This window comes from Lepus europaeus, chromosome 3 (genome assembly GCF_033115175.1).
Source record: "Lepus europaeus isolate LE1 chromosome 3, mLepTim1.pri, whole genome shotgun sequence".
Taxonomy (NCBI): Eukaryota; Metazoa; Chordata; class Mammalia; order Lagomorpha; family Leporidae; genus Lepus; species Lepus europaeus.
The window spans coordinates 3,563,916-3,619,535 of record NC_084829.1 but is presented as its reverse complement, the minus strand read 5'-3'; the positions used below and the strand labels follow the sequence as shown (position 1 = coordinate 3,619,535).

Sequence of the window (55,620 nt, the reverse complement as noted above, 5' to 3'; positions counted from 1 at the left end):
CCTGTTGGGCCAGTAGCGGGGAAATGCGCAGGAAGAGAGCGGGCAGAGGTCCGCGGCGGCGGCACCGCAGCCGGGCGCGGGCCGAGGCTGGGCGGCCTACGCCGCTAGGGGATTGCGCTACTGTGTGGCGCTTCGTGGAGTGACTCAGACCGGAAACACTGACATAAACAGTGCGGTGGGGTTGTGGGGCAGCAGGAACTCTTGATTTAATCCTGGCGGGAATGCAAATTTGTCAAAAAAGGATTTGGTCAGTTTCTTACCAAAGTTAAACAGTTTTTCCAAACAGTGCGGCAGTTTTACACCTTGGTATTTGTGAATCAAAAGCTCAGGTCCATACGCCTGTGTATGATTTTTGATCGACTGCCAAGACTTGTAAGGCAACCCAGGTATCCTTCATAGGCGAATGTAAGAACTAACAGAAACCCGCGGTGCATCCCGACAATGGGAGGCTGCGCAGCACCGGGAAGAAGCTAGGGGCGCATTGTGGGTGGCGGGCAAGCTGCTGCCTGCAGTGCCGCCATCCTGTGCGGGCGCCGGTTCGTGTCCCAGCTGCTCCCCTTCCGATCCAGCTCCCTGCTGGTGGCCTGAATGTTTGATCCCCTGCTATCCACAAGGGAGACCATCAAGAAGCTCCTGGCTTCATCTGGCCCCGCGCTAGCCACTGCTGCCATCTGAGGAGTGGACCAGGAATGCGAGACCTCTCCGTGTCTTCTCTCTTTCAAATAAATAAATCTTAAAAAAAAAAAAAATTGTGTTGTCACAAAAAGACATGAAGGTTTCAGGCATCCCCAGAGGTCTTCCAGTGTATCCTGTTTGGATAAGGGTTGCCTGTGGTATTGATCATTTGTATCTTCTGCTTTGTCAGTCTTTCTACAGATTTATCAATTTCAATGATCTTTTCAAAACATCAACTTTATTTTCTGTTGTCAATTTATTTGACTTCTATTTTTTTTATTTTCCTTCTGGTTGTATTGGGTATGTTTTGTTCTCTTTTAAAATATTTATTTACGGCCGGCGCCGTGGCTTAACAGGCTAATCCTCCGCCTTGTGGCGCCGGCACACCGGGTTCTAGTCCCGGTCGGGGCGCCAGATTCTGTCCCGGTTGCCCCTCTTCCAGGCCAGCTCTCTGCTGTGGCCCCGGAAGGCAGTGGAGGATGGCCCAAGTGCTTGGGCCCTGCACCCGCATGGGAGACCAGGAGAAGCACCTGGCTCCTGGCTTCGGATCAGCGAGATGTGCTGGCCGCAGCGGCCATTAGGGGGTGAACCAACAGCAAAAAGGAAGACCTTTCTCTCTGTCTCTCTCACTATCCACTCTGCCTGTCAAAAATAAATAAATAAATAAATAAATAAATAAAATGTTAAAAGAAAATATTTACTTGAAAGTCATAGTATAGAGGGTGGGAGTGTGTGTGTGGGGGGGAGAATAGAGAGAGAGGTCTTCCATCCACTCTCCTGAAGCCAGGAGCCAGGAACCTCTTCCAGGTCTCCCACGTGGGTGCAGGGGCCCAAGCACTGGGTCATCTGCGGCTGCTTTCCCAGGTGCATTAGCACGGAGCTGGACTGGAAATGACGCAGCCAGGACACGAACTGGCACCATGTGGGATGCCAGGCATCACAGGCAGCAGCTCAACTTCCTACACCACGATGCTGCTGGGGTAGAAGCTTAACTTACTGATTCAAGACCTCTTTTACAAGCATTTAAATGCTATAAATTCCCCTCTTAGCACCATTTTAGCTATATCTCAAAGTTTTCATATATTTTAACTCAGTTAAAAATATTTTTTTTTTTTTTGGACAGGCAGAGTGGATAGTGAGAGAGAGACAGAGAAAGGTCTTCCTTTGCCGTTGGTTCACCCTCCAATGGCCGCCACAGCCGGCGCGCTGATCCGAAGCCAGGAGCCAGGTGCTTCTCCTGGTCTCCCATGGGGTGCAGGGCCCAAGCACGTGGGCCATCCTCCACTGCCTTCCCGGGCCATAGCAGAGAGCTGGCCTGGAAGAGGAGCAACCGGGACAGAATCCGGCGCCCTGACCGGGACTAGAACCTGGTGTGCCGGCGCCGCAAGGCGTAGGATTAGCCTGTTGAGCCATGGTGCTGGCCCTAAAAATATTTTCTAATTAATCTCAAGATTCCCTCAAGGTCCCATGGATCATTCATAAATGTTATTTAATTTCCAAGCAGATAGTGATTTTTCTATCGTATTTCCGCTCAATGGGTGCCAAAACTGGCCTGCCCAGATCAGCTGCAAGCAAGAACAAAGATTTCAATGGAAATCGCAAACGAGGGAGCCCAGGAGCTGAAGCAGCTCTCTGAAATGCTGTTACAGGAGACAGAAGATCCCAACAGGCCTGACTGGCAGGATCCTCACGACAAGGCACAAAGTAAAGGCAGCAAGAGATGGAAATGATCCAACCAGCCCAGATCGGTCAGGAGCAAAGGTCACAGAGTGGTGTTTTGGGAGGCTAAAAGCATATGCTTGTTGACTCTCTAAAAGGCCAAAGAGTGATAACCTCTCATGTTAGGAGAGTGTCTTGAGAAAATTAGCGAGAGCTTTAGCTAATGAACCAGGAGAGAGTCACCAGTCTCCCTCCACTGCTCCCCCCTGCCATCAGACAAGGGCAGTTTTGCAAGGGTTCCAGGGAGAAATCTTTAGGCATCTACCTTGCACTGCTGACTTAGCCCCTTTTGTATTTTGTTTCTTAGTTGTCTTGGTCAGCTTTCCACCACTGTAACGTAGATACCTGACAGCAGCTAGCTTGTAAAAGAAAGGGTTTACCTTTGCTAATGGTTTTGATGGTTCACAGTCCCCGCTGGTCTGGCATCTAGTGAGCCGGTGGCTGGCAGAACACGTGAGCAGGGAGGAGCCCATGGCCAGCCAGGCAGCAGAGAGGCAAGGGGAATGCTTGTCACTTACCTGTTCCCGGGCCAAGCTTTTAAAGCCACCATGATCTGCACAGGGGCTCTACCCCAACAAACTAATCCAATCCACTTTGCAAGGCCCCTCTTCAGACAACATAATTGGATTGAGATCCATTCTTAATCTATGAACATAAGACTAGGCCTACAGGGGACACTCAATCTATTATCCAAATCATAACACTAATCTGAAAACACTTTGGAAGGGCACCCATTTTTTTTCCTTTTTAGTTAATGTAAAAAAAAATGCACTGACATGCTTAAATTCCCAAGACCCTCGGTACTTTATAATCTGGCTGGTATCACTGCTTACATGGTATATTGAACTTGATGGAGTTTGTGTTGAGAAGTAAAGCTTAACATTTTATCTTTTGATTCCATGTTCCATGAACTTTTCGCAGGCTGTTCCTATATGCAGTAGCATAACTACCTCCACACTCCAAAAGTTCCTTGTTCCTTTGCAGTTTCTCTCCTTAGTCTTAGCCCCTAGCAAGCGCTGATCATCTGAATACCTGTCGGTATGTCTTCCCTTGTGTCTGGCTTCTTTGATTTAGCACAGTGCTTCTGAGATTCAACCATGTTGAATTTTTTCAGTGGAATAAGTGCAGTATTAGTTTTTATTTTTCATTCTAAAAATTGTAGGAAAAACACAATGACTCTTTTCTTCTCTTAGGCTCACAATTGTGAATATTTTGCCACGTCTGTATTATCTTTTCCTGCACCACACGCACCTGCACACCTGTTGTTAAAGCATTTCCTAGTCAGCTCGCACCACCTCAGAACAAGGGTGTCCTATTGGAGCATTTTCATCATAGTTACTGTAAGTTTTTGCCAGATCATTCCAACATCCGTGCCACCTGTTTACACTTTGGATGTAGGAGTTGCAAAGGAAGAAGCAAAACTGCCACTACTCAGAGATGAATGACACCTACCTAGTATCTGGGGTAGCATCTCTTGATTTTCTTTTCCCCAGCCTGTTGAGATTTTCCTAGTTCTCTGGTTGCCAAGTAACTTGGGGTTGAGTTATGTATATTTGGGATGTTCTGAAATATTGAGCTTTCATTCTATAGGAATGTCATTTTTGTTTTAGCATGATATCACCCTGGTAGTTGCAAGCCACAAGTTCAAACAGAAGGCCAGTGGACACTTTTTTCAAAGCCTCTGCAGTGCTGTTTAGACCTGTCTCATGTGAGCGGCTCAGTCTGTAATCAGAGCAGCAAGCTCACCTTGGAGTTGAGTTGAACACCTCTGATAATGCTGCCTGGGCTCAGGGCTGCATGTGGGTGATTCAGCGATGAGCCTCGCGTTCCTGCACACCGCCGGTCTCCCTGTGGCCCCCTCAGGACTTCTGGTTTTAGGGGGCTTCTAGTCACACTGCAGACAGAAAGCCAGGGCTTTCATTGCCTGCTGCGCCCAGTGCTTCAGGTGTGCCTCTGTCCAGAGCCAGGCGATGAAAGAGGGGAGTGCACTGGGCCTTGGCCCGACTCCACGTGGCTGCAGTGTCACTGATCAGAGGGCACACTGGGCCTTGGCCCCGACTCCACGTGGCTGCAGTGTCACGGATCGGAGGGCACACTGGGCCTTGGCCCCGACTCCACGTGGCTGCAGTGTCAAGGATCGGAGGGCACACTGGGCCTTGGCCCGACTCCACGTGGCTGCAGTGTCACTGATCGGACGGCACACTGGGCCTTGGCCCCGACTCCACGTGGCTGCAGTGTCACGGATCGGAGGGCACACTGGGCCTTGGCCCCGACTCCACGTGGCTGCAGTGTCAAGGATCGGAGGGCACACTGGGCCTTGGCCCGACTCCACGTGGCTGCAGTGTCACTGATCGGACGGCACACTGGGCCTTGGCCCCGACTCCACGTGGCTGCAGTGTCACGGATCGGACGGCACACTGGGCCTTGGCCCCGACTCCACGTGGCTGCAGTGTCACTGATCAGAGGGCACACTGGGCCTTGGCCCCGACTCCACGTGGCTGCAGTGTCACTGATCAGAGGGCACACTGGGCCTTGGCCCCGACTCCACGTGGCTGCAGTGTCACGGATCGGAGGGCACACTGGGCCTTGGCCCCGACTCCACGTGGCTGCAGTGTCACTGATCGGAGGGCACACTGGGCCTTGGCCCCGACTCCACGTGGCTGCAGTGTCACTGATCGGAGGGCACACTGGGCCTTGGCCCCGACTCCACGTGGCTGCAGTGTCACTGATCGGAGGGCACACTGGGCCTTGGCCCCGACTCCACGTGGCTGCAGTGTCACTGATCGGAGGGCACACTGGGCCTTGGCCCCGACTCCACGTGGCTGCAGTGTCACTGATCGGAGGGCACACTGGGCCTTGGCCCCGACTCCACGTGGCTGCAGTGTCACGGATCGGAGGGCACACTGGGCCTTGGCCCCGACTCCACGTGGCTGCAGTGTCACTGATCGGAGGGCACACTGGGCCTTGGCCCGACTCCACGTGGCTGCAGTGTCACTGATCGGAGGGCACACTGGGCCTTGGCCCCGACTCCACGTGGCTGCAGTGTCACTGATCGGATGGCACACTGGGCCTTGGCCCCGACTCCACGTGGCTGCAGTGTCACTGATCAGAGGGCACACTGGGCCTTGGCCCCGACTCCACGTGGCTGCAGTGTCACGGATCGGACGGCACACTGGGCCTTGGCTCCGACTCCACGTGGCTGCAGTGTCACTGATCGGAGGGCACACTGGGCCTTGGCCCGACTCCACGTGGCTGCAGTGTCACTGATCGGACGGCACACTGGGCCTTGGCCCGACTCCACGTGGCTGCAGTGTCACTGATCGGAGGGCACACTGGGCCTTGGCCCCGACTCCACGTGGCTGCAGTGTCACTGATCGGAGGGCACACTGGGCCTTGGCCCCGACTCCACGTGGCTGCAGTGTCACTGATCGGAGGGCACACTGGGCCTTGGCCCCGACTCCACGTGGCTGCAGTGTCACTGATCGGACGGCACACTGGGCCTTGGCCCGACTCCACGTGGCTGCAGTGTCACTGATCGGACGGCACACTGGGCCTTGGCCCGACTCCACGTGGCTGCAGTGTCACTGATCGGACGGCACACTGGGCCTTGGCCCGACTCCACGTGGCTGCAGTGTCACTGATCGGAGGGCACACTGGGCCTTGGCCCGACTCCACGTGGCTGCAGTGTCACTGATCGGATAGCACAGTTCTCTTCTTCAGAGTCCGGCTTTTGCAGGCTCCGTTTGTTGCCACTGCAGGGTTCTTACACACTTGAGTATACAAGAAAAGAAAAAAAACGGAGGATGTCACACTCTGCTTGAATATTAGGAATTCCATTCAAGCCAGAACTGGGGGCTTCTCCTAGAGTTGTTTCTGTCTTCAACCTGTGCCTCCTTGAGAATTTTTGGCTGCGATTTCAGGCTGAGGGATACTACAGGAAACAGGGGGGCACGCACTGCCAGGCTGGCTGTACCTGGATTCTGGTCTTGCAAGATCTTCCTGCTAATATTAGCTTTTCAGATCCCTGAAACAGCTGCTCTAAGCATCTACCAGGGCTTCCAGGCTGCACTCAGTGGAGAGACAGGATGGAGCAGGCTATTCCATCTCATCCAGAGCCAGAATCGGGACTTGGCTTTTATTCCCGTCAAACAAAACACAATCTCAGATCCAGATAACTGCGCTGGTGAGTGTCGCCACACATTCAGGGAACAAAAGATCTGACTCTTAAATCAATCCAGAGAATAAAGAAAAGAGACCCCCTCCCAACGCTGTGTTAAAATCTGACAAGGACAGGAGGAGAAAATGACGGGCGAATCTGACTCATCAATACCAGTGTAAAAAAGTAACCCAACTACCAGCAAACAGAAATAGGACAAGATAGCATAACCAAAGTGAGTTTCCCAGGGGCATCTGAATACGCTTCCAAACATTCGATGGCATTCAGCAGCCATTCGTCACGCTAAGGGGGAACCCTCGAACGCTTCCGCGTAGAAGCCAGATGAGGGCACCTGTCACCCCTGCACAGAAGGTTCTTCTGAAACCATGGCCCCAGAGCTGTGAGGTCACAGGGTCCCTTTGGGGAGGTACAAAGCTGCGGCTGCCACGTGGAGCGTTGAGAGCTCCAGTGCCCACCCTGTGGTCTGTAGACGGACAGGGAGCAGCAGAGAGGGACCTCCCACCAGGGAGGGAAGCAGGGATGGTGGCAGGAGGAGGACGGAATTCCCTGCCTTAGTTTTCTGAAAACAGATACTGAGCAGAGTGTGTGTCCTGGGCTGGCATATGGATATCTACTTACGTATACAAGAGCAAACAGCAAGACGGAGAATTTTATCACAGTCACGGAACCGTGTATTTCCCATTCCTCTCTGTCGCCACGCCCCTGACTAGTTTCTGCGTTATTTTGGGGAAAGCCAATCTACCACGGTGCCGGCCTCTCTGCAGCTTCCTCCTGGGCACGCAGAGAACAGCTCGAGCTGTGTTCCTGGGCTCCTCGGGGCGGAGTCTGGGGCCCGGCAGCCTGCAGGGGTGAGTCCGCTTACCCTCCAGGAGGAGCAGACAGCTCTGCGCCCTGGGAAGCGGTGCGTCGCCAGGTTCTGGTCCCTTTGTAGTGCAGGCTTCGTGTGCGGGTGTTCATGGCGTGTCCTTTATACGCAGTCCTGGGACTCAGGAGTGGGAGGAGCAACATGAAACGATACCAACCAGGGACTGCTCCGCCGTGAGGAGTAACACTTGTTTCTCACCCAGAAGTCTTGTTCTGCCGATATCCATGAAATAGGGTGGAATAAGCTAAATTAGTCTCGTGAAAGCGGCAAATCCTAGAACCCGCGTGGCCTGACAATTGTGTGGTCCTATTCTGCTTACATGCAACATTTTCTGACAGCGTTTTATACGGAGTACATAGCACCACACTTTTTCCTATTGAGTTTATATGTTTTCAGTCAAAGGGCCATATTGGACTTAGTCAAACCCATATTTAGGATTCTTCATTTTTTAAAAAAATCTATAATTTGGTGATTTTTAAAAATAACTCCCTTAGGATAAATTCTCAAGAATGAGGCTAAAATATTAAGTGTATGTGACAAGTTTTCTTCTAAATTATGTCTTTACTTTCTGGAAGAAAAAACAAAAGTCATAGTAGTAGAGGAAAAGATGGTTCTGTGGTCGTATCTGTGATTAAAAATCATTGTAAACGGAGAGTAGGCCCAGGCTGTATCCCGGGGATGTGAATCCAGACGGCGTCAGGGTAGCCTGTGAAGACGTAGGAAGATTGCATTTTGCTGTGTAAAACCCCGTGTAAACACTAGCTCATGGAAGTTCTTTACCATTTGGGTCAATGGTTTATCAAGAGCATTTTTGCACACCGTTAAATGGTAGCAGTCGAAACCATGCAGAAAGTTAAGCCAGAGAGGTTTCATACAGACTCACCAACTACAGTACGGAATGGCTAAGTTACAAGGAAGCTTTGAAGACACCCTAGGCCTGGGGGAGGGCACCCCAAGGAGGGCAAGCATGGAGGTTACTGGAGATAGTTTGCTCCTGCTGGAGCCGGCCTGAAGTGGCCAGGCAAGCAGCAGGGGAGTATAGGTGTGCAAGGACTGTCCAGGCCGGTGGGGACAGATGCCAAGGCAGCGTGGCACGGACAGGGTGTGGTGGCTGTGCAGACCCCACCCACGCTGAACTTTGGCTCACTTTAGGTGAGACATGGGTAAGGGAGTTGCTCTGCTCGTCACACAGCAGACACTAGAAGTGACATCAGAGCCGGGGGCCACAGACCGAGAAGACACACAGGAAATAGAGTCGGCCCAGTTAGTATGTTACGTGCAGTCCCGTCTGGCCACTCCGATGAGCGGCATGCATTGAGTATTGTTGGCCAGAACACCCAGGGAGTGTCCAGTGTGGCGTGGTTGGGTCCTCACGACACCACCACTGCTTTTCTTGTTCATGATGCACACGCAGCAGCGAAACTCGTCTGGGAGGCGAGGGCCTCACACCACGGAGGTGTCCTGAGCTCCAGCCGAAGCCTCCGCTCCCCGCCAGCGTCACAGAAGTAGGAAAGCCTGGGTTAGACGCTGCCCCTTGCGTGTCGGCCAATGCCAGTTTACTAGAAATCCACTCCTGCGCGGGAGGACAAAGTTCACAGAACACAGGGCTTTTCCCGTAAACATCTCTGCGGTTTCCTGATCCTGACTGGCAGGGCCCGGGACGCGGAAGTGCAGTGGAGAAGGGGGTTTCCGGTGGGCAGCAAAGCCTAGGTCCTCACTTCCCCCAGCAGAGCAGCTCTCAGAACCACCGGCCGGCGGCTTCCTGTTAGACACGGGTTCCTCCCAGAAGGAGGCCTCTCTCCCACCTGGGGCCAGCCTGCAGCAAGTGGTTCCAACACAGCTGCCCACTGCTGTGTTTCCAACACAGCTGTGCTTCAGCCAAGATGCACGGAGCTGTCACCCAGCCCTAGGTGGTAAGTACAGAGCAGAAACCGCACTGAGAAAGGCTTGCCTTGGACCCCGTCCCAATGGATTCGGTCCGTCAGTTCTCACACGGCTGCACTAGGAGGCACTGTCGACTCTCCATCAAACTGAAAGAGAGAGAGAGAGAGAAAGATATTAGGGCAGAACACATTATCATTTCCCAAGTCTGATTGCTTTTATGCTCAGAATCAACTCTCTTTTTGAAAAAAATATTGTATTCATTCATTTGAATGCGAGAGACAGAGAGAGAGAGAGAGAGAGAGAGAGAGAGAGAGAGAATCTCCTATCCACTGATTCATTTCCCAAAGGCTAGCAACAGTCAGGAGCCAAGAGCCAGGAGCTCAATCTGAGTCTCTCGCATGGGTGGCAGGGACCCAGCTACTTGGGCCATCGCCTGCTGCCTCCCCAGGTGCTCGTTAAGGAAGCTGGCGTGGAGAGCAGGGCTGGGACTTGAACTTAGGCACTCACGGTGCGTGAGCATCCCAAGTGGCGGCATAACTGCGACACCGAATGGCCACCCCCGAGAATCAGCTCTCACAGCTCACCGTTGAACACCCAGGGTGGCTGCGTTGTTCCGAGGCAGGGGGAGGTTCGGATGCCAGGACACAAACAGTTTTGAGAGAGAAACTCACAGCTTTAAAAGGTGCAGAGGCCACAGGATGTAACAGTAGCCTTTCCTGGGCCCAGCGGATGTGGGTCTCCTCTCTGGCCCCTGTCCCAGGGTGGATGAAATGAGGGCTCATTTATCCTGGGACCAGGTAGCAGTTGGAAGAGGAAATCTGTTTAAGAGGGAGAGTGACATCTGGGCTTCACCCAACAGCTGGGCTGGGCTGGGCAGCAGGAACTCAATCCAGGCCTCATGTGGCTGGCAGCACCCAATGCCTTGAGCCGTCACCACTGCCCCTGCCCCGCCCAGGATCTGCATTGGCAGGAAGCTGGAGTCGGAGCCAGAGTAGACATGGATAATAAGCCAGGAGGACAAACTCCAGTCACTGAACAGAAATGCCATCACCGCAGGAACAAGTCAGGGGTGGAAAGAGAATCAAACTCCCTGCCATTCATTGTCATTACTGGTGTACGTGCCTGTGTCCTCCCTAGTTTAACAGTCATTTATAGGGCCCGTGCTGAGGCATAGAGGGTAAAGCTGCCACCTGCAGTGCCGGCATCCCATATGGTCGCCGGTCTAGTCCCAGCTGCTCCACTTCCAATCCAGCTCTCTGCTGTGGCCTGGGAAAGCAGTGGAAGATGGCCCAAGTCCTTAGGCCCCTGCACCCGCGTGGGAGACCCGGAAGAAGCTCCTGGCTCCTGGCTTCAGTTCAGCTCAGCTCCAGCCATTGTGGCCATTGGGGAGTGAACCAGCGGATGGAAAACATATTCTCTCTCTCTCCCTCTCTCCCTCTCCCTCTCTCCCTCTTTCCTTCTCTCTCCCTCTCTCCCCCTCTCTCTGCCTCTCTGTCACTCTGCCTTTCAAATAAATACAAAAATCTTTTTAAAAAATACTTCATTTAGAATGTGGTCAGTGTTTTTCCTCTTTATGTATACTCGTTGAATAAACACTTGTTGAATAATAACACAGAAAAATAAATAAATGAACAATGAATGTATCTGGAAGAGTGGAAGTCTACCAGATGGAAGAATCTTTAGGAAATCTAAAGCTCATGAAGCTCCTTAATAAACCCAGCAAGCCTACCTTTCTCCTGAGCACAGCCCTGACGAGCCTGCTACAGGCATTAGCCGTCGTTACTATCAGTGTTGAGCGCAGCAACAAGCTAGCATTCTGGGCTAGGGCGGGAGGCACACGGACGCATTCACCGGTTCATGCCCGAGGGAGAGGAGCACGCAGAGTCCTTAACCCGCCTGAGTCCGGTGCTGAAGCCGAGGCTCGGTCCAGAGTCAGCCACCAGAGGGAGGCAAGTGCACACTCCAGCTCCAGCCGCGCCCAGTACTGTGCAGCAGCTGGGTCAGACCCATTGGCTCCCTGAGGCTCAGTCTAGAGTCCTCAGTGCCCCCAGGAGCCCACCTGCCTTCCGTCGGGCTCCCACACACAGCGTCCAGCGTACCGGGCTGTAGAGCGTGGAGCAGTGGCCTTGCTGACTCAGATCTGGCCGACACGTGTGTTTGGAGGACTCCCTGTGCCACTGATCAATTTTGTTTTTTAGAAAGAGGAGAACGTGCACTCATCAGAAAAACCACGAGGGTCTCCCTTAAGTTCTAGAATCTTCCAGGCACGAGGCTGGTTTGCAGCCTCGGTGGCCTTGCACGTTCCGTCTCGGCAATGCCAGGTCCAGGAGCGCCCGCACTGAGAGCCGTGGAAGCCACAGTGTGGGCACCGCGTGAGCCATCGCACTGGACCAAGGACCTGGGCACTCAGCAGCCACCCTGAGACCCTGGAGTCCTGACTACAGCCATCTTGTTGCCTGCACAGAAATGGATTTTGAGCACCATTTCTTTCTTGATGTGCTTCCTACGAATACGTGTGGTGCTGGTACTAACCGCACTGCAGCCTGAAGTTTAGAAAGCTAAATAGTTCTAACAGGAGGAAAAAGGAACCTTAAATACCACTCCCTCAGCTTCCTGAACCGTCACCTGCTCCTGAGTTGTATCTCTGGGCAGAGACCTCGTCTTAGATTGAAGAACCCTGGGCTGCAGAGAGAAGCTGGGGAGAGCGTGCCACACCTCAGCAGGCTCACCCCACACACGGTGGGCAGCCCGGCCACGTCAGAGATCACGCCCCTCATCAGGGACACAGGGGCCCCGCCTCTTCAACTCTCGTGAGCTCACGAGGTGTCAGTGTGTCCAAGACCACGCAGCTTCCAGGCTGTTCCCGAGGACATGATGCGCATGCTAAACTAGAGGGACCAGGTGGGTGAAGACACCAAAGGACAGGGATCCGTGTCGGAAGCAGGGGCTACCTGCTCAGCCAGTGACGTCTGTCCAGTCAACTTGGGAAAATCCAGCCACAGTCGCTTACAACCAATAACCAAAACGCAAGGCAACAATGCAGGTAGTTAATGGATACAGCAGGCAGCACCCAGGAGGGTGGACAGATTAGCTCCATCTGGACAGGTCAGGAAGACTTCCCGGACAGGAGATCCTGGAAGTGGGCTTTGAGGGGTACCCAGGATTTTCCAGGCAGCAGAGACTGGAGAAGGAACGAGGTCATTGTAGAGAGAAAGCATTCAGCTGACTCAAGAATTCTCTGCCCGAGTGGTAGGCTCATGTGCGCCATGTTTGGGATACGCCGGTTTGTGGCATTCAAGGGATGCGGGGAGGGTCCACAAGGAACCAGACTAGAGGGTAGGTAGGGCCAGATCACCAAAAGGTCTTAATTGCCATGCTAAGAAACTTAACAGGAGGAAGCAGTGGGCAACAACGGAAGGTGTTTGAGCTGGACGGTTAACTTAGAACCTTCGCAGATTTGCGTGTTGGTGAGACCCGTGGGTAGCAATGTAGAGAAGGCCAAGGTTGGAGGTTACACAACTCGTTAGGAGATGATCATAGCATAACAAAAACGTTCCAGGCCCCACAGGGTCAGCATGGACATCTGGATTCAGGGCGCTGTCACGGGAATGGTCAAACCCACAGGCCTGAGCTCCTCACCAAAGCATGAGTCAGCCCCCAGCCTTCTGCGCACGCCCCCCGCCCTTGTCGGCTTTGCCTTCTGCCTCCTCCGCAGGGTATGCAGATGAGGGACCCCGAATCCTGAACTTCTCAGCCTCCGGAACTACGGGAAGCACTGAGAAATCTCTGTCTTTTATAAAGTACCAGTCTGGGCATTGTGTTAGAGCTGCACGAAGCGAGCTAAGACACAACCTCATCAGGGCTTCCCGTTCTAAGGAACACAGCACAATAACCAGAGTTATTAAAATGCACGCCCAGTCTTTCCTTGTGCTTCCAAACAATGCTAAAGGGAGCACAATTCAAAGGGCAAAGCGACAGAGCAGCTCCACGGCCCCTAGGTGTGAGCCATCGGAGAGCAGGGATCCTGCCTACCTACCCTGTGTATTCACACATTCCTCGCTCTTGGGCCAGCAGCAGTTGCTTAATGGGTGCTGGGTAGGTGTTTGTCGACTCCCCCTGTGCAGCCCTCAGACTGCAAACCCACGGCTCCCCAGCCGTCACCCACTCGCCTGCACCCGCCTCTTGCACGTGGACCCATGGGCACCTGCCTGGCAGAGTCTGCTCTGCTTCCAGGCTTGTGGACAGCTCTGTGCATAAAGATCAGGCTCTGTGCTGGAGGAGGAGGCTGGGAACACTTGGGAATGACGACTTCTGTCTCCGCCACATTCGAGACACTCCAGCTGAGAGGTGACAAGGACCTACTCGGTCACTGTTAATGGCAGGAAGGCAAGGCTGGCCAGGACAGGTGGTACTGGGACAGCATCAGCCTACAGACTCCAAAGCTGGAGTGTCACCTGGAGGAACAGGTGCACTGCTGATCCCACCACGTGCCAAGCAGTGTACTACACTGAGCGCCTTAGCATACTAACGTTTGAAGTCATGCGTGTAACCCCGTGAGTCACTGCTGTTACATCTGAAGTCATACATGTAACCCCATGAGTCACTGCTGTTACATCTGAAGTCATACATGTAACCCTGTGAGGTCACTGCTGTTACATCTGAAGTCATGCATGTAACCCCGTGAGGTCACTGCTGTTACATCTGAAGTCATGCATGTAACCCCGTGAGGTCACTGCTGTTACATCTGAAGTCATACATGTAACCCCGTGAGGTCACTGCTGTTACATCTGAAGTCATACATGTAACCCCGTGAGTCACTGCTGTTACATCTGAAGTCATACATGTAACCCCGTGAGGTCACTGCTGTTACATCTGAAGTCATACATGTAACCCCGTGAGTCACTGCTGTTACACCTGAAGTCATACATGTAACCCCATGAGGTCACTGCTGTTACACCTGAAGTCATACATGTAACCCCATGAGGTCACTGCTGTTACACCTGAAGTCATACATGTAACCCCATGAGGTCACTGCTGTTATACCTGAAGTCATACATGTAACCCCGTGAGTCACTGCTGTTACACCTGAAGTCATACATGTAACCCCATGAGTCACTGCTGTTACACCTGAAGTCATACATGTAACCCCGTGAGTCACTGCTGTTACACCTGAAGTCATACATGTAACCCCGTGAGGTCACTGCTGTTACATCTGAAGTCATGCATGTAACCCCGTGAGTCACTGCTGTTACATCTGAAGTCATACATGTAACCCCATGAGGTCACTGCTGTTACATTTGAAGTCATACATGTAACCCCGTGAGGTCACTGTTTCCATTTTTCAGAGAGGGTGGCCACATGCCTGATGTCACAGAGTTAATAATTTGCACACCTGGACTTCAACCCAAATCTGTACAGCTTCAAGGATCAAAACTGTGACGCTGTATTTTATTTGTCTAAGAGTTTAAAAATGTTCATTTGTCTTGAAGGGGAAAACTAGAATCTGTCCTAGTGCCAAAATTGTTTTTTTAACTTTGCTTTGCCTTCTTTTTCAATCTATTGTTTGGATGCAAAAGAGAAAGGGAACAGCTTTGTTCAAGAGTGAATTTGTGAGAAAAATCTATCAGTGTGATTGCCTCAGTAGAGAAACCTGAAACCTGATATCAGATAACACCGTAGTGATCAATCACGATATTTTGTGCACTTCCTTTAAGTTAGGAACTGTATGCTCCCAAAATTCATATATTGAAATCCTGACATCTGACGTGATACTCTTAGAATGTGAGTCCTGGCCGGCGCAGCGGCTCACTAGGCTAATCCTCCGCCTGCGGCGCTGGCACCCCGGGTTCTAGTCCTGGTCGGGGCGCCGGTTCTGTCCTGGTTGCTCCTCTTCTAATCCAGCTCTCTGCTGTGGCCCGGGAGGGCAGTGGAGGATGGCCCAAGTGCTTGGGCCCTGCACCCGCCTGGGAGACCAGGAGGAAGCACCTGGCTCCTGGCTTCGAATCAGCACAGCACACCGGCCGCAACACGCTGGCCATAGCGGCCATTTGGGGGGCGAACCAACGGAAGGAACACCTTGTCTCTCTGTCTCTCTCTCTCACTGTCTAACTCTGCCTGTCAAAATAAATAAATAAATAAATAAATAAATAAATAAATAAAATAAAAAGAATGTGAGTTCTTTGGGCAGTATCAGACTGTGAGGATGGAGTCCTCAAGAATGGGATTAGTGCCCTTATGAAAGGGACCCCAGAGAGACTCCTCTCCCTCTTTCCACTATGAGAAAGACAATGAGGGGGCTGGCACTGTGCTGTAACTGGTAAAGCCACTGCCAGTGATATGAGCATCCCATATGGCACCAGTTTGTGTCCCAGCAGCTGATCACGCCTGATCACGTCTGATCCAGCTCCCTGCTAATGCACCTGGGAAAGGCAGCAGAGGACGGCCCAAGTATCTGGGCCCCTGCACCCATGTGGGAGATTCAGATGAAGCTCCTGGTTCCTAGCTTTGGCCTGGCCCAGTACTGGCCATTGTGGTCATCTGAGGAGTGAACCAGCAAATGGAAGATCTCAATTGCGCGTTCTCTCTCTCTCCCGCCGTGTGTGTGTGTGTGTGTAACTCTAACTTTCAAAATGAATAAATCTTTTTTTTTTTTTAAAAAAAGAAATACAATGGGGAACTGTGGTATGGAAGACGGCCCTCACCAGAACCTATCTCCTTGACACTGAACTTTCAGCCTCCAGGGCCATGAGAACACACACACACACACACACTTCTGTTGTGTATAAGCCACCAGTCGATAAAACTTTGTGACAACTCCACAGAAACTCTGGGAGAATCTTGAGAAGGGAAAATAGGACCAGTGCAGATTTGGGGGGCAAACAGATTGCTGTATCCAGTAATGTTAAAAAACCATCTCAGGCCCATAAGCCTGGCTGGCAGCTCTCGAGAAGTGGCCCAAGGTGTTCACTGGTCTGCACGTGGACCACTGGTACGAGTGCAGGACACTGGTGTTAAAGGCACCACTGGTTCGTTTCCCCAAACACCCATTTGGAGCTCTTACTGTGCCATCCATTACGTGGCCACGGAAGCACAGTCCTGAATTAGGCAGAGGAATTCTCTGAGGCAGAGAGGAACTGTGACCCAGTAACTCCCCAGTGATGTGACCGCGGCCTCAGCTGAGTCCACGCGTGCAGGGCACACACATGATGTGACCGCGGCCCTCAGCTGAGTCCACGCGTGCAGGGCACACGCATGATGTGACCATGGCCCTCAGCTGAGTCCACGCGTACAGAGCACACACATGATGTGACTGTGGCCTCAGCTGAGTCCACGCATGCAGGGCACACATGATGTGACCGCGGCCATCAGCTGAGTCCACGCATGCAGGGCACACACATGATGTGACCACGGCCTCAGCTGAGTCCACGCGTGCAGGGCACACATGATGTGACCGCGGCCTCAGCTGAGTCCACGCATGCAGGGCACACACATGATGTGACAGTGGCCTCAGCTGAGTCCACACGTGCAGGGCACACACATGATGTGACCATGGCCTCAGCTGAGTCCACGTGCAGGGCACACACATGATGTTACTGTGGCCTCAGCTGAGTCCACGCGTGCAGGGCACACACATGATGTGACCGTGGCCTCAGCTGAGTCCACGCGTGCAGGGCACACATGATGTGACCGCGGCCCTCAGCTGAGTCCACGCGTGCAGGGCACACACATGATGTGACCGCGGCCCTCAGCTGAGTCCACGCGTGCAGGGCACACACATGATGTGACAGTGGCCTCAGCTGAGTCCATGCGTGCAGGGCACACACATGATGTGACAGTGGCCTCAGCTGAGTCCACACGTGCAGGGCACACACATGATGTGACCGCGGCCCTCAGCTGAGTCCACGCGTGCAGGGCACACACATGATGTGACCGCGGCCCTCAGCTGAGTCCACGCGTGCAGGGCACACACATGATGTGACTGTGGCCTCAGCTGAGTCCATGCGTGCAGGGCACACACATGATGTGACTGTGGCCCTCAGCTGAGTCCACGCGTGCAGAGTGCACACATGATGTGACCGCGGCCTCAGCTGAGTCCACGTGTGCAGAGTGCACACATGATGTGACTGTGGCCCTCAGCTGAGTCCACACGTGCAGGGCACACACATGATGTGATCATGGCCTCAGCTGAGTCCACGCATGCAGGGCACACACATGATGTGACTGTGGCCTCAGCTGAGTCCACGCATGCAGGGCACACACATGATGTGACTGTGGCCTCAGCTGAGTCCACGCGTGCAGGGCACACACATGATGTGACCGCGGCCCTCAGCTGAGTCCACGCGTGCAGGGCACACACATGATGTGACTGTGGCCTCAGCTGAGTCCACACGTGCAGGGCACACACATGATGTGACAGTGGCCTCAGCTGAGTCCACGCGTGCAGGGCACACACATGATGTGACCGCGGCCTCAGCTGAGTCCACGCGTGCAGGGCGCACACATGATGTGACCGCGGCCTCAGCTGAGTCCACGCGTGCAGGGCGCACACATGATGTGACCGCGGCCTCAGCTGAGTCCACGCGTGCAGGGCACACACATGATGTGACCGCGGCCTCAGTTGAGTCCACATGCAGGGCACACACATGATGTGACCGCGGCCTCAGCTGAGTCCACACGTGCAGGGCGCACACTGGCTGCAGCTCCGCCTGCTCGTTCATCCACTCGGGAAGAATCCACTGCAGACCAGGTCCTTACTGCACATGGGTGAGAGCGTTTCCCCACCACAGGAGAACAATTTGGGGGAATTCCACTCGATAGTGGAAGAAAGCCATGATCAAACAGTTAAGTTATATTCAAAGTAGAGAAATAGTGAGACTTTTAAAATAGTGTTCATCTAACATTGTTTTCATTGATAATTTGCAAGATTCATGTTTATTTGATTTTTCCAGTGCATAGGGTTGGAAAATAGGATGGAATAAATTATGCACTCTCAACATGAACCAGAAACCCTGCATTAAAGGTAGGATGGATATAATTTGACTATTCCAAGCGCAGGGCTTTACTGCTATCCTGTAAATACAGATGGTACTCAACTTACAGTAGTTCACTTACAGTAGGTGCAAGAGTGATATTCAGAAGAAACCTGATTTTGGGTTTTGCATCGGATCTTTCCTGGGCTAGCTGGGCACGATCCAAGCCTGCCTAGGAAACCTGTGACACTCTGCAGTGCCCTGTGCTGCTAAGCCAGGATGCACAGGAGGCTGGGAAGGGTTAACACATATTTTAAAAGAGTTATGTACTGGGGCCAGGGCTGTGGCGTAGTGGGTAAAGCCACTGCCTGCTCTGCCAGCATCCCATGAGAACACCGGTTTGAGTCCCAGCTGCTCCACTTCTGATGCAGCTCTCTGCTATGGCCTGGGAAAACAGTGGAAGATGGCCCAAGTCTTTGGGCCCCTGCACTCACGTAGGAGACCCAGAAGAAGCTTCCTGGCTCCTGGCTCCTGGCTCCTGGCTTTGGATCAGCCCAGCTCCGGCCATTGTGGCCATCTGGGGAGTGAACCAGCAGATGGAAAACTTCTCTTTGCCTCTGCCTCTCTGTAACTCTACCTTTCAAATAAATAAATAAATCTTTTTAAAAAATAGTTATGTATTTATGAAAAAGGCAGAGAGAGAGAGAGAGAGAGAGAAAGAGAGAGAGAGAGAGAGAGACGATCGTTCCATCCATTGGTTCACTCCCCAAATGACCTCAATAGCGAAAGCTGGGCCAGGCTGCAGCCAGGAGCCAGGAACCAGGTCTCCCACATAGGCAGGGCTCTGAGCACTTGAGCCATCACCTGCTGCTTCCCAGGCACACTACCAGGGAGCTGGAGCAGAAGCAGAGATGCTCCGGTAGGAGACGCAAGCATCCGGCTTGGCCCACTGTGCCACACGCCTGTCCCAGGGTTAACACATTTTTAACTTCCCGTGTTTTCAGCTTACGAAGGCGTTGGTTCATGCTGAACATTGGAACCAAAAGGACACTGACGTCTGCTCTCAGCCATGGCCTGGCCACACCCGGACAAATATCAATCAGTTAGGAATGTTTTTGTTTTTTTTCTTCTGAAAACCCGAAGGAATTTGATACTTAACCCAAAGCACAAAGAACTAACCTGAGATCCTGAGGCCTGAGCATCATCTGCCTGGGGGGGGGGGGTGGTCTGCACTGGGGACATCTCACAGACTGTCACCTCTCCCAGTCCCGGTGTGAAGGGTTGTCACGGCAAAAGTCCCTGCAAGGCTCGTCGTCTTTCTGGAAAGCAAAGTGTCACACACTCTGCTATTAGAGCTGCACTAAAACTGCATGCTGAAATGGGTTGGGGCAACAACCACGAAAACGATAGAGCCCAGATTTGTGAATGATCCAATCAGAAACAAAGGAGAAAGTGTTGTACATACCATGAAAACTATCGGCTCCATTTCACTCTTCCGGGAATAGGAGTTGAGAATCAAGCAGTGTTATTGTTAAGGATTTTAACCCTCATCCCCAAATCCCACGTTTCATGTCTTGGACCATGTCTTTTTCCTCTGAAGATTTTATTTATGGCTCCCATCTGGAGAATGCAAAGAATGTCTTCATAGCTGTGGATTGTCATCCCACCAAACCTCTCTTTTTAAATTTATTTATTTATTTGAAAGGCAGAGTTACAGAGAGGCAGAGGCAGACAGAGACAGAGAGGTCTTCTATCCATTGGTTTACTCCCTAAATGGCCACAATAGCTGGAGCCAGGCCGATCTGAAGCCAGGAGCCAGGACTTTCTTCCGGGTCTCCCACATGGGCTCAGAGACTCAAGGACTCGGGCCATCTTCCACTGCTCTCCCAGGAACATCAGCAGAGAGCTGGATCAGAAGCGCAGCAGCCAGGACTCGAACTGCTGCCTATGTGGGATGCCGGCACTGCAGGCCATGGCTTCACCCACTATGCCACAGCACCACCCACCCCCCCAGGGTGCACTTTGGTCAGGAGGGGTTTACATCTCAACCCCTCAGGGGGCACCAGCATCACTGGGCATGGTCCATGGGTCATCACAGGGCTCTGTGGCCACCTGCTGTCTATGCATTAGGGCATATTTAAGACAATCAGCCAGGGGCTAGTGTTGTGGTGTAGTGGGTAAAGCCACTGCCTGCAGTGCAGGCATCCCATATAGATGCCAATTCGAATCCCAGCTGCTCCACTTCCGATCCAGCTCTCTGCTATGGCCTGGGAAAAGCAGTGGAAGATGGCCTAACTCCTCGGGCCCCTGGGAGACCCAGAAGAAGCTCCTAGCTTCCAGCTTCGGATCGCCCCAGCTCCAGCCATTGCAGTCATTTGAGGATGAACCAGCGGATGGAAGACCTCTCTTGGTCTGTCTGTACGTCAAAAAAAAGAAAAGCAAAACCAGCCAGTCTGACATCAAATGTACCTGGAGCCATCTGCTACACTCCTGTGGGGTTCAAAGCTTGTGTCTCCTTTCACTTAACCCCACAGATCTCCAAATGCCCTCAGCTGGACTCCCACCCTTGCACCCTACATTGTAAAGAAACTGGGATTTTTTTGCTTCCAGCCCTTGAGAGGTGAGCAGACTGGAAATCCACCAGCACCCATGGTTTCGACTCTGCCATTCTAGGGTCCCTGTTGAGTCTGTGCCCTGCACAACCTTGTCGGCTTCAGTCCGCTGGAATGTGCATGCCCTTGATGGTTCAGCAGGCCCCAAGGAGGGCCTCCGGGTGTCACTCACCTGCACTCAGCCATTGTCCTCAGAGCACAGCATGCTGCCAATGGGTGTTGGCCACAAGGTTTCTAAAAACAATGCTTATCTAGACTTATTTTAATAGTATTACTCTTTCATGCAACAACTGATTATACATATATGAACGTAAATGCTATATAATCTGATTTAGAGACAATAAAATGAATGCTTGGAGTATCCATGACCTGGCTTGGAAACAGACCAAGAACAAACCCCATTAAAGACCTGAATGCCTCTTCCTACCACATTACTCTTCTGAATATGTTGCTACCATTTTAGTACACGAGCGTGAATCCCCCACCGACTTATTTGGCAGTAGAAAGTGATACTTTGTATCCTCTTTCATGTCTCACTCAGCTTGAGAACTATGAGATGTGTATGTGGCATGTGTGTGCTTGAGGCTATTTTTTTTCCTAGACTGTAAGACTACCGATGCCTAATTCTGCACAGTAGAGTTTGGAAAGGGATGCTGACGCACATTGCACACCAGCAGCATGCACGTTCCCATGAATGCTTGGACCCTATCCAACCCTTGGGATTTCTCCTGGGCCGGTGGATGTAGAAAGGTGTAGCACTGTGCCCTAAATCTGCTGACAACATAATTAAGCTGGCATCTTAGCCTATGTTCGTTAACTGATTGTGTGTGTTCTCTTGTATGAAATAAACTTGTATTTGTGAGTACGTGAATACATGCGTGTGCACATTCTTTTATACAGCTATTTGGAGCCTTTATTCTTTGCTAATGAGAATCCAAGAATATAAATAGCCTTCAAAATACTGTTTGAGATTCATCGCCCAAGTTTTGAAAATGCAGTACCATCAGCCCTGTGTACCTGTGGGTTCCACAGGCTTGGGTTGAAAGGAGGGAAAAAACAAATCTCATTTGTACCAAAAACACGCAGACTTTTTTCTTGTTGTTATTCTATAAGCAACATGGGGTAACAACTGCTCACGTGACATTCACACTGCATTAGGTCTTATAAGTCATCCGGAGTGATCTGCAGGATCTGGCAGGATGTGTGTCAGTCGTATGTGTGTCAGTCGTATTAAATCGGACGCCAAGGAGCAGCCATTTTGTATCGGTGGGGCTCCCAGAACCGATCCCTCCCAGATACAAGGGACAACTGTATCTTAATTAACATTCAGCTTTAAGTACTTCTAAGAACTTCCATTGCAATTTCAACATATATCCATAAGTTATTGAAAAGAGGACAAATTTCTAGTTCTATATTTTCTTAGTTCTATTTTATGATTCCTATTTAATCACATTTTGATTAGAGTGCTTTCTTTGTGAATTTTTTGAAATTTCTTCAGAACATTTATATCGTCGATGAATGCTTGAGAAAAATACGAAATTTCCTAGTGCTGGGTGCAGTGATTTTTATATACCTAATAAATCCATCTTGCTCACATATGCGTTCTTTTAATTGAACCTGCTTGATTACCACTTACTAAGAGTTGAAATCTCCCACTCTGATAGACTTCTCATGTTCTTTTCATAGTTCAATGTTTGTTATATAATTCAAAATTATTTATGAAATATTTAGGAGCTTGGAATCAATATAACTTCATAATGAAATCATTATACAGAGACCTTTATCTCTAATAAATAATGGTTTTTGCTCTGTTGTCTCTTTTTTGATATTAATACAGCTATCCTGTCCTTTTTTTTCCTTTTTTTTTTTTTTTGACAGGCAGAGTGGACAGTGAGAGAGAGAGAGACAGAGAGAAAGGTCTTCCTTTGCCGTTGGTTCACCCTCCAATGGCCGCCGCGGTTGGCGCGCTGCGGCCGGCGCACCGCGCTGATCCGATGGCAGGAGCCAGGTGCTTATCCTGGTCTCCCATGGGGTGCAGGACCCAAGCACTTGGGCCATCCTCCACTGCACTCCCTGGCCACAGCAGATAGCTGGCCTGGAAGAGGGGCAACCGGGACAGGATCGGTGCCCCGACCGGGACTAGAACCCGGTGTGCCGGCGCCGCAAGGCGGAGGATTAGCCTAGTGAGCCGCGGCGCCGGCCCTGTCCTTTTTTTTAAAAGATTTTTATATTTATTTTTATTTGAGAGGTAGAATTACAGACAGAGAGAGGGAGAGATAGAAAGAAAGGTCTTCCATCTGCTGGTTCACTCCCCAAATGGCCTCAATGGCCAGAGCTAAGCTGATCCAAAGCCAGGAACCAGGAGCTTCTTCAGGGTCTGCCACCCAGGTGCAGGGGCCCAAGCACTTGAACCATCTTCCGCTGCTTTCCCAGGCCATCAGCAGAGAGCTGGATTGAAGAGGACCAGCCAGGACACAACCCATATGGGATGCCAGCACTGCAGATGGAGGCTTAGCCCACTATGCCACAGCACCCCCTCTGTCTTCTTTTGAGTTAGTATTTTATTGGTATATTTATGCTCTCTTTTTACCATTACTTATCATTGTTTGAAATATATCTCTGTAAACTACAGATAGCTAACTGTAATTTTAAATCTCTTTTGACTCTTTTAACACTTATTTATTTACTATATTTTGAGATTACAGATACATTCAAGCTATTCATATTTTATACCTACAAGTTGTCTTACTTTTACTGTTCTTAAATTCATATTTTCTTTTAGATAATCATATTTTATTCTCACTCCATTTTTCCCTTTTTTAAAAGATTTATTTATTTATTTATTTGAAAGGCAGAGTTACAGAGAAGCAGAGGCAGAGAGAGAGAGAGAGAGAGTCTTCCATCCGCTGGTTCACTCCCTAGATGGCTGCAACAGCCGGAGCTGCGCCGATCAGAAGCCAGGAGCCAGGAGCTTCTTCTGGGTCTCCCACACAGGTGCAGAGGCCCAAGAACTTGGAGCATCTTCTACTGCTTTCCCAGGCCATAACACAGAGCTGGACTGGAAGAGGAGCAGCCGGGACTTGAACTGGCTCCCAAAAGGGATGCTGGCACTGGAGGTGGTGGCTTTACCTGCTACGCCACAGCACTGGCCCCCCCATTTTTCTCTATTAATTTGGTCCTTGATTTCTATTATTTTAATGCTTCCTCTTGAAACTTGAGTACACATCTACTTAAAATCTAAAGTTAATCATTAAGTATTATTACACCCTCCATCTAATGTTATCATTGCCCAGCGTTTATGGCTGTACTGACTGTTAAACTGTGAGCCAGAGTGTCTGTCACTGTTTTACAGTCACTGTTCAGACTCACCCACATTTACCGTCTCCTTTGTTCTCCACTTCCTCTTGCAATTCAGACCTTCCGTCCCTGCCCAGTCGTCGCCATTCCAACAGCAACACAATTCCCTGAAATTCCTTCGGTAAAGTCTGTTCATAGAAAACTGCATTTCTTGATTTTGTTATATTTTTTATGCTAATAGTTGAAGGAGAAGTCTAGATTTACAGTTACTTTTTCCGTCAACATATTGTTGATGCCCTTCCACTGTTCTTGGTTTCCATTGCTGCTGCTGAGAAATCTGTTGTCAGCTGAGCTGTTTTTCCCTCATGGGTGACCTATCTGTTCCTTGCATTTTCTTTTGTGTCACCACACTGTGTCTGGATACTGGTTTTGTTTTATTTATCCTCCTTGAGATATGTAACACTTACTAAATCTGAGTACTAATATCTTTTTTTTAATTTATTTTTTATTTTTTATTTTTTTGACAGGCAGAGTGGACGTGAGAGAGACAGAGACAGAGAGAAAGGTCTTCCTTTTGCCGTTGGTTCACCCTCCAATGGCCGCTGCGGCCGGCGCATCTCACTGATCCGAAGCCAGGAGCCAGGTGCTTCCTCCTGGTCTCCCATGCGGGTGCAGGGCCCAAGCACTTGGGCCATCCTCCACTGCACTCCCGGCCACAGCAGAGAGCTGGCCTGGAAGAGGGGCAACCGGGACAGAATCCGGCGCCCCGACCGGGACTAGAACCCAGTATGCTGGTGCCGCAGGTGGAGGATTAGCCTGTTGAGCCACGGCGCCGGCCTCTTTTATAAATCCCGAAGACCCCTAGCTCTTGTCTGTTTGAAATATGGAGTTCCTCCATTTCCTCATTCTAGAAATCCAAATAAAAATACTCCATCCTCAAGCCTCTTCACCCTTCGTTCTATCCATTTCATTCCTTATTTGTTCAAATTTTTAGGTTCACTAATTCTCCATCTGTATCTAACCTACTGTTTAACCTTCCTAGCGAGTCTTTAACTTTAATGTCTATATATTTAAATTCTAGAAGTTCTATTCAATTACTTGCAAAATTGAGAGGCACAGAAACAGAGAGAGAGAGCTCCCATCTGACGCCTCACTTCCCAATGCTTGCAATGGCTGGGCAAGGCCAAAACCAGGAGAGCTATGAATGCAACCTGTGTCTCCCAAGTGGACAGCAGAGACCCAATCACTTGAGCAATCACCTGACACCTCCCAGGGCGCACATTAGTAGGAACTTGAAGTCAGGTGTGGAGCTGGAACTCCAACCCACGCACTCTGAAATGGGACTCGGGCATCTTAACTGCCAGGCCACACGCCCACCCCATGTACCCAGATTTTTTAAAATGGGTCTGATCACCTGCACATGTCTTTCTTTAAACATTTTATGCATGGTTATTTTGTATTACATATTTCACAACGCCAGTATTGATCCTCACGAGTGATTAGAATTTGTTGCTTGGTGTTTTCATTTATCCCCAGCCACGATGTTTTGTTTCCTTGTGTGTTTGGTGACTGGGGAGGGCTTATGTTCGGCAGATCTTCCCCAGGAGGAATCCTGGCAGGCAAGAGGTGTTTTCTCCAGAGACAATTTCTGTTTACTTTTCTGTACTAAGGTTGCTGTCATTTGGGGCCACTGGATTTCTCCCCAGTTTGCAGACGTAGACCGAACCAATTCCAATCCAAGACCCTATGGTGCAGGAGTGGAGAGTGAGACAGAAGGGTTACCTGGCTGCTTCCCCTTCAGGGCCCACCTGTTCATGAAGGTGGGGAGCTTGGATGCAGGGTCTCAGATAAGCTGCTCATACACCCGAGGTCTAGTCTTGTTAAGCTGTTGGTATCAATGTTAGGACCCTCAGGCAGCCTGAGACCACACCTGCTTACCACTCTGCCCTCAGCAACTAGTTTTTTTGCTGTTGTGAGGTGGGAGGTTGGAGGGATGTATTTGGCTATTTCCCTCGGTTTCCTGTAATCTTGGTGATGTATTTAAACATGTATTTGTTGTGATTTCTCTAGCGTCTAGGTTGTATTGCAGGAGGGCTTCTCAGAACATTGTCTGCCACAGAGCAGAAAACAAGCCATTATATGGCAAGTCCAAGTGGCTGCACTAATTTACATTCCCACTGACAGCGTGTGTAAGTGTTCCCCTTTGTCCACATCCTCAGCATTTGTTACTCTCTGTGTTTTGGAGTTCAGCAATTCCGACCGGGTGAGGTGATAACTCATTGTGTTTTTGATTTGCATTTCCTGATGGCTATGATTTTGAGTAGTTTTTCATTTATTTGATGACCATTTGTATTTCTTCTTTTGAGAACTATTGAAGTCCTTTGCTCATTTCTCCACTGGACTGGCTGGTGTTTTGCTGTTGTTGCCATGAGCTTTGTAAGTTTCTGATGTATTTGGAGTATTAATCCTGTGTCAGATAGGTGGTTGGAGATACTTTTTCCCATTCTGTTGGGTGTGTCTTCACTCTATTGATCATTTGCTTTGCTCTGCAAAAGCTGGGTTTGACGTAGTCCCATTTGTTTGGTTTTTCTTTTGTTGCTTGTGCTTTGGGGGTCTTGTCCCAGGAGTCATCCCCTACAACAGCAAATTAGAATGTTTCCCCTACACCAGTGAATTAGAGTGTTTCCCTACATTTTCTCCCAGCAGCTTTGTAGTCTCAGGTCTTAAATTTGGGTCTTTTACCCATCTTGAGTTGATTTTGAATATGGTAATAGGTATGTATGTGTGATAGGCAATTTCATTCTTCTACATACATAAATCCAGTTTTATCAGCACCATTTATTGAAGAGATTAACCTTACTCCACTGTATGGTCCGAGCACTCAAATCAGTTGGGTGTATGTGGTTAATTTCTGGGCTCTCTGTTCTGTTCTATTGATCTACATATCAGTTTTTATGCCAGTATCAAGCTGTTTTTAATTACTATAGCTTTGTAGTATGCTTTGAAATTGGGTATTGTGATGCCTCCACCTCGGTTTTTCTTGCTCAGGATTGCTTTGGCTATTTGGGGTCTTTTGTGATTCCATACAAATTTTAGGATTGTTTTTCCTAACTCTGTAAAGAATGCCATCGGCACTTTGATAGGAACTGCATTGAATCTATAAATTACTTTAGGTAGAATAGTAATTTTAATGGTATTGATTCTTCTGATCCATGAGCAAGGAACACCTTTCCAACTTAGTGTCCTTGCTGATTTCTTTCATCAATGTTTGATAATTTCCATTGCAGACATCTTTCACTCCTTTGGTTAAACTTATTCCTAATATTTTATTTTCTTTTGTAGCTATTGTGAATGGGATTTCTCTGTGAGTTCATCATTAGAATACAAAAAAGCTACTTTTTTGGTGTGTGTTTATTTTGTGACCTGTAACTTTACTGGTTGATCAATTGTAACAGCTTTTCGGTAGAGTTTTTGTTTATCCATGTAAAACATCACATCATCAGAAAACACGGACAATTTGACTCCCTCTTTTCCAATTTTGATGCCCTTTCTTTCTCCTCCCTGATTGCTCTTGCTAAAGCTTCCAGTCTTATACTGAACAAGAGTCATGAAAGTGGACATCCCTGCCTTGTTCCACATCAAGAAACATATCCATATTGCTGCAGATAGTTTTGTAAAATTTGTTTTATACCTGTCAAACCAATGATTAAGAATGTTATAAAACTAGGGGTTTTTTTAAAAATTTTTTATTTACTTGAAAGGCAAAGTTACAGAAAGAATCTTCAATCTACTGGTTCACTCCCCAGATGGTGGCAACAGCCGGGCCTGGGCCAGGCTGATGCCCAAGAGCCTGGAGCTTCTTCTCAGTCTCCCTTGTGTGCGCAGGGGCCCAAGCACTTGGGCCACCTTCCATTGCCTTCCCAGGCCATTAGCAGGGAGCTGGATCAGAAGTGGAGCAGCTGGGACTGGAACCAGTGCTCATATGGGGTGCCGGCATTGCAGGTGGTGGCTTTATCCGGCCTCTATACTACTATAGTTTTAATCTGAGATTACTTTAAAATTTACAGTAAATGAATGAAATGGTCATTTTGCCATTCAATTATTGTTTATAGCCATTGTCTATATTCCCACCATACTAGCATCTTTTTGCTTTTTATTAAACTGACTTGGTGAAGTATTAAGCCTTTTTATTGTAATTTAAAAATATATCATCTCAAAAGCTAAAAAGAAAAATAAAAGACAAGGAGAAGGAAAGATGGTGGGAGGGAGAAGGGGAGGGAGGGAGTAGGAAAGGGAATATCACTATGTTCTTAGAATTCTATGTACGGGGGCCAGTGCTATGGTGCAGTGGGTTAACGCCCTGGCCTGAAGTGCCGGTATCCCATATGGGCGCTGGTTCTAATCCCGGCTGCTCCTCTTCCGATCCAGCTCTCTGCTATGGCCTAGGAAAGCAGTAGAGGATGGCCCAAGTCCTTAGGCCCCTGCACTCGTGTGGGAGACCTGGAGGAAGCTTCTGGCTCCTGGCTTTGGATCGGCCTAGCTCCAGCTGTTGCCGCCATCTGGGGAGTGAACCAGTGGATGGAAGACCTCTCTCTCTGTCTCTTTCTCTCTGTAACTCTGCTGTCAAATAAATAAAATAAATCTTAAAAAAAAAAAAGAATTCTATCTACAAATCACACTGAATCTGCCAAAAACTAATTAAAATTAAAATAAATAAACCCTGTTCCTGAGATCTCAGCGAAACCATGATTTATGGAGGACTGAGCACCTGTTGGCACCTGGCACATAAGGTGAGTGACTGCACAAGACCAGCCTCCCTGCCTCGCAACTGGGGAAACCAAGGCCTGGAGATGTCGATGACCTGCTCGGGGCCACTCCTCCAGGCACTGGCAGAACTGGGTCTGGACGCACGACGCTGCATCCGCCCGGGCCCACCTATAACTTTCGGCAGAACATTTCTCCTCTTCTTTTCCTACCCTTTACTAGATACCACACACTCCATCCAGTTCGTGAGAAAGAGTTTGATATATTATACTACTTTGAATCTGATTTTAATTCTGATGTGCCCATATGAATGTCTTTATACTAAAATCATATTCCAGAGGCCAGCACTGTGGCATAGCAGGTAAAGCCACCGCCTGCAGTGCCAGCATCCCTTATGGGCACCAGTTCGAGTCCTGGCTGCTCCACTTCTGTTCCAGCTCTCTGCTGTGGCCTGGAAAAGCAGAAGATGGGCCAAGTCCTTGGGTCCCTGCACCGGCGTGGGAGACCTGGAAGAAGTTCCTGGTGGGGAACGTCTGCTCCGTGGGCTGCATAAGGTCCACGAAATAATTGGTCTGGCCCTGCCAAGGCAACCACGGACAGGACATGGAATTCAATGAATCTACACAGGCTGATAATTCTATATGGCCGTGAATGACATCTAAATACCCAAACAGGAGGCTGCTGCTGTGGCACAAGAGGTTAAGCCTCTGCCCACAGTGCCCGCATCGCATTCAGGTAGCGGTTCGAATGCCAGCTGCTCTACTTCTGATCCATCTCCCTGCTAATGCAGCTGGGAAAAGCAGCAGCAGATGGCCCAAGTACCTGGGCCCCTGCACCACGTGGGCCACCCAGTATTAGCTCCTGACTCCTGGTTTCAGCCTGGCATAGGCCCAGCCATTGCAGCCATTTGGGGCGTGAACCAGCAGATGGAAGAATCTTTAAAAAAATAAAATACCTAATGGCTCTTGGCAGAAGAAAGGTTCCCCACTCCTGATTAAGCAAAAAGGCAATGAACTGCCTCACACAACCAGAGAACTGCAAAATTCAACTCTGCTTCCAGCAGATGGACCCAGGTGTTCTAAGGCGTGATTCGACGCTGTCTACGTAGCCTGAACAAGCTCTCAGTGAGGGCTTTCTCGGCGCGCGGATGTTCAATGGTGCGACTGTCACCACCTCCAGCTCTCCCAGCAGCAGACTTTCCTGTGAGGTCCACTTGGCCCCTAAGTCTAATCTCATTAAAGCTGAGAGCCAGGGCTGCAGTTACTGCTGGGCCATAGAACATCAATTGGCCAATGCTCTCATGAAAACCACAAGGTTAGGAAAAGGGCGGATTCCCAGAGGAAAACCAGGGTGTGACTGGGAAGTAGCTCCCCGGGGCACGGTCAGGGGCACCGAGCACTGAAGAGCAGGGCAGAGTGGCCTTGGCCTTCAGCATGGACTGGAGATGTCCAGAGCAGGCAGAGCCAGCCAGCCCTGGGCCAGGCGGGACACAACAGGCAGCGAAGACCCGGGTGGGAAGGAAGAGTCTACTGAACAGGTACAAATGCAGGGGTTGTGGGGAGACACCCAGACAAAGTGTCACCCGGAAGCCCAGGGGAAAAAGCCGTCTCTGGGCAGCAGCCCTGGACAAGAAGGCTTGGTCTGCCCGAGATCACCAGGCGCTCACTGCTACCGGCAAGCCCGTTATGCTTCTCAGAAAAGGAACCCTGGTCCCCTGCCCTCATGCAGCACACTGAGAAACCTCCATGAGCAAACGCTCCCCCCACTCATCCCCAAGAGAAGGGAAAGGAAGGCTTCCTGCTGGAGGCAGAAACACCAGTGTGCACCTGTCAGGTTGCCCCAGACGGGGCCATGGAGAAAGACTTGTACACGGCCACATCCTCAGACAGGACCTGGGTCCTAGTCCGGCTTCACAGAGACACCACGCAGCGGCGGCGGCAGCTCTGCAGCTGCTGTGGGTCTGCGTTCATGCTTCTGGCTGATGGTAGAAGACGCACAGTGCATGTGCAGGGGGTCAGGTTCCCAGATCAGGGGGGACGGGGAGCTCAGGGACGTGCACGGACCCCAGGGAGCAGCTCGCCCCCACCACAAGCATCGGCTTCGTGAGTTGTCATCATCAAAGGGTTCCATCCTGAGGATGTGCAGGGTGGCCATGGCCGCTGAGCCAAACTTGAGGAGAGCTCCAGTTACAGTCGAGGCTGGACCTACCAGGCAGCCCCTTCTCTCTGCAGCCTCCACCCCTCTGGGTCGGGGAGGAATGAAGGCCCGGCTGACTGCTGCATCCAAACCTTGCTTGGAAGAGGGTTTGGTGGCTGACATCCTGTCCATGAATGGGCTGAGGCTCTGGCTGATCTGCTTGAAGACTCCAAGCCCGAGAGGGTGAGGGGCTTCTTCCCTCTGCCTGAGGCCGACAGAGGCATCCAGCCCTGCACGCCCAGGATGCGTGCTCCGTGAGCTGCACGGGCAGGGAACAAAGACCCTGCATGTCATCAGGACGTGTGCAGGGGTCAGCAGTGTGGCGCAGCGGTTTAAGCTGCCGCCTGATGCCAGCATCCCCTAGTGAAACGCTGGCTCGAGTCTCTGCTGCTCTGCTTCCAAACTGGCTTCCTGTGACTGGGCTTGGGGAGGCACCAGAAGGTGGCCCCAAGTGTGTGGGCCTCTGCGCCCTACATGGGAAACCCAGAAGCAGTTCCTGGCTCTTGGCTTCCACCTGGTCCGGCTCTGGCTGCTGCAGCCATTTGGGGAGTGAACCAGCAGATGGAAGACCTCTCCCTCTGTCTCTCCACCTCTCTATCTTTCAAATAACCCAATATTTAAAAATAAAAGATGTGTGAAAAAACGGGACATGGGGGAAGACTGTAAGGATGCTTCAGGAAGAGGCTAGAGGAGAGGCCTTGCCACAGGGGCCCGCGGGGCCACCCCAGGGGCTTGAGAACAAGAACCCCTCAGAGCGCCTCACGGAGCTGCCGTCCAGGGACGCCTTGGGAGAAGTCATCTCCAAAAAGGAACTCCAAGACGATTCTGAAAAGCAGCCAGAAGGTGGCGCCAAAAAATAAACAGGGGGGAAAATGATGGGGAAAAGGAGAAAATGGCTCCGATGTGCTCTGGGGAAGGTGTCGCAAGGACGGTGTTGGCTGAGAGCTTGATGGCTCCCAGGGAGGAGGAAGCACTTGAAGACGCGTGAGACAGGGCTCTGGGCTGACTCCCGGGGGAGCTGTGGTGAGTCTGATGAGGGGGACGGCCGGGGCTGCTGGGGAAGGTGAGGAAGAAGGGTCCCCGCGCAGGCAGCAGCTCCGTCCTCGGTAGAGAGGAAGGAGGGCGGGAGGCGCACGGTGATGACGGTGATGATCTCTGATGGCCTCAACTCGCTGCCACTTCTTTTTTTTAATTTTTATTTATTTACTGAGAGGCAGAGTTACAGAGAAGGAGAGACACGCAGAGAGAGGTCTTCCATGCGCTGGTTCAGATGGCTCCAATGGCCGGAGCTGGGCTCATCTGAAGCCAGGAGCCAGGAGCTTTTCTGAGTCTCCCATGCGGGTGCAGGGACTTGGGCCATCTTCTACTGCTTTCCCAGGCCACAGCTGGATCAGAAGAGGAGCAGCTGGGACTCGAACCGGCACTGCAGGCAGAGGCTTAGCCTACTACACCATGGCATTAGCCCCGAAACTTGATTCTTTCTTTTTTTTTTGGCAGGCAGAGTGGATAGTGAGAGAGAGACAGAGAGAAAGGTCTTCCTTTTTGCTGTTGGTTTACCCTCCAGTGGGCGCTGCGGCCGGCGCACCGCGCTGATCTGAAGCCAGGAACCAGGTGCTTCTCCTGGTCTCCCATGCGGGTACAGGGCCCAAGGACTTGGGCCATCCTCCACTGCCTTCCCGAGCCATAGCAGAGAGCTGGCCTGGTTGAGGGGCAACTGGGATAGAATCCAGCGCCCCAACTGGGACTAGAATCCAGTGTGCTGGCGCCGCAGGCGGAGGATTAGCCTGTTGAGTCACGGCGCCGGCCGAAACTTGCTTCTAAGGAGATTCATCCAGCTACCTGTGTGGTGCTGAGCTCAGCGGGATTATGAGGAGTGTTACACAAGCGTGCACACAGCGGCAGACTGACATCCACTAAGGTTCTGAAGTTTCCATTGTGACGGGCACCTTGTGGTTTTAAATGTATGCTCGCCATTGTTCACTTAAAACTTCACAGTCATAAAGCAAGTGAAAAAAAGATGGAAGACATAAATCTAAACATAACACTAAAACAATGCTAAGAGGGAGGGGCGGGTGGGGCCAGCACTGTGGCATATCAGGTAAAGCCACCACCTGCAGTGCCAGCATCCCATATGGGCACCGGTTCGAGACCCAGCGGCTCCACTTCCAATCCAGCTCTCTGCTATGGCCTGGGAAAGCAGCAGAAGATGGCCCAAGTCCTTGGGTCCCTGCACCCATATGGGAGACCTGGAAGAAGCTCCTGGCTCCTGGCTTTGGATCAGCCCAGCTCCGGCCATTGCAGCCATCTGGGGAGTGAACCAGCAGATGGAAGACCTCTCTCTCTCTCTGCCTCTCAGTAATTTTGCATTTCAAATAAATAAATAAATCTTAAAAAAAGAGAGAGAGAGTAAGGAGTGGATGGAGAGAGGTTGGTCAAAGGCACAAAGTTATAGCCAGACAGGGGGAGAAGTCCCAGTGCCCTCCAGAGCAGTAGGGCGACTAGCTAATGATCGTTTATTGGGTATTTCAAAATGGCTGAGAGAGGATTTGCAATGTTCTCACCACAAAAAGTGTCTCAGGTAATACACAGGCTAATCACCCTGAATTGATCATTACACATTGTATACCTGTACCAAAATATCACACTGAACCCATAAATATTTACCGTTATGTGTCCATTTTTTAAAAAGCTCTGAATGGATTAAACTTTCCTATTAATAAAAGTAGAAACTCTCAAGTTGAGTCATGAAACAAAACCAAGTGGAAAAATAAACCCAACAAGCCCAGCTCCACGCCCAGAGAACTATCTGAAAATCAAAGTCACCATGAGACAGCGACAGATCCCAGAGAAAGGAAAACGTGGCTGAGTGACGATCAGTCAGAACAGGCGTCCGCAGAGCTGCTGACTACTGAACCACAGCCGGAAGACACCCCTCGCACACCCCACTAAATCCCACTGAGTGGCAGCACCGCCTGCGCCGTGCAGGTGCTTGGGTCCACGGAGCGTCAGTGCCCAAAGTACCAGGGGGGAGTGCACTGGATGGGCTCCTCCTGCCAGACGGTTTTCAGCCTCTGGGCCCAGGACGCCACCATGGCTTTTCTTTCTTCTTCTGATGCATACTCAGGAGCAAAACTGATCTGCGGGGCAAGGACCTTAAATCCACAGAAGTGCAGTGCGCCATGCTGGAGCCACAAAGGAAGAAAAGAACCCATTAGGAACTTTCCGTACCATACGAGAAAGTGATCAAAGAAAGTGTGAAACAGACCTTCCACACACTGTAAATCAACTCCACTGCTAGAGGCAGCTGAAAACTGGCTTCCCTAAAACCTCCGGGTGGGGTGAAGAACTCGGGGCAGGGGTCAGTGCTGTGGGGCAGCGGGTTAGGCCACGGTCTACTACACTGACATCCCATATGTGCGCTGGCTCGAGTTGTAGCTACTCCATTTCTGATCCAGCTCCTTGCTAATGCACCTGGGAAAGCAGCATCAGATGGCCCACGTCTTGGACCCCTGCACCCACAAGGGAGACCCAAATGATGCTCCTGGCTTCAGCCTGGCCCAGCCCTGGCCATTGTGGCCATTTGCAGAGTGGATGAGCAGATGAAAGATCTCTCTCTGTCTCTCCTTCTCTCTCTGTCTGTAATTCTGCCTTTCAAATAAATAATAAATATATATATTTTTTAAATAAAAAAGAACTTGGGGCAACTGGAATCCTCAAACCGAGATTCAACTGTAACCTTCGTTACGGATTCAGACACCAAATGTCACAGTTTTGATTCATCAGGCAAATTACAGTGCATTCAGACTAGGGATTACTCTAAAATAAGCTATTCTAGTTGCAATGTGCCACCATGGAAGACTGTTCAAGATATTATTTAAATGAAAACAATGGATTTTAAGCAGTATTGGTGGCATGCCATTTATAGGAGAATAAAGAACCTAATAATAAAAAGTCTCTATGTATATACATATATGGGCCCCAGGGAAGTACAACATATTATTAAAAGTGATAATTTCTGGCTGGCGCCGCAGCTCTCTAGGTTAATCCTCCACCTGCAGTGCTGGCACCCCGGGTTCTAGTCCCGGTTAGGGAGCCGGATTCTGTCCCAGTTGCTACTCTTCCAGTCCAGCTCTCTGCTGTGGCCCGGGAACGCAGTGGAGGATGGCCTAAGTGCTTGGGCCCTGCACCCCATGGGAGACCAGGAGGAAGCACCTGACTCCTGGCTTCGGATCAGCGCAGCGCACCGGCCATAGTGGCCATTTGGGGGGTGAACCAATGGAAGGAAGACCTTTCTCTCTGTCTCTCTCTCTCTCAGTAACTCTGCCTGTCAAAAAAAAAAAAAAAAAGTGATAATAATTTCTGAGAAGAGAGATTGAGGGGACGGACTTTTTATTTTTTTAATATTTCATATTGTCTCATTTTTCACAACAGTATATACTTTTGCAAAATTAAAAAAAAAGGTAAAGATTTTTCAAAAGCAAGAATTTAAGACTGGGTGACAATACGTGAGAGACCATTGGCCATGGAGAGATGGCACTCAGTCCTCTGTACCACTTCCTTCAAACCCCACACTTGCCTCTGACCTCAGCACCAGGTGGTCAGTGACCAGCCACACACCATTTGCTACATCTTCTTTTTCTCAGACAACATGACTTTGTCACTGGAAAACAGCTCAAAAACTGTAATCAGGATCAGTCAGAGAAATCAGCAAACAGACTTGGTAAAAAAAATAAAAATAAAAATCTGAAGTCAACAGCCTGCATCCATACACAAGTAATCTTAGAAGATACAACTGCGGTGGCATTGTGGGGCAGTGGGTAAAGTTGCTGCCTGCAGCACTGCCATCGCATATGATCACCGGTTCTACTCCCAACTACTCCACTTCCGATCCAGCTCCCTGCTAATGTGTCTGGGAAAGCAGTGGAGGACGGTCCAAGTGCTTGAGCCCCTGCCACCCACATGGGAGACCCAGATGAAGCTCCTGGCTCCAGCCTGGCCTGGCCATCTGGGGAGTGAACCAGCACATGAGAGATCTCTCCCTCTCTGTGTAATTCTGACTTTCAAATAAATAAATAAATAGAATCTTTAAAGAAAACAGAAGACAGAATTGGAGGGTCCCATTTACAACAAAGGCAAGCAATCAACCTAAAGATCCGTGCACACTACCCATACAAAGAAAATGTAATGTTCTGAAGACACAATGGGATTAATTTCACTGACAAATAATAAAAAACACCGACATCCCAGCAGACACACGGGCAGGCGGTGAACCCCGAGAGCTCACAGGAAGGGGAGCAGGCTCACACAGCTGGCTCTACGAACTCTGCTCCCGCCTTGACAAATGTCCCTGCACAGCTCTCTGGGTCTCCTTGAAGTCCTCGGCCTGGGTCAGGCTCCCCCTAGCCTCACCCCCAGCTCACATTCACCGCGGACCCCCTCGGCGGCCGGAGCTCATCCTGCCTGCTGCCTTGCCCTGGGCAGAGACAGCCACTCCTCGGCCACTTCTCAGGCACAGGGTGCACCGTAGGCAACATGGGGAACCCCTGGGAAAGCAGGCCTAGGAGGGGCTTGGAGCTGGCAGGCTGGGGAAGCTCGGAGTCCCAGGAGGAGGGTGGGGAGGTGGGCTTGCTTGTGGGCCCTTCTGTCCCCAGTGGGGGTCAGCACAGCTGCAGAGGCCAGCGTGGCCACTGGGAATGCAGGGCTCAGGGTACCTATTGCCAGGGCCTAACGGGCGCTGCCTTCACCAAGCGCCACTGGAGCCCATGGGGGCAGCTCTGTAGCTGCACTACTGAGCCTCCTTCATGATCTCTCTCTCTCTCTCTCTCTTACTCTCTCCTCTCTCTCTCTCTCTCTCTCTCTCTCTCTCTCACACACACACACTCACTCACTCACTCACTCACTCACTCATACCCCTTGGGACCAACCTAGCCCAAAAATCAGCTCTGTGCCCTGCCTCCGTGGATTCAAGCAATCGCAGGCTGAAACGATTTGGAAATCACACTGTGTCTGTACTGAACATGCAGAGGTGCTTCTCCGGTTACTGTGCCCTAAACAATACCGCCTAACAGCTGCTTCTGCAGTGCTGACATTGCCTGGGGGATCATGAGTAACCCAGAGATGATGTCAAGCATACAGGCGCATGTGTGCTGGTTCTAGACAAACACTGTGCCATTTTAGCCAAGGGACTTGAGCACCTGTGGATTCTGTATCCGCAGGGGCCTTGGAGCCCACTCCCACGGACACCCAGGGACAGCTGTGTGTTCACCTATGGGTCAGCCTCTCCACTGTCACCAAGTAAACATGAACGTGGGCAAAATGTTATGATTTTCTGTATCCAGACAGAGTCGAGATGGTGTGGAGAGGCAGCAGGTGCAACGCTGCCTCCCTCCCCCCCACCCGCCTTCACCCCCCCGAGACCGGCATACCTGGAGTGGCCACAAGAAGTACCGGAAATCGCCGCTGGCCCCAGTTTTTGTGTACATCTGAGCCGTGCCTCCCGTGGTCAGGGAAAGCAGGGCTAATTTACCCTGCAAGAGAGAAAGCAAATGCCAGGAGACGGCAAAAGTGCCGCCATGACTCCAGTCCCCAGGACTGCAGTGGCCAGGAGGGAGATGTGGGGTCAGGTCCCGCACGGATGCACCCACGCCACACTCCCGTTCCCGGCAGCCTACCCACAGGGCCCACGCATCCTAGCAGTCGGAGCCACCGCACCGCGAGGACAGAGGCCAACACGCGCCCAGACTTCTGGCAGGACGTAGGTGCCCGTGGCACAGTGTGAATGGCTGAGGAAGGAGGCGGGCGGGGCCCAGCGCACAGTGGCCACTCAGGAAATGGCAGTGGCATTCGTGGTGCAAGGCAGGTAGTGGTCACGGAGTCTGTTTTCCTCCTATGTACCTCTTATCTGAGGCGTTTTTAGAATTTAAAAAATTCACTTACTTTAGTAGGAAATCACTTTCCTAAGTTCATCACCCGGGAGCTGTTGCTGTGGCGTAGCAGGTTAAGCCACCATCTGCAGCCCCTGCATCCCACAGGGGCTCCGGTGGAGTCCCGGCTGCTCCACTTCCAATCCAGCTCCCTGCTGATGTGCCTGCGCAAGCACTAGAAGATGGCCCAGGTCCTTGGGCCCTACACCCATGGGGGAGGGCCTGATGAAGCACCTGGCTCAGGGCCCAGTCCTGGCTGCTGCAGCCATTTGGGAAGTGAATCAATGGAATGAAGATCTCTCTGTCTCCTCTCTCTCTAGCTCTGCCTTTCAAATATATAAATCAATTTTTAAAAAAAAAGAAAAAGAAATTCGTAGGCACCACGTGTCATGCATCTACCTGGTTCTAGGCATGCTCGCCCTGCAGTGTAGGTGACTCCATGATCTGCCTCACAGGTAGGCAGGTGCCCTCATGCAAGGCCAGGGCTGGACTTTGTATCAGGGAACAGATGGCCCCTCTGGAGCCAGGGCTGACTGCTGGGTCGCCCACGTCGAGTTGCCCACATTAGCCTTACCCAACACCTTGCCCCAGTCCCTACTTTGCCATGAGTGCAGTGGCTGTGCGTGTGCCTGTATTTCTCCCCCACACCAGCCAAAAAGCTCCAGGAATCTGTCAATCATGCTTTTCTCAGCTACATCAGCACCACAGTGGTTTGCGCATGGATTGCGCTCCACCAGCACTTGCTGAAAACAAGAGAGCAAACTGGAACTGGACAGGTACCCCCCTTCCACCCGCCCTGCCATCTACAGGAAGCTTTATGCCAGCGCACATACCTTCAGAAAACCAGCATCGTAGATTCCTGGGAAGTCAAAGGCAAACCCCTGGCACAGCACCCTGTCCATCCAGCCCTTCATGATTGCTGGCACGCTGAACCAGTACAGCGGGAACTGGGGGCACAACACCAGGGAGAGATGAGCGCTTGTCTCTGGATTTCACCGCTGAGTCTGGGGGCGCAGAACGAGCCCTGCTGTCCTAAGCACTGGGCAGGTGGCGGCAAGCCACACGGTCAGCTCTGAGGGGCGCAGCGTGGCCGCAGTGGGTGGGGTTGACAATGGTCCTGCTCGCTGTGATGGGCGGCTCTGCACACACATACCATCACCCCCACACACACACACCGACAGCCCCTTGACGTGGCTCTGTGGGCAGCCAGGGAGAGGTGAGAACTGGACAGTGGCTTTGGGGCTGTGCTCTCTATGCCTGAGCCAGCCAGGGGGACAAGAGGAGGAGTGTGGAAAAGAGCTTGCCCCTCCGCGTGCCTGGGGAGCTGTTGGCATGTGGGAGTCAGACCGAGGCACTCCAGCGGCGTGGACATGACACAAGCCAAGGCTTTTGCTTGCGTTCTACACACCAGCAGGAAGACCTAAGTCCTCCCCGCTCACCACAGGACCCCTACCACCACATCCAGCGGTATCATCTAGAAGGAAAATGGACACAGGCGATAATCTCCCATGAATGGTGGAGGCCCATGTTTCATGTGCTATCAACATAAACCAAACTCGGGACTTGACACTGGAATCCAAGCTCCATGACCCATTGCTGTGTGATATGGGTAAGTCACTTGACCGCTCTGTGCCTCCCCTTCCTGACTCAGACAGGGCTCCTAGTCCTGCTGGGCTCACGGGATGCAGGTTAGGACCCAGGGACACATGAAGGTGTCCAGGACTGAACAAGTGCCCAGTGAGTCATGGCTCTGACAAGAACACCAGCACTAGGACAAGTGATGAGCAAACTTTCTGTGAGCGTTGAATGAATGGAAAAGCGGCAGGAAGGGGTGGGTGGCACCTGCTCAGCTGACCCCAGGGAGACGGGAGAGCCAAGGGGGATGGCTGAGCTCAGTGCTGCCAGTGCTCGAGGGCCCCGGGAGCTGGCCTGATTACTACGTGTGGACGATAAACCCCAAGGTCACCCAGGTCTGGGGCCTGGTGGGTCCACCCACATCTGCTGAGGATGAAAGATTGCCCAGCACCTCGAGCAGCTTAATGATCAATGCTGCTCAGTAAGCAAGGGGTGGCGATGGAGAGGCGAGGTCAAGGGGCAGCCTGGGCTGGGGAGGCAGCAGAGGTGCTCCCCCCCCCGCACAGGGTTACTTTACAAAGGGTTTGGGAACCCCACCAGTCCTGGACACACTGGGAAGTGTCACATGCCCCCTGCTCCCCTCCCTGCACCCCCCATGACAATGGTGTCCCTCCCCACCCCTCCCCTCAAGCAGGGCTGGAAACACGGACACTCTCTGCGGCCACCAGGTCCCTTGCTGGGAAATCCTGGGTCTGGGAACCCAGTCCCCGCACGCAGGGACAGAGAGCAGAGCCAGGTGCAGGGAGACACAGATGGGAGCTCCGAGAAGGGAGCAGAGGCGCTGAGCCCTGGAGCTCTGTGCCTGCAGCCCAGCCTCGGCCGGGGGGCGGGGAGCGAGGATGGGGGCCTAGGGCCTGGATGTGTCCCCCGGAGTTCATGTGCTGGAAGCTGAACCAGTGAACAGTGTTAGGACCTAGGACCCAGGCCAGGACTCTGCCCTCAGGGACTGGTTAGTGCTCTTAGCTCAGGGCTGGGTTAGTTATCAGGAGAGCAGGTTTGTTATCAAAAAGCGAGTCCAGCCCTCTCATGCTCTGCCTCCCTCCATGGCACAGAAGGGGCTGGCACTTCCTGGCCTCCAGAACTCTGCCTTTTCTTTAGAAATTCCCCAGTCTCCAGTACCACGTTACAGCAACATGAACGGGACTAAAGCGAGACCCCAGGTGACCACAGCCTCATGAGAAATGCCCCCCTTTCTAGTTTCAGCTGGATTCTAGCAACCCAGTGCTCCCAAGGCATATCTGCTGCCCTAGAGGCCCTGACCACTGTGCCAGGAAGGGCCCCACTGAGTGAGGAAGGGCCCCCCGAATGAGGAAGGGCTCCCCGAGTGAGGAAGGGCCCCCCGAGTGAGGAAGGGCCCCCCAGTGAGGAAGGGCCCCCCCCCCGAGTGAGGAAGGGCCCCCCCCGAGTGAGGAAGGGCCCCTGAGTGAGGAAGGGCCCCCAGAGTGTGGAAGGGCCCCCCGAGTGAGGAAGGGCCCCCCAGTGAGGAAGGGCCCCCGAGTGAGGAAGGGCCCCAAGTGAGGAAGAGCCCCCCGAGTGAGGAAGGGCCCCCGAGTGAGGAAGGGCCCCCCAGTGAGGAAGGGCCCCCCAGTGAGGAAGGGCCCCCCCGAGTGAGGAAGGGCCCCAAGTGAGGAAGGACCCCCCCCCGAGTGAGGAAGGGCCCCGAGTGAGGAAGGGCACCCCCCCCGAGTGAGGAAGGGCCCCCCGAGTGAGGAAGGCCCCCTAGTGAGGAAGGGCCCCGAGTGAGGAAGGGCCCCCCCCGAGTGAGGAAGGGCCCCGAGTGAGGAAGGACCCCCCCCCGAATGAGGAAGGGCCCCGAGTGAGGAAGGACCCCCCCCGAGTGAGGAAGGACCCCCCCCCCCCGAGTGAGGAAGGGCCCCCAGCGTGAGCACGCTGGAGGCCGTGCCCAGGGGCCAGCGCGCTGGAGGCCGCTCCCGGGAGCCAGCTCTGTCGAACAGTTTCTGAACAAATGCTGGGAAGGTGGCAGATGTATGTGCGGGAAGCAGCCCGTGAGAGAAACGGAAGAGTCTCCCCTGACTGATCAGCGTGATCGGGGCAGGGGCTGACAAGCACTTGGGTAGAGCGCGCTGGCTCCCGTGCGGTCCTAGCTCGTCTGGGGCTGGGCACGGAGGAGAAGGGAAGCAGCAGGACCTGAGTGGTTCAGACCTTTCCTGCTCGGGCATCAGCGTTTGGAGTGATACTGGCCACACGGACTTCTCCCAGCGAGATGAAGTGCTGTAACTAGGTAACCTGTAATTAGGTGTCGTGACCAAGTGCTGAAGCGTGCTAAAAACATGGCCCCACTTTCGGAGGCAATGTTCCGAAAGCGATTATCCTAGGATGAATCTGATTGGACATGTTCCCCGGAGGGAAAACAAACCTGAAAAATCACCAGATCTGCTTCCTGAACCTTCTTCTGCTCCTCAAGGATGTCGCTGGTCAGACACCTCTTCTTGCAGGCTTCGTAGGCTTCCACCCCATAATTGAAGACCTCAGGGTTAGAGACGGCCCCTGGGGAGAAACCGGCCCACTGCTGTCACTCCCAGGTGAGCATGCGGGGCCCACCCCAGCATCTGTGTACCCAGACTCCTCCAAGCAAGTCAGCCACCTGCTGCGACCCAGCCAGCACCCAGGCCCCAGGGCAGCTGTGGAAGAGAAAGCCTGGGAGGGCCCTGGCTGGGCATGTCCTGCCTAGCACATACTGAACTCTGCATGTGTCAGCTGTCCTCGGAGCAACGAGAGCTGCGGCTCCCCGTCTGCTGACAGGCTTGGTCAACCCTTCAAAGCCACAGGGATGACTCAAGGACAGGAGTGAGCCACTCCACCACCTGGGGTGCAAAAACCCTAGGTCACTTTGAGAAGAGTCACAGTAACAATTTAAAAAAATTTTAGAATCCTTAGCAAGCAGGTCATTTTAACCTGCTTGTATTTGATCTTCTCTCTCTCTCTCTTTCTTTCTTTCTGGTTTTTTTTTTTTTTTTTTTTTGACAGGCAGAGTTAGACAGTGAGAGAGAGAGAGAGAGAGAGACAGAGAGACAAGGTGTTCCTTCCGTTGGTTCACCCCCCAAATAGCCACCACGGCCGGTGTGCTGTACCAATCCGAAGCCAGGAGCCAGGTGCTTCCTCCTGGTCTCCCATGTGGGTGCAGGGCCCAAGCACTTGGGCCATCCTCCACTGCCTTCCCGGGCCACAGCAGAGAGCTGGCCTGGAAGAGGAGCAACCAGGACAGAACCGGCACCCCAACAGGGACTAGCAAGCACCGCAGGCAGAGGAGTAGCCTAGTGAGCCGTGGCACCGGCTTGTATTTGATTTTCATTCAAAGAGTGCTCCTATGAATAAAACGCCACTTAAGTGAGTGACTGCTACAGGCAAGAGGCCGTGTTATCAGATGGGCTTCTGGCTGCCACATTATGGGAGAGCCTGAGGCCCCCTCGGGCCCTTCACGTCTACAGTTGTCCCTCAGTGTCCGCGAGTGATGAGTTCCTGACCCCTACAGACGTCACATCCATGGGTGCCCAAGTTCCTTACAGAAAATGGCCTCGTGTCTGCACTTAACTTCCGCAACCCCCTGAACACTTTAAATCCTCTCTAGAATCCCTTGTGTGATGAAAATGCAACGTCAACGCTGTACAAGGCGTTACAGCGATGATGTAAACAACTACGTCTCTACTGCTTAGGGAACAGCGACACCAAGATAAGCCCACGCGTGCTCAGCGTGTGCAGCTGTGTGCCCACGTCAGTCAGATCTGCGGACGCGGGACCTGAAGGTGCAGAGCCCTCACTGTGGATCCAGGGCTTCACACCTGCACGTGGATGTGTTCTTTTGTTGATACTGGGATCTACAACGATCCACACCAAAAGGTTAGGGTTGCTTGCCTCTGGGCTGTGGTGCAGGGCTGAGGATGTGTGAAAAGATGGTTGTACTTTTTACACCTGGTACCTATGTTTTTAGATATGTTTTGACATTAACGGTATGCACCATTATTTCTTTGAACGGTATGCACCATTATTTCTTTGAACGTCAGTGGCCCTATATCCCAGTAGTCTCTCTGTTTCTAGTCCCTGCTCTGCTCTTCACCAGGAGAAAACTGACTCATTTAAAAAGACGACGACAAAGACAAGGACGTTGGCTTATGGCCATGAGTCCTGAATATTGAAGCCGGGGAGCTAGTCATCACAATTACCAACAGAAGGGACTTAGGGATGTTAAACACTGGGAAGAGTATTTGCAGATGATCTGTGTATCTGGAAAGCCCCAAAGAGTCAGCTTGCAAGTCTTTCCACACAGTAAGAACCAGCAGTGGTTGACTGCACACACGCCCACACACACACAATCCCCTCACAAGACAACCAACCATTTAACAAGAACGACAGACAAGCTGCCTGGAGAAAACGTTTACACAGACGTGGAGCTGGCAAAGAAGACCTGGACAAATGAAGTCACTCCATCACAGAGTGCCAATTCTTCCTGTATTCACCTACGAATGGAATGAGACACAGCAAAAATACCACGGGTTTTCTTCTGATTCTGAAAAGCTAATTCAAAAGATCTCATGAGAAAATAAAGCAAATGTACTTAGGAAAAATACAAAATAAGGGAAATGAGGGTGACTTAGCTCTGAGATATTAAAAAACATTCGCTGGTTAACTCCCACAATGGCCAGGGCTAGGCCAGTCTGAAGCCAGGAGCCAGGAGCTTCATTCGGGTCTCCACACATGGGTGCACGGGTCCAGGCATTTGGGCCAACTTTCGCTGGTTTCCCAGGCACATTAGCAGGGAGCCAGATCAGAAGTGGAGCAGCCAGGACTCGAACTGACAGCTGTTTAACCCACTGTGCTACACACCGGCCCCAAACATGAGAATTCTGATTTGAATGAAGGTGCATTTTAAATTAGGGGCAAAAAAGCTGGGTCGGCAGGAAGTAGTGATCAGACAACTGGGTAGGTACTTGGACAACAAACTGGACCAGTTCTTCATGTTCTACACGGGAATAAAGTTGAACTAGATCAAATATTTAAATTTGAAAAGTAGAACATGTCAAATACCAGAAGAGACTATAAAACATTTTTTATAATTTACATTTTATGTAAATTATATCCAGAACTCATAAACAAAAAAGACTTTTGCTAAAAAGTCAACTAGGGGCTAGCGCTGTGGTGTAGTGGGTGAACCCGCTGCCTGTAGTGCTGGCATCCCATATGGGCACCGGTTCAAGTCCTGGCTGCTCCACTTCTGATCCAACTCTCGGCTATGGCCTGGGAAGGCAGTGGAAGATGGCCCAAGCCCTTGGGCCCCTGCACCCACGTGGGAAACTCAGAGGAAGCTCTTGGCTCCTGGCTTCGTATTGGCGCAGCCAGCTAGGGAGTGAACCAGTAGATGGAAGATCTCTCTCTCTCTCTTTCTCTGCCTCTGCCTCTCTGTCACTCTGCCTTTCAAATAATAAATAAATCTTTATCAAGTCAACTAAATAAAAGTAAATAAAGTCCTGAGTAGAAAACGCCACCATAAGGAAAGTAAAAAGCAAACAAACAAAACCAAACCCAAATGAGCTACAAATACTGGCAGGTAGGTGTTTGGTGAGGGCTAAGATGCTGCTTGGGGCCCCTGAGCCCTGTGTTCCAGGGCCTGGGCTTGAGCCCCAGTGAGCTGCGCCACATCCACGTACCAGATTCCTGCTAATGCAGACCCTGGGAGGCAGCAGGTGTCCTGACACCTGAACTGGGTCCCAGCTCCTGCTTAGACCTGGCCCAGCCCCAGCTGTTGTGAGCATATGGAGAGTGAACCAGCAGATGGGAGGCTTCCCTCTATGTCTCTGTCTGCTTTTCAAATAAAATGACAACAAATAAACAGTCTTAAAGCCTTTCCAATTCATATTCTACACTGTAGACTAATTTTTAATATATAAAGAGTTCTTTAAAATCAGTAAAAAAGGAGACCAACTAGCTACCTAATGGGAAAATGAACAAAGTATATTCAAGAAACAAATACTCTGTTAAAATATTAAATTTTAATATTTGAAATGTTTATTAAATTTTAATAAAGCATTGCTGTTCTGTCTTGTTCATATAAATGAACATCAAGTAAATTCATATAAATGAACATTAATAAATATAAGCATTAAGATACTAAGCTTTACTTATGATGCAAGAACAAATTAGAACGAGAATGGGAGGCCATTTTTTCACTTGTCAGTCTGGTATTCATCCAAAGACTGCCGGTGACAGTGAGGAAGCGAGCACTTACGAGCCCTGCTGGTGGGAGGGTAAACCGGCACAACGTGCCTTCATCCAGGAAAATGAACAGTGGACAGACGTCCCCTCCTCCCTCGGACCGGCTAGTCTGCTTCTGGATACAGCTGCATACACAGCCAAACATAAGGCCTTGAAGACGCGCCGAAGCACCGTTCCTAACAGCAAAGGACCAGACACGACCAAACGTGCCCTGTAGTTGGGGACACGACACACTTGTGCAATGGCGTACTGCAGACAGGTATAGCACACAGACCACCGCTGGCGGATACACGGGCACCAGACACCGGCTCCCGGCCGGCAGAGACAGGCACGGCCAAGAGACTGACACTGCCAGCTCCTTTAGCCTGATGCTCAGCTTTTCTAATTTTTTTTTTTTTTAGTGAAGAAACACAAAGCAGAAAGTTTCCCAAATGTAGAGCCCTTTCCCCCGACTCACCAGTGATGTCTTTCCTTGTGGCCCTCGGCTCGAAGTCCATGGCATACAGGTCGGACACCGTGACGGTGCAGCCCTGCTTGCTCAGCTCCTCCACGGCCACTCGCTTCAAGGAGCCGTTGAAAGACTTGGGCTCTTGGTGGGCATAGACGATCAGCACCTTCTTACCTAGAGCGGGGGCAGAAACGGTTCTCCTCAAAGAGCAACTTCTCTTGGTCAAAACTCAATGAGGACTAAGATGAAAATTAAATGTTCAGGTGTATGAATGTGGGTGAAGCTAGGAAATACCGTGAGTATTCTTTTCCATGGGTCGCAGTTTGCATAGGTCACAATTTAAAATAATGCATTTTTAGCCAAGTATATCATACTTGGTTTTACTAAGACAGACTGAGTATCCATTATCTGAAATGCATAGGAACAGCAGTTTTTTGGGTTTTGGAATATTTGCTTTTTTTTTTTTTTTTAGGTTGAACATCCTAACCCAAAGATGCAAAATCCGGAATGTTCTAAAATCTGAAACTTCCTGAGTGCCATGTGCATCTCAGGTTTTGGATTTTCACATCAGGGTTGCTCATAATTATATAATTATATATAACTATGAACATAATTATATCTCCTAAAACAAACACCTGGGGGTGGGGTTGTGGTACAGCGAGCTAAGCCACGGCCTGCAATGCTGGCATCCCCTATCAGAGCGCCAGTTTGAGTCCCGGCTACTCCACTTCCAATCCAGCTTCCCATTAATGTGCCTGGGAAGGCTGTGGTTGATGGCCAATACTCGGGCCCCTGCCATTCACGTGGGACATTCAGAGTTACTGGCTCCAAGCTTTGATCTGGCCCAGCTCTTACCATGGCAGCCAACTGGGGAGTGAACCAACAATGGAAAATCTCTTTTGCTCTGTCTCTCCCTCTCTTTGTCTCTCTGCCTTTCAAATAAATAAATCTTTACAAACAACAACAACTAAATCATTTAAAAGCCTGGTCTAACATGAAGATCCTCTGTGAGACATTTTCCCCTTAACACCAAGATAGAAAAGGACTGGGATTAACCTGGGGTGCTAACTACATTGGCAGGTGTCAGCACCTGTCAGCCTGCACAGCTCTGCTTCCGTCTCCTCCACATCCAGTGAGATCTGACACTGAAGCCAAACAGGAAGAAACAGGCCTGGGGGCCCACAGGGGCGGGCAGGGCTACCGGGAGCCCACGTTTCAGTGTTGTACTGTTGCTGGAGAGGAGTCTGGAAGAGCCAGGTGCTACGGGCGCTGGCTGATCAGCAACCGCTGTCACCTCTGAAGCGGGATGTCCCCCGTGCAAACTACAAACTGAGTTCTTCGGGGACACAGCTCGGTGGCTGGTGCAATGAAACTCGCCCATAATACCTGGGACCAGTTCTTGATGTGAACTTGGCCGTGTAGGACCTTGATAAGAAAATCATCATTTGTTTTTGTTGCTAGCTTGAAAGAAACACTTTTGGGTGTTCAGCTGTGGGTGAAGGTCGAATTCCATGCACAAGATTAATGGTTAACATTTTTATATTGCTTAACAGACTAAACTACCAGGGGCTTAACAGGAAAATGGACACAGAGGAAATGCACCAACGTTCCTGAGCTATGGCCAGTGTGGCCTGCAGGGGACGCTGCTCCAAATCCGGAGACATTCCTGGTCATCACAAGAGGAGAGGAGTGGCCAGGGGCACCACCGACCCACCTGAACACTGCACGGGACAGCTCCATGATCAGGCCCAGAATGTCAGCAGTGCCAAGGCCGAAAAACCCTCATGTAAACAGTAAATAAAGTGCATGTTCTAAAACAAAAGGATTTCCATGTTACACTATCGCATGAAAAAAAGAAAAATTATGTGTGTAGGGAGTGGCACTGTGGCATAGTGGGTAAAGCCTGCAGTGTCAGCATCCCATAAGAATACTGGTTCAAGTCCTGGCTGCTCCACTTCCGATCCAGCTCTCTGCTATGGCCTGGGAAAGCAGTAGAAGATGGCCCAAGTCCTTGGTCCCCTGCACCCACATGGGAGACCTGGAAGCAGCTCTTGGCTCCTGGCTTCGGATCAGTGCAGCTCTGACTGCTGCAGCCATTTGGGGAATGAACCAGCAGATGGAAGACCTTTCTGTATGTCTCTCTCTCTCTCACTGTCTGTAACTCTGCTTTTCAAATAAATAAATCTTAAAAAAAAAAAAAAAGAAAATGCAGCTCCATATTTGGAATATCACTAAATGGATTCATTGGATTCATCAAATAAGCAAAAAGAGACAAAAAATAAAAAACAGAAAAGGATACATTTAAACAAAATTGTGTGTGTGTGTCCACCAGTATGATAAGCAGATGCAAGACTAAAGATGGAATCAAACTCAATTTCCACCCACAGCTCCCCAGGGTGTAACCTGGAGACTATTTTTTTTTTTTTTTTTTTGTGCGCCTACTATCTCCCAGGGATGATTTTGGGGACTGGAGGCACAGCCAAGGCCGGTGAGGCCTGGTCCCTCCTTCTAAGGGATTTAGATTCTGGGTGCAGGTGGAAATGGACAAAACAAGAAAGACAAAACAAGGTAACTACAGACAGAGGCCCATCTTAAAAAACAAAACGGGGTTCACACAAGTCTGTCCCTGCTGTCTGGATTGTTCATAGTAAACAACATAGGATCCCACTTCTGGTTTAAAGCCCGCCTCTCCCATAAGGAATCCTTACCTGCCATGTCGTGGGGAGACGTATTCTTTCTCTGCGTTCCAGGCAGCTGCTCTCTTCTGGGAACCCAGCAATCTGTTAAAGACAACAAGAGTGGGAGAGGCAGGGAAGAATGTGCTGATCTAGGCCTCGCCTCTGCTTGGTGAAGATGATATGCTTGGACTCCAGCCCCAGGTCCAAGGCAGATTCCAGCTTCCCGCGAGTGTACACCCTGGGAGGCATCAGGTGATGGCCTCAGTACTGGTGAGATGGAGTTCCAGCCTCCTGGCTGCAGGCTGGCCCAGTCCACGCCACTATGGGAATTTGAGGCATAGGCAGGTAGAAGCTCTCTCTGTCCCTGTATGTGTATGTCTATGTGTGTCTTTCAAATGAATAAAAATAAATAAGTAAAAATTAAGGGAAAAAAAGGCTTCTCAAAAGAGGCATGGAATCCTTGATGATTTAGATTTTGCAGTATGTAAAAATTAATATATATATTTATATATAGTTTTTAAAGATTTATTTGAGACACAGTTACAGACAGAGAAAAGAGAAAGAGAGGTTGGCCAGCGCTGTGGCTTATTTAGCTAATCCTCCGCCTGCGGTGCCGGCACCCCGGGTTCTAGTTGCAGTTGGGGCGCCGGGTACTAGTCCTGGTTGCTCCTCTTCCAGTCCAGCTCTCTGCTGTGGCCCGGGGAGGGCAGCGGAAGATGGCCCAAGTGCTTGGGTCCCTGCACCCGCATGGGAGACCAGGAGGAGGTACCTGGCTCCTGACTTCAGATCAGCGCAGCATGGGCCATAGCGGCCATTAGGGAGTGAACCAACGGAAGGAAGACCTTTCTCTCTGTCTTTCTCTCACTGTCTATAACTCTACCTGTCAAATAAAAAGAGAGAGAGAGAGAGAGAGAGAGAGAGAGAGGGGTCTTCCATCCGCTGGTTCATTCCCCAAATGGCCACAATGGCAGGAGCTGGGCTGATCCAAAGCCACAAGCTTCTTCTGGGTCTCCCACATGGGTGCAGGGGCTCAAGCACATGGGCCATCCTCTACTGTCCTCCCAGGCCATTAGCAGAGAGCTGGAACAGAAGAGGAGTAGCCTGGACACAAACTGGTGCCCACATTGGATGCTGGCATCCAAGGCGGAGACTTAACCTACTACGCCACAGTTCATATATATATATATACATATATAATATATATACATATATATAACATATATATAATATATATATTAAGACTTATTTATCTATTTGAAAGGCAGAGTTACATAGAGGCAGAGGCAGAGAGAGAGAGAGGTCTTCCATCCACTGGTTCACTTCCCAGATGGCCACAATGGCTGCAGCTGCACCAAGCTAGAGCCAGGAGCTAGGAGCTTGTTCTGGATCTCCTATGTATATTTTTTCTTTCTTTCTTTTTTTTTTTTTTTTTTCCAAAGTGACCTCAGAACCTTCCATGAAGGCAGACCCGGGAAGTGAGTGTGCATAGGAGGCAGAAGCTGTGCCTTCTCGGCCTTCCTGGCTCCCGGGGTTGTCCCACTGGCTAACAAAGGCAGCGGGGCAGGTGAAGGGCAGGGGTAGCAGTGAGCCCCTCTTTCCTGACCCGAAAGTACGGGGCCTCAGTTTTGACCCCTCCACCAGAGCTCTCAAACGTTCCCTAGGCCAGCAGAGACGTCCGCCTCTGAGGGCCTGGGCCAGATTCCGGCTCTGCTTTTGTGCCCGTGGCTCCCGTCCCGAGCCCCTTCACCTGCGTGTGCCCACACAGCCATCCCTGGCACTCGGGGCCACGGTGGTGTGTGCCTGGTGGTCGGCATGTGCCAGCACTCTGCAAATGCCAGTTCTCTCCAGCCGGCCTCAGAGGCAGGAGGAAGGCCTGTGTCTGCAGCACTGGCTGGCCACAGCCAAGGGATAGCCTTCACTCCAGGAGTCGCAAGGAGCTGGCCACAGCGTGCTTCAAGACCTGCTAGGCTCCTGGCCCTCCCCCGTCCTGTCTGTGTGAGCCTGTGGTTTTAACCAAGTTAGCTGCACCCTTCCACTCAGAACCGGCAGACGGGGTCAGGCTGTCTCCAAGGGACCTCCACTATCTTCATGGGCCCAAGCCAATGGGCATACATTATATAGAACCCCTGTCCAATAGGCACCCCCATAGGAGGACCCCATAACAATGAAAAACAGCAAGACCTGAAAAACCCCATGCACTTCCTGAAAGCCAGTGTCGCTTCTGGGCACCCCGCCTGGCCTCCGGGACGCTTCACTGTCGCTTGCCAACCAAATAAAATGTCTGCTTCTTTGCAAAGTGTTTCCCGGCCTTTTCTTTCCACACGAAGCTGAGGAAGAGAACCCATGAGACTCGCTCTGGTAACCACCCTCCCCTCTGCATCAGGTAACAAATGTGACTCAAAATTGGGCAAAGGACAGGCACGGACATTTCTCCAACATGATTCACAAATGGCCGTCAGCACGAAACAACGAGATACCACCTCAGGCCCACGTGGAAGGCAACTAATAACACAGAAAGTGACAAGGAGGGTTGGAAAGGACTTGGAGAAACTGGGCCCCTTTGCATGCTGGTGGGACATAAAATGACACACCTGCTAAGAAACACAGTTGAGGTGCCTTGAAAAAATACACATGAAGTTACTGTGCAAGTCAGCAATTCCACTAAGGTAGACACCCAACAAAACCGGAAGCAGAATCTAAAGAACCTTGGTTCACAGCTGCAGTGTGCATAAGGGCCAAAAGGTGGAAGCAGCCCCTGGCCAGGTGCTTCGGCCATGGGGTGAACAAGACAGACGAGAAAGGGACTTTAAACTCCAGGTGCGGGTGGAGGGGAAGATGACAAACAGTCCCGGGCATGCGGAGTGACCGCGACAAGTCAGTGATGGTGATGAGAGTGAAGTACTCCACGGGGAAAATGCCAGGGGTGTGCCTGCTGCCAGACGGTGGTCCAGGAAGATGTCCCTGGGCAAAGACGAGGAATGGTGATACGGAACCAGCCAGGCAAAGATCTGCGGGAACAGAGGGCCAGGCAGGAGGAACAGCAAGTAAGGGCCTAAGGCGGGAACTGCCCAGAAGAGTTCAAGCACCAGCCAGAAAGATTACTGTGGCTTAACGAGAGTGGCGTGGTGAGAGACGCGGTCAGAAGGGTGCGAGGGCACTGAACAAGCGGCTCTCAGCTGGCAGCACTGAGGATTTTAAGCTCAGCGCAACAAAGGCTCTCGGACCTCTTCAGCAGGACAATGTGACTGACTTCTCTTCGGCTTTTTTTTTTTTTTAAATAATTATGTATTTATCTGAAAGAGTTAGAGAGAGAGATCATCCGCCTGCTGGTTCATTCCCCAAATGGCTGCAGCTGGGCCAGGCCAAAGCCTGGAGCCAGGAGCTTAATCCAGGTCTTCCATTTGAGTGCAGGGGTGCTAGCACTTGGGCCATCCTCTGCAGCTTTCCCAGGCATATTAGCAAAGAGCTGGGTTGGAAGTAGAGCAGCTGGGTCTCAAACTGGCACCCATATGGGATGCCACACTGCAGGCAGTGGCTTTCTCTGCTGTGCCACAGTGCCAGCCACTTGACTTCCCTTTTAAAGAGGTCATCAGTGTTGGGACCAGCATTGAGGCATAGCAGGTAAAGCCGCCACTGCAGTGCCGGCATCCCATGAGGGTGCCGGTTCGAGACCCGGCTGCTGCTCCTCTTCTGATCCAGCTCTCTGCTGTGGCCTGGGAAAGCAGAAGATGACCCAAGTACTTGGGCCCCTGCACCCACGTGGGAGACCCTGAAGAAGCTCCTGGCTTGGCTGTTGCGGCCATTTGGGAAGTGAACCACTGGCTGGGAGATCTCTCTCACCCTGTCCCCAAGTCTTTCAAATAAATAAAATAAATCTTTTTAAAAAGAAAAAGGTCGCAGGGCTGGCGCCGCGGCTCACTAGGCTAATTCTCAGCCTGCGGCGCCGGCACACCGGGTTCTAGTCCTGGTTGGGGCGCCGGATTCTGTCCCGGTTGCCCCTCTTCCAGGCCAGCTCTCTGCTGTGGCCCAAGAGTGCAGTGGAGGATGGCCCAAGTGCTTGGGCCCTGCACCCGCATGGGAGACCAGGAGAAGCACCTGGCTCCTGGCTTTGGATCAGCGTGGTGCACCGGCCGCAGTGTGCCGGCTGCGGCGGCCATTGGAGGGTGAACCAACGGCAAAAAAGAAGACCTTTCTCTCTGTCTCTCTCTCTCTCACTGTCCACTCTGCCTGTCAAAAAAAAAAAAAAAAAGAAAAAGAAAAAGAAAAGAAAAGAAAAGAAAAGAAAAAGGTCGCCAGTGTCACTGCAAACTCTGGGAACACCTCATCCTGAGAGTCCCAGAGCTAGGGCCTCAGGCACCTTGGTTTGGGCAGAAAGGCTTCCTGCCATCGCGTTCTCCACGGTCTCTCTGCTCCCTGCTGTCTGGCCTGGACCAGTTGACTACTGCCATGCCATTCCTGACCACCAGAGGCATGAGCTCCCGACTCCTCACTTCATCCACTTCTCCCTGGGGCACAGCGTAAGAGAGAGAGGCCAGGAAGTGAGCGACTTGTTCGAAAGAATACAGAAAAGCCGGCAAAGACCGCAAGCCAGCCGCGTGAGTCCGGAGCTCTTCCTGTGGGCCTCAGGCCTAGCCCCCCTCCACAGCTCTGGAAGACCCCTTTGCTGGAGTCTAGGCAGGCACCTAGGTCCACAGGAAAGGAGAACAACGTGGAGGCCGACCTGGAGGCAGCGCATCCGTGGGCGCTGCTGCTGTTTCTGATGCACACACGGGCGTCCTAACCAGCACACAGAAGCCACGGCTCCACGGGCTCACCTTACTATTTCCTGGGTCTGTCGATGGAGGGCCCCTCGCCTGCCGGTCATCTAACGGCCACACAGCATTTCTCTGTGTAGCCACACCATTGTCTGCAGGCCCTTTTGTGCCCATTTCCCTGCTCCTGGGCACTTAGGGTATTTCCATTCTTTTCCAGAACTGTACAGAGTGCTGCAGAAGTGTGCATGATCCAACACCGTGCCCTTCCGTGCATCGCACCAGCCGGGACTCCAGGTTTAGACGCCGGCTTTTCCAGAAAGAGCAAGATTGTTCTCCCTGAGGCTGTTACAGCGCCCTTGATAAAGGCAGCCCGGTGGCTCGGCTGCACAGGGGATTCGGGGCTCCTCTGTCTCCTCGCGTCACAGGCGGTCAGTGCCAGCCCCTGCGCCCATCACAGGTGGACGGTGCCAGCGCCTGTTTCCTAGGCTTCCGTCGGGCTCTGCCTGGGCTTAGCAAGCGGCGGCGCTCAGGAAGAGGTCGGAGCCATGCCCGCTTCTAAACGGCCCCACGTGTGCACCGTCTGGCTGGGAGGTCAAGATCCCCGAGACCTTAGAGCCCCGCGGTCGCGGGAATCATCCCCCACCAACCCCAGGTCCCCAGCCCGTGGGGCACTCACCCTCCAGCCAGCGCACGCCCCACGGGAGGAGCCGCCCACAGGACCCGCGCGGGAGAAGCGCTCGGACTCCGAACCGGGTTCCGGCTGCGCGAATAGGGCACGGCGGCTGCGCTCTAGCGGACCGGAGGCCGCTGTTGCCCACGCCCCGCCCTCGGGGACGCCACTCCCATGCGCCCCGCCCACGCCCCGCCCCCCCGGACAACCTCCCAGTCGCTCCGCCCACACCCCGCCCCAGGGCCACGTCTCTGCCCACGCCCCGCCCACACCCTGCTCCTGGAGCTGCCAGATCACCGGCGCCCCGCCCATTTCCGCCCCCAGTCCTCGGGCCCCGCCCACACCCCGCCCCGGGCTGCCGTCTCGCCGGCGCCCCGCCCATTCTCCCGCCCCCGAGGCTGCCATCTCGCCGGCGCCCCGCCCACGCTCACGCTTGGATCCCGCCCCGCCCTTGACGTTAGCCCCTCCCCCCAGGCTGCACCCTGTGCCCCGCCCCGCCTGGTGCAGGACTGGAACCCTGTAGGGAGAGCTGGCCCGGCGGAGGCCAGTACTGGACGCTTCCTCCTTGCCCACGAGTCCGGCTGAAACTGAGGATTCATAGTAGAGTACTTAGCACAGGGTGCTGCAGGGGGCAACCGAGCCCTTCCCATGCAGATTCCTCAGAACAGAAAAAAGCACTTTAAAGACACACTCTGCGGGAGTCCAAGCAGGGACGCTGCGGGTGCCCAGAGAGCGCTCAGCGAGCCCCAAGAACAGGAAGGTGGCTGTGACTGACGTGTCCGTGTAAGTTCATCTACCGGAACGAGTGTACCACTGCCCAGGACACAGGATACAGAGGTGGGGGAGTGCTCCCGGGTCCCCCACCCCAGGGTGCTCAGCCGGGGACCCAGCGGGAGCTGCCAGGAAGATGGGCTCCTGCACTGCGGCGCAGGGAGGGAGCCTGCTGCCTGTGACAGGCATCCAGTGTGCCAGCGAGGTTCCTGCTGCTCCACTTCCCATCCAGCTGTTAGTGGGCCTAACAAGGCAGTGATGGCCAAGTGCTTGGACCCCTGCCACCCATCCCGGAGAGGGGATGGTGTTCCCAGCATCCTGGCCGCTGCTTGGACCAGCCCCTGCCACCCACCCC

The 55,620-nt window shown here is 51.7% G+C and overlaps 1 protein-coding gene across 3 annotated transcripts; it reads right to left on the bottom strand.

The window, feature by feature from the left end:
- Window positions 1-9,373: 9,373 nt before the first annotated feature.
- NQO2 (N-ribosyldihydronicotinamide:quinone dehydrogenase 2) lies at window positions 9,374-54,635 on the bottom strand. Of its 3 annotated transcripts, none has more exons than XM_062183961.1 (7): window positions 54,501-54,635; window positions 49,101-49,172; window positions 46,402-46,566; window positions 42,094-42,224; window positions 38,915-39,028; window positions 37,584-37,685; window positions 9,374-9,466 (listed from the first exon to the last, which is right to left on the bottom strand). In XM_062183961.1, exons 2-7 carry the CDS (start codon window positions 49,105-49,107, stop codon window positions 9,425-9,427), a joined length of 561 nt encoding a protein of 186 aa, XP_062039945.1. In that variant the 5' UTR covers window positions 49,108-49,172; window positions 54,501-54,635; the 3' UTR covers window positions 9,374-9,424. The 3 variants fall into 3 exon arrangements, with proteins under 3 accessions (XP_062039945.1, XP_062039926.1, XP_062039935.1); XM_062183942.1 differs by lacking the exon at window positions 9,374-9,466 and adding an exon at window positions 33,622-34,340 and having other exon boundaries at window positions 54,501-54,617; XM_062183951.1 differs by lacking the exons at window positions 9,374-9,466; window positions 38,915-39,028 and adding an exon at window positions 33,622-34,340.
- Between the last annotated feature and the right edge of the window lie 985 nt (window positions 54,636-55,620).

What these genes read in the sequence shown, in the direction of transcription:
- NQO2 (XM_062183942.1), bottom strand. An exon ending in CAGATCTGGTGATTTTTCAG is followed by an intron (nt 39,029 to 42,093) that starts GTTTGTTTTCCC and finishes TTGTGCCCCCAG; the next exon opens with TTCCCGCTGTACTGGTTCAG. An exon ending in ACGATGCTGGTTTTCTGAAG is followed by an intron (nt 37,686 to 38,914) that starts GTATGTGCGCTG and finishes TCTCTCTTGCAG; the next exon opens with GGTAAATTAGCCCTGCTTTC.